The sequence below is a fragment of the Phocoena phocoena genome, chromosome 3 (genome assembly GCF_963924675.1).
Source record: "Phocoena phocoena chromosome 3, mPhoPho1.1, whole genome shotgun sequence".
Classification (NCBI taxonomy): Eukaryota; Metazoa; Chordata; class Mammalia; order Artiodactyla; family Phocoenidae; genus Phocoena; species Phocoena phocoena.
In genome coordinates, this window is record NC_089221.1 from 170,478,115 (window position 1) to 170,547,573 (window position 69,459).

Sequence of the window (69,459 nt, forward strand, 5' to 3'; positions counted from 1 at the left end):
CAGTGCCCCAGATGGTACCCCATGACCAAGAATGATCTGGCCCCAAATGTCCATAGATCTGAGATTGAGAAGTTGTCAACCTCACTTGCCAGCACCTAAGGTCCCGCCTCCAGCCCCTCCCCCCTCCCCCGTCCCCACTCACTGCGGCTGCCCCTCTAGAGCTGGTGGGTGGCTCTTAGTTTGGGTGTGTCTTCCAGAGCCCCTCGCTGGACCTAAGCCCCTGTGGATGGAGGTTCTGCATTTGGGATTGGGGCTCAGAGGGAGCCGGAGACAGGTGAGGGCCAGGCAGGGGGACGGGATATCTGAAATTCGACCCTCCCCCACTTCAGTGAGAGTTTCTCACTCCATTCTTGTCACTGCCCTGAATGTCGTCATTCATTCATGGAGGAGGGACAGTAAGACGCAGTACGGAAAAGAGAGAGAGAGAGAGAGATGTCTTCCTGATGCTGTGGGCAACAACTGCCCAGGAACTTACTGCAAGGGAAAGTTCCCATCAATGGAAATTCATTTCCTTTCTGAAGGGAGTGGTCTTTGCGTCTGTTTTCCTTATCCTGAGCTGGGTGTGACCTCAACCCCCAGAAAGGACCACCCACCTCCACCCCACCCACAGCTGAGACTGGGGCCACACATGTTGGCCCAACGATCCTCTAAATGAGGGGTGTGGGTGGGTGACCGCAGGGCCCCGGACGCTCCCGCCCTCTGATCCCGACTTCACGTTCGAGGACGGCAAATAAGGCAGCGAGGGGGAGCTGAGAAGCGTGCCTTCCCGCTGTGGTGCTGAATTATCAGCACATCACATACAAGTTCAGGCAGAGGAGGAGGAATCTCTGTCTTCAACCGTTTCCCTTCCTCCCCACCCCACAGGCAAGCTTTTACGTACACATCTATCAAATCCTTTTCCAAATCCGCTCACGGCGTTATAAATAGGAAATGCACAGAGGTGGGACGTGTACATTTCGGTCTCTCAGGAAGCGTCCCAGAGAGGGGCTGAGGGTTTGAGCTGCCTAATCTCTAAGCACGTCCCGGAAATGGTGCAATCCTCTGCCATCCAGGTGAACGGTGGGCATGGGAGGTGAACTGTGGGGGTGTGTGTGGGGCGGATGCTTTTCTCCGCGTGGGGTAAAATGGAGCTGGTAGCATCCCAAGAATCACAAGACCCTGGTTCTCTGCTCCCACCCGCCCCATCTGCCAGAAGGGGGTTTGTAGCAGCGGATACCTGCGGACAATCTTCCTCGGCAGGGCGGGGAGAAAGAAAGTGGATTCACCTCCGCGTGAGTCCCGGCTACCTCCGCGGCCTCTCCCGGTTACGCGCAAACAAAGAAGAGCCTTGGGCGGATGCAGCCGGGCATCCCTCGCCTTCAGAGCATCCGAGGAAGATGCACTCTGGCGCGGACTCCGCATCCAAGGAAGGTCACCCAGGGCAATGCGACGGGCGCGGATGGGCGCTTTTGTCCATGGGTGGGGAACAGCTTGCAGTCAGCGGTCGGCTCCCCCTCACTCGGCTGCGGCTGCGTCCCTGGTCCTCGTGCCTCCGAGGTATTTTCTTCTTGCCAGCTCGCAGCTGGCGGAGGCTCGGCTTCCTTAAGACAGTTAATTATGCTGCTTTTGTGTGCAGGGTGGGTGGATGGGGGCAGGGCTGACCAAAAAGCACAGCCCCCTGCCAGAATCGGTGCTCTCCATTGGCTGAGAGGGGAGCATTTCCAAGAGCCTCACCAGGGGCAGAAGCGGAAATGATTTCCTGATGGCGCATCACAGATTTAAAAACAAAACAAGGAACAAATAAATAAGTGGCAGCGATGGCCTCATTCCTTAGATTAAGAGGGATGGAGGAAATAATATCCTCATGGACCCATTTCATGGGTCCCTCAGCCGACCACTTACGATGAGCCATGGGCCGAAGACCGGGCTGGGTGCTGGGGAGACAGAACCTTCTCAGACACATTCGCTCGGGGCCTCCGAGGGAAAGGCGCCCCCTGCAGGTGTGCGTGCGTCAGCCCCGCCCTGGAAGACCATAGAATGGTATAGAGTTAAGAGTGCACCCTCTGAAATCAAACCATAAGTGGATCGGGACACTGGCTCAGCCACTGGCTGGGGACTTGGTTGGGTAAGTGATCACACTTCCTGGACCTCAGTTTCCTCATCTGTGAAATGGAAACATTAAGGTACTGGCCTTTCGGCATTTAATGAAGTGATGCAGGGAGGGTGCTTGGCACAGTGCCGCAGTATGAGAAAAGTTCTATGCGTGTTTCTTGCTGTTGCTGTTTTTATTTTTAGACTGGTAGCAGGTTGAATGGTGCCACCCCCCACCCAAGATATGTCCATGTCCTAACCCCTGGAACTTGTGAATGTGACCTTATTTGGAAAAAAGGGTCTTTGCAGATGGAATTAAGTTAAGGATCTCCAGATGAGATCATCCTGGATTTAAGATGTGCCCTAAATCCCATGACAAGTGACTTCATAAGAGAAGAGAAGGGGGGGGCACATCATGTGAGGTCAGGATGATGCATCGACAAGCCAAGGAATATGGAGGGTTGCCAGTGACCACCGGAAGCTGGAGAGGCACCAAATGGATTCTCCCTCACAGCCCCCAGGAGAAGCCAACCCTGCCATTACCTTGATTTCAGACTTCTGGCCTCCAAAACTGTGAGAGGAAAAAAAAAAAAAAGCTATTGTTTTGAGCCACCTAGTTCGTGGTACTTTGTTATGGCAGGAAACTAATATCAATACATGATCCTAAGTAGGAATGGATGCCTGTTGTTACCTCCTGCCCCTCTTAATCACTGTGATGGTTTTCGCCTGTTCTGTGAACACATCAGGCTCATTCCCACCACAGGGCCTTTGCACAAGCTGCTCCCTCTGCCAGGTACGCTCTTCCCCCAGATGTTTGCATTATTCAGGTGTCAGCTCAGAAGTAGTCTCCTCAAAGAGGCCTTTCCTAATCTCACCGCCTACCCTGCCTCTCACTCCATCACCTTCCATCCCATTATCTAGTCTGATTTGTTTTTCAGTTTTTAAAAATTTTTTTTTCTTTTTTACTGTGGTAAAATACACATAATGTAAAGTTTACCATTTTAACCATTTGAAAGTGTATAGTTCAGTGACATTAAGTATGTTCAGTGTTGTGCCACCATCAGCACTGTCTAGTTCCAGAACTTTTTCGTCACCCCAAATGGAAACCCGTACCTATTAAGCAGTCTCTTACGTCTCCCTTCCCAGCCCCTGGCAACCACTAATCCACTTTCCGTCTCTGTGGATTTGCCTGTTCTGGATATTTCATATAAATGGAATAATCTACTATGCCATCTTTTGTGTCTAGCTTCTCTCACTGAGCATCATTTTTCAAGGATCATCCACATTGTGATGTGTGTCAGTGCTTCATTCGTTTTTATGGCTGAATCATATATATCATTGTGTGCATGTGCCACTTTTTGTTTATCCATTCACCAGTGGATAAACAAAAAGTGTTTCTACATTTTGGCTGTTGTGAATAGTGCTGCTGTGAACATGGGTGTACATGGTTTTATTTGAATCCCTGTTTTCAGTTCTTTGGGGTATATACCTGGGAGTGGCAATGCTGCATCATATACTAATTCTATGTTTACGGTATTGAGGAACCTGATGAGTCTTTTTTCATAACACTTACCACTATTTGAGATTATTTACTTGTTTCTTTGTTTATTCTAGGACACACACACACCCCCCCATTGGAATAGAAATTTCAGAAGAGACTTGGTTGGTTTTGTACACTGTAATGTGCCAAGGCAGTAGCACGCGTCACAAAGGAGATGTTCGGGAAGTGCAGGTAGAATGCACGGACGCTGGCTCCCCTTGTGGGTCTCAGACAACACTCTATTCACGTGGCTACCCCACTCACTGCATCAGGGTCGGTCCCCCTCCAAGCCAAAGGCATAAAGGCAACCGCCCCACAGCAGAGAAGGAGAGCCCAGAGACTCCAGCACAAGATCTGGACTTTGCACCTCTTGGCTGGAGGACGTGGCGCTCTGGGAAGAGACACTGAGCGGGAAATCCAGGTTTGTTCTAGTACTGGGCACTGGGGTCCGAAACGTGAGGAAGACTTTTTGCTTTCGTAGAACTTCCACTCGGAGAAGCAGATGGGCAAGGGAGTCTGGGCTGACATCTTTGGAGCAGAGTGGCTTGGGGGGCACATGGGGAGATTTCTCAGAGTGGGGCAGGGGTGGTGACCGTGTAGGTTGGGCGCTGAGGAGTGAGTAGGAGTTGGATGGATGAAGAAAGGGGAGAAAAGCATTTGGAACAGAAGGACATTTGTAAAGCAGCAGCTCTTCCTCCCTGAGAGCGCGCTGGGAGCTGTCCGTGGTGCTGCAGCCCGCCACCGAGCCGCTGCGTGAACCAAGATTGGCTGTCGTCTGGTTTATCGTTAATGGTGGTTATATATATTAATATATACGCATAACATAAAGTTTGCCATTCTAATCATTTTTAAATGTAAAGTTCAGTGGCATTAATTCCATTCACAATGTGTAACCATCCCCACCATCCATCTCCAGAACTTTCTCATCTTCCCAAACCAAAACTCTGTCCCCATGAAACACTAACTCCCCAGCCCCATTCCCCGAGAATGTAAGTTTCTTGAGATCAGAGATGTTTCATTTTGTCATTGCTATATCTTTAATCCCTAGACCAGTGGTTCTCACCTGTGGGTGATTTTACCCCCCCATGGGACATCTGGTGATGTCTGGGGACATTTTTGGTTATCATGACTTGGGGGATGGAGGTGATTCTGGCATCCAGTGGGTAAAGACCAGAGATGCTGCTCAACACTCTACAGTGCACAGGACAGCCCCTTCCCCAAGAGAATTATCTAGTCTGAAATATCAATGGTGCGGTCGTTGAGAAACCCTGCCCTAGAAGAATACCTGAAACGAAGTTAGTTCTCAGTGGAGTTTGTTGAGGCAATGAAATTACTAAACCTCCTTTTCCTGATTTGCAAAGGGGATTCATACAAATACATTTGATCCTCATTATTCACAGTATTTGTAAATTTGCCTACTGGCTGAAATTTATTTGTAACCCCCAAAATTAATACTCATGGTGCTTCCAGAGTCATTTGTAGACAACACAGAGAAGTGAAAAAATCTGAGTGCATGTGCTGTCAGCTGAGGTTGAACCAGATGATGTTTATTCCAGCCTAGGCCGTAAACAGCTGTCCTTTTTTGGGTCTATTTAGTGCCGTGCTTTTAACATTTTTGTGCTTTTTTTTTTTTTTGGTGATTTGGCTATTTATAATGGCCCCCACACATGGTGCTGAAATGCTGTCTAGTGTTTGTTAGCACAAGAAGGCTGTGCTGTGCCCTTATGGAGAAAATAAGCATGTTAGATAAGCTTCACTGAGGTGTGAGTTATAGTGCTCTGGAATGTGAGTTCAATGTTAAGGAATCTACAATGTATATTAAATAAGAAGCCTTTAAACAAACAACAAAAAGAACACGTAACACAAGGTTATGTATTGATCAGTTGATGAAAATGTTGTGACCAGAGGCTCGCAGGAACCTAACCCTGTATTTCCCCTAGGAGCAATGGGTCAGTATTTTGCTATTTCAGTGTTTGCAGCAACTTTATAGAACAGACCTGCTGCCAATAACGAGAATCAACTATACCTACTTCTGAGGGCTATTGTGAGGACTAGATAAGATTATGCATGTAAAGCATTTAGCACGATGCTTATAGCAAATAACAGGAAAGAAAAGATATTATGCAACCAGAGAAAACATCAAAACAGACCTGCTTCTGTAAAAGGCATGCAGCCTGGGTTATCTAGTTAGAGCTACAGGGAATTGGAGGGAGGCCATGTGTAATTACCACGCTGGCCTTTAGCCAGGGCATGGCAGGAGAGCTGCGTTTGCCAGACGCACTAGATTGTTTCTTGTGGCCACACATGGTCATTAAGACACAAATGGAAGAATGCCATCCACTAAATCACCCATACGGCTTTCCTTGGCACCCTGGGCTTGCCATGGTTTCCATCCAAGAATTAACTAGCCCTGTGCCTGCTTAGAAGGGTGGCAAAAGAACACCACCCCACCACGGTTGGTAAATGTACTCTTTTTTTTGCCTTTAAAAAATTAATATAAAAACTTGAAATAATTGTAGATTCACATGGGGTTGTAAAAAATCACACAGAGAGATCCCATGTACCCTTTTCCACCATGTTACCCAATGGTAACATCTTGCAAAATTATAGTATAATGCAGTAGCACTATTGCTTTTGACATAGTCAAGATATGGAACATTTCAATCACCACAGGATCTCTCATGTTGCCCTTTTATAGCTACCCCCAGTCCCCATTACCCCCTCCCCATGTCCTTAACCCCTAGAAATCACAAATATGTTCTCCATTTCTATGATTTTTGACCTTTCAAGAATTTTATGTAAATGGAACTTTTCCCACTCAGCATAATTCTCTAGAGCTTTATCCAAGTTGTGGTGTGTATCAAGAGTTTATGCCTTTTTATTGCTGACTAATATTCCATTTATAGGAAATGTCCAGAACTGGCAAATCCATAGAGACAGAAAGCAAACTAATGGTGGCCAGGGGCTGGGGTGGGGGTGGGGAAGTGACTGTTAAGAGTTCATGGTTTATTCTTGGGTGATGAAAATGTTCTGGAATTAGTCGTGATGGTTGCACAACTTTGTGAATATACTAAAAACCACTGAATTGCACACCTTAGTTGGGCGAATTGTATGGTACATGAATTATATCTCAATAAATCTGTTCTTAACCAAAGACTACCTTAATTGTAATAGTTTGGTTATGATCTGCTTCCCTGAATCTAAGTTCTTGAGGACTGGTGCCATGCAGCTTACTGTTGCACCCCCCCCCAAGATGGCCCTGCCTATAGTAAGTGGGTCAAGAAATAGCCCTCAAAATGAATTATCCTTAGAATAGGGTTTCTCCACCTTGGCACTGCTGACGTTGGTGCCAGGTCATTCTCTGTCGTGGGGGCCCTCCTGGGAACTGTGGGGCATTGAGCAGCATCCCTGGTCCCCATCCACTTAATGCCAGGAGCACCCCCAGTCGTGACAACCACAGATGTCCCCAGACACTGCCCACTCTCCTCTGGGGGCAAAACACTCCAGTTGAGAAGCACTAATTTAGAGCCACAGAATTTTAGGTACTGGAGCCTTAGAAGGCTCCACGAAAAGACTGGCACCCAGGGGGCTGCTGAAGGGACAAGCAGGACTTGGCCGTATCAGTAGGGCCAACATTCACCCAGCCAGAAACGGTCAGCGGGGCAACCAAATCCACCCGAGGGCACAAAAAGGAAAATCACTTCCAGCCTAGAAATCCCCAAGCTGAGAGGTTAAAGAGAAGGAGGGGAATCCGATAAGGGGCGGGGCTTGCGGCGAGGGGCGGGGCTTGAACAGAAACAGAGAGGGCCGGATCTGGGGCGTGGCGGGAAGGAGGGGGTGGAGCTAAAGACCCCGGATACTGGGCGCTCACAGGGAAGGTGGGACTCCAAGCAAGGGGCGGGGCTTGCGGCGGGGCGGGCTCGAGGCAAAGACACGCCCCCAGGCGCAGACTAGGAAGCGAGAAGGCGCAAGCTTCGCGCGGGGGGCGGGGCCTGGGGCGCGTGGCGGGGCGCAAGCGGCACGAGGCCTGGGCGCGGACCGGATGACGTCACGCGCCGGCGGCCCCGCCCCTTCGCGCCTCCGGGTCAGCGGGCGCGCTGTAGAGAAGCCAAGATGGCGGCGAGTAATTATTACGGCTTCGCGCAGGACGCCGGCTCGCAGTACAGGTAATGGCCCCCGCGCCGCCCGCGCTGCCCCGGCCCCGGAGAGGCCGCGGCCCCGAGTTGTAACTGTCGGGGAGAGCAGAGGGGCTCCTGACGTGGGAGAGGGTTCTGGGCTTGTCGCGGGGATGGACCTGAGGGGGCGCCGAGATCTGACGAGAGGTGGGGCTGCCTGGGAGGGTACCTGGCCGGACTTGGGGAGGGGAAAGGGCCAAGGACGGAGGGCGGGGAGGTCAAGCCTCCTGACTTGGGGTGGGGGTGGGGAGAAGACAGAGATCTGGGAGTGCACCTGGCGGGGCAGAGGGTGGAGCAGAGAGCTCGGGGAGGGGAGGGAGAGCGGAGTGGAGATGGGAGGGAAGACAGCCCTGGAGGGGTTCCTGGCCAGGCAGGGGGATGTGGGGTTTGGAGGTAAGAACCCTGATGGGGGGAGGGGGTGTTAGAGAACACGGAGACCTGAGAGGGTGACGGGGGGAGAGGCAGAGGCATGGGGGAGGGGGATAGAGCCCTGACTGGAGGGGCGGGCAGAGACTTGATGGCGTAGAGGTCTTGACCTGAGCGAAGTCCTGAGACCCAATAGGAGAGTGGGCACCTGGGGCTTCCTGGGGAGGGAGAACAGTAAGGAAGGGTAGAGGGACCTGGAAACTCAGTGGAGGAGGCGTCTGGATATTTTAAGATCTCCTGGTAGGGGCCTAGGGAAGAGCCAGGAATGGGGGTGGGCAGGGATGGGAAGCAGCCTGGGGAAGGAGGGCTCTGTGGGTAGAGACACATGGGTGTGTCTGTACCCCAAATGTACACATGCACATCATTCTCCAGGGCTTCTTCTTGGAGCCTGTCTGCGGTCTCAGTCCTTCAACCTGGCACTCCAGACCAGGTCCCAGGCGGGGACGCAGGCAGAGCGGGCATCCCTGGGGGAAAGTGCTCCCCTACCCACTTTCCTTTGTCGCCCTGGTGTCACTTGCCAACTGGTAGCCTGGCAGAACCTCCTCCTGGGCCAGTTTCTCACAGACTGGATTCAAACCGCCCCTTAGATAACTGAGCGACAGGTGCCTGCTGCCCCACAGGCCTGTTAGGGTTGTTTCATGCTCTCATTCAGCACGTTGAAAATAGGTAAGCCTAGTGGAAAGTTAGTGTCCACCCCTCCCTCAACCCCGTTGTTGTGGTGCTGCTGTGTTCTTTCCTGTGGGATCAGGAGGAATTCGGTCAGGCCTTGGAACCAGGGGTTGTGGAAGTTGAGAGAGCTCTTCCTGCTTTCTGTATCCAGAGTGGTCTGAAAGGTGTAGTGTTGGCTGGTCAGGGAAAGAATGGCTACAGAGTGTTACATTTTTATGTTATCCTTCCCTGTTTCCATCATCCTTGGTGGTACAGCATTCTTATTGCCAGTGCTTAGTTGCAGCAGCAGGACTAGGCTAGGCTGTGAGAGACCACACCCTTTTGGAAATGTTCTGCCCCTCTGCCTGCTTGCTGCCACTGCTTTCTTTCCTTTCTCTCTCCTTTCTCTTTCTCTTTCTTTCTCTCTTTCTCCGGTGCATTATTTAGTGAGATGCGGAGAATCACTTGAATGTTAGGTTTTCTATTAAGATTACCTTCCAGAGGAGAAGTTTGAGCACTTAACTGGTAAAACAGGTAATTGCGGGCCTTCAGCAGATGTTTTTGTCATTTACCTGAATTAAGGTATTTAAACACTTTGGCACAGCTCTTGTCTGGATTCTGATGACTTAGGTGATACAGTAAACACACATGTGACTAAGGATGTTAAACTACCACGAACTGAATGTCAAATTAGTCAGTGTCTTTAGAATTGTCCCCAAGGGTGTATGTTATTCCTTGAGAAAGGAGTAGATTTAACTAAATCAAAAACATAGGAATCGGGCTTCCCTGGTGGCGCAGTGGTTGAGAGTCCGCCTGCCGATGCAGGGGACACGGGTTCGTGCTCCGGTCCGGGAAGATCCCACATGCCGCGGAGCGACTGGGCCTGTGAGCCATGGCCGCTGGGCCTGCGCGTCCGGAGCCTGTGCTCCGCAACGGGAGAGGCCACAGCAGTGAGAGGCCCACGTACCACAAAAAACAAAAACAGAAACAAAAAAAACCATAGGAATCATAGCAAAATCAATTTTAGTCTCAGAAAACCTTGAAACAAGATAACCTGCGTTGTCTGAATAGTTTTAAGTTAACTAGACATTCTCTTTTGGGGGAAACAACTTTTGCTTGAAACCTTCAGCTGCTTTTAAAGTATATATTTCTTACATAATGTGCCATGGAAAAACTGATCAGGTAACAGATTTTGTGAGTACCAACTTTATGGACAAATACTGGACAACAGTATTTACAAAGCCCATTTCATGGATTGCCAAAGCAAAGACGACAGTTTATTTCTTAGAGGAATTTTGCATAGGTTTTTTTGGCTTTTAAAATTGGTAATCATAGCCCTGGATAGTAATATTCCTTACATTGTCATCCATAAATAGGGTTGGAATTGGAACTGTTCTTAAATTGTTGTTCAGTAAGAATCGGATGTACACTTACTCATGAAGTTATAAGAAAAGTTTGTAATTACTTGTAAATAATGATGATTTTCATTTATTTTACTTTAGGTGGTCTTTTAAATCTCATAAAGCTTTTTTAGACTTAGAGTTAGTGCTGCACGTGTTCAGAATTAAGGATTCATCCCATGTGGAAAATTGAATCTGACAGTGTGTTTAATTAGCACTGAATGCAGTTTTCAGGTGTGAGGCTGAGAGCCGCTCAAGAAATCCAGCAGAGTTCTGTGTGAGTTAAGTCGAGTTGGTAATGAAAGCATTGAGAGCTCAGAGCTGTACGGTGGATGTCCCCGGGGGTGGAATGTGACAGGCGGGCCAGATCTACTGTAATATTTCCCTTTTCTAGCAGTTTTGTCAAAATACTACCCATCTAGTGTAGCTGGCTACCTCTACCTTTGCATCCTTGTTAAACCTAAATAAGACAGCTACTGGGTTTTGGTTTAATACTTGACTTCCCATCAGGAGAAGTTCTATTTTAATAAACTTTTGGCATAAATGTTAATAGCCGCATTCCTTCATCTGGAGAATATCAGGAAGTTGGAAGCCTGATTGGAACCCCATCAAACTCTGTTAGTGGTGGATAACAGTATGAAGTGCTGGTTACTAATTCTCTGTATTGAATAAGTCCCAAGCACTTGATATCTCGTCCAGTCCTCACAGTAATCCCGTGAGCTAGGTATTAATGATACCCATTTTGCTGATAAGGAAACGAAGCTCGGGGTGCAGTAACTGGTGTAGGATCCCCAGGGTGGTGAGTGGTGGTGTCTGGCTAGGAATGAGGGCTGCCTGGCTCCCAGGCCGTGCCTTTGCCCCATGGTAGGGCATGCCCGAGCCTGGGGAGGTGCTCGTGGTGGCAGACCTAGCCTGATGCAGCCGCTCAGCAGTGGGGCCTGCTGGCAGAGACTGGGTTCCGCCATTCTTTACGCTGTCACCTGGATCCTGCCCCTTTCGTTTGGGTCCTAGTCAGATTGTGGTTTAGGGCCGCATTCTTTAGACCTTGCAAAATTACTTGCTCTGGAGTGGGGAGGCCGAGGAAGTATCTGGTCCAGTGTCATGGGGATGGTAATGATAACCCAAGCCATGTCTCTCAATAATCTCTTCCAGAGGCAACAGATAGCTTGGGAAAGGCAACAGAGCCCACGTCAGCCATGGGGGGCAGCATAGGCAGCCCCAGTGCTGCCAGATGAAAAATCACCCATTAACACCACCCAGGTAGGAGACCGCTGCCCTGTCAGGTATGGCTACGACCAGATTCAGAATGGTCCTGGTCATACCCAGGCCAGCCTCTGTTGCCTGCACCCCATGTCTGACCCCCTGGTCTCCAGGCCCTTCCAGAGTGAACGTTACCCTCCAAGGCCTGTCTGTCCCCTGAGCTTAGGTCCCAGAAGCACAAGCTGCTAGAGAGAATCTGGTGTCATTGCCTCAGGGACTGGGGTGCACCTGCCACCACACCCAAAAGCAGGAGAGTGGGGCTCGTGGGAACCTGTAGTTGAGTTTGAAGCAGTCCTGACAATGATTGCACCTCAGCAGCACTTCCCGCGTACTCCCCGATGGGATTGACTGGAGGCGGACCCTGGGAAAGCAAGGCACAGGAGTTCTCCTTTTACAGTGTGCCTGCTGTTGTTTTCTTAAAGACCCATCTCAGAAAGGCTCTCAGCTGCAGGCGAGACCTGATTTCAGCATATTTTAAGGAAAACCTTTCAAATGACAGAACTATACTATCTGTGTTCCAACCACACGTACATGAGGTACATTTAAAATTTTTGAAGTGTGGATTTTGAATTTTCATTTTATCCATTTTAGAGCTAAAAGTCAACTCACCAACATCAGAGCATAAGTGAATTCCTAACAGAGATTTTTTTTCCTTAACATATTCTGTTTCTGAATTTTTTAAAGTTTTATATTTTGTCTTTTGTCTGGATCTACCAATGTGTGTATTTAGAATGATCAGAACAAGTGTATCAAATTTAAAAGCATTTTCAAAGGATCCTTTAAAATTCTTTTTTCGTGTGAGTGTAATTGGTGTTCTCTTATGTGGTTTTGGAGGTAAGGAGACAAAGACCATTGATCTGGATGAATAACTGAGCAGTCCTAAAAAGTAAGGGAAACGTGTAGAAAGGGTATTTATAAACCTCGTATTCATTCCTTATTTTATAGTCTATATTTTATATTCATTATTTTATATTCATTCTTTGTTCATTCTTTATTAGTAAATCAAAAGTTTGTGAACCTTCAGATCACGGATTGCAGATGGTCTAGTAAGGAGCAGACACATACATGTGTGAATACCGTCTAAGATAGAGGATAGAGGGTCTGTCAGGGGAGGATCAAAACAGCGTGCGCACCCCACCCTCCCACCTGTCATCGACACATGGCACTGAACCCAGAGTGGCAAGTCTTCCCAGTTTCCCAGAGAACCCACAATAATTCCCTGTCCTACGTGAAATCCCCCAAATTTTAAATAGCAGAACCAAAGTCAGACTGTGAGCCAAATGACACCTGTTTCCACTTTATGACCTTGCTTTCTGTTCTTAGAAGTTTAATCACAGAAGGATAATGTAGAAGACATTATAGATACATTTGATAATTAAAAGGAATAGTATGTATTCCAGCTAGAAGGAGGAGCCCTCCTTTTTGACTGGTTTTAGTCGATTAAGAATGTCGTGGGGTTTTGCGTGTATGTTAAGAAGATAATACCAGTTTTTGTCTTCATCACGGCTCTGAGCTGTTCAGATAGCTTATTCATCTAAGGTGAGAAACGCTGTTTAATTCAAAACAAAATTAGGAAGCTTTGACAAAACGCAGGGATTTTTTGCTTGTTTCTTTTGTTTTTTTGTATGTCTGTGACACCTTAAATCTGAAGTGTGCTCTTTACTCATAGGGTATTCTAGAATCTTGGTAGGAAAAGCTTTTGGTACCACCCAAGGTCTAACTGGTGGGTAATTGTTCCCTTGTTCTGTCCCTTGTACTGTGGGATCCGCACACCAGCTGGGAACTGACATTCTCTGCCTGTCCTTTTCTCTTATACTTGCGTTAGAGGGTATTTCTAAGCTTGCCAGACTTTTCTAGCTAGAAACTTCATTTGTAAATATTTGGGGGAACGGGACTTTTTTTTTGGTACATATTGTGCTTTGGGCAGGTTTTCTTTCCCCCCAGAGGTAAGTTGCATTTGCAGCACATCACTGCCCGCTTGCATATTTAAATTAACTGTTGACTAAGAATTGAGAATTGCTTCACTTTGGTTCTGTAGCACTTTGTAGTTTGGAAACTCACTTTTGTTGACTGAGGTTAACTCCTTGTGAGTTTTGCTCTCTGGGAACAGAAAGAACTATAATGTCTAAGACTCTTGGAATGAATGTTTTTAAAATAGATTTTATTTATTTATTTATTGGCTGCGTTGTGTCTTCCGTGGCTGTGCGCAGGGCTTTCTCTAGTTGCCGAGGGCTTCTCATTGCGGTGGCTTCTCTTGTTGCAGAGCACAGGCTCCAGGCACGCAGGCTTCAGTAGTTGTGTCACACGGGCTCAGTAGTTGTGGCGCACGGGCTTAATTGCTCCGCGGCATGTGGGATCTTCCCGGACCAGGGCTGGAACCCGTATCCCCTGCATTAGCAGGCAGATGCTTAACCACTGCGCCACCAGGGAAGCCCGGAATGAATGTTTTTAAAAAAGCCAGTGGCTTCTTTTAAATTTTGAATGTCATTGCTTGAATCAGGGTTGGTGGTTCGACATCTGTTGTATTTGCTTATGAGAAACTCACACTGGCTGTCTAGTCCCACCTCCCTCTGTTGACACGAGAGGCCCATGTGCTAGACCAGCATAGATGTTGCTGTGGAGGTTTTTCTGCCCCTTAAAGCAGCAGGAGAGGGCTGGAACCACGGATGAGCCCTCTCTGCCCAGAACAGCATTTCACCTATTTGGTTCATGGCAGCAAAAAGGCACGGCCATATTGATCCTGGTTGGGCGTCCTCTCACTTGCACTGCTTCTGGGGAGGGCGAGTGTACATAATGCTTTCTCTTTAGCTTAACCAGCATGTATCAACAAGATGGCATTCTTAAGCATCTGACCAGCAGGGCTAACTATGCAGCCACCTTCCATGTGAGCACCACGTTCCTTTTCAGAAGGACAGAAGAGAATTCTGGGAGTTCCACTGCCAAACAGAACATGGCTCACCCTCAACGCTCAGGAAACTCCCGTCACGAGTCTCTGGAATCCCTGCCTCGGGAACACCAAGCAGCCCAGTGGCTCTGTCTTGAGGCGCTAGGCTGGCCCTGACTGGGAGCTGGAGACTCCTGACTACATTTTAAAGAAGGCTGCAGATGGGCGTAAGGGAATGAAATTCTCCATCATCTTCCCAAGAGCCCAAGGATTTAGTTCTCCAGATCCCTTTCCAGGATGTCTTCCGGGAGTACCTGGGTCTGAAATGGATATTTAACATGGAGAGTACATATAAGCCTTTCGTGGAAAAAAAAAAAACTTCTGTTAGAAAAATCAGAATTGTTATGGGAATGAATGTATGGTATGCTGTATGTTTTGAATATAAAACCCTTATGGGGGGCTTCCCTGGTAGCTCAGTGGTTGAGAGTCCTCCTGCCGATGCAGGGGACACGGGTTCGTGCCCCGGTCCGGGAAGATCCCACATGCCGCGGAGCGGCTGGGCCCGTGAGCCATGGCCGCTGAGCCTGCGCGTCCGGAGCCTGTGCTCCGCAACGGGAGATGCCACAACAGTGAGAGGCCCGTGTACTGCAAAAAATAACAATAAAATAATAAAACCCTTGTGGGGCTTCCCTGGTGACGCAGTGGTTGAGAGTCCGCCTGCCGATGCAGGGGACATGGGTTCGTTCCCCGGTCTGGGAAGATCCCACATGCCGTGGAGCAGCTGGGCCCGTGAGCCATGGCCGCTGAGCCTGCGTGTCTGGAGCCTGTGCTCCGCCAACGGGAGAGGCCACAATAGTGAGAGGCCCGCGTACCGCAAAAAAAAAAAAAAAAAGCCTTGTGAACTGAAATGCCAAATGAAGTCATCTCTCTGGGTGTATATGTATGCATGTACCCACAAAATAACAAATGTGATCTTACTGCCAATAAAACGGGTTTGAAAATATCCTCCCTGATGAATGTCTTGAATGCGCATGTTAGCCTTGGGTATCGCCCTTCACAGTGCACCGTCTAAGCTCCGAATGTTCCTCAACCCTGTGAGTAGTCACAGACGCACCTAGGAAACTTAGCTAGGTCAGGATGCCGGAGCCGAGGTTTTCTCCCCATAGCACTGCAAAGTAGGTGATCGTTGAGGTTGCGATTTCCAAGTGCTAGGAACTCAGGTTTAACCCCTCCTTCTGGTTTAGTTTCTGCCATTGGGGTGGGGGTGGGGGTCCTTAGGAGGAGGGTTGATAGATAAGTGGGTGAAGAGCTATGCCCTGGAAGGAAGAGTCCATGATTTAAAAAGAAAGCACTATGTAAGGTTTCTCAGCACTGTGGTTCCACAAAAATCTTTCTTCCACTTGATTTTTTTTTCTCATACTCTAAATGTTTTGATTGTGTTTGTGTGCTCACTGAATGATTCTTTGAAAGCAGTCTGCAACAGAGGTCATTGTTACAGCAAACCCAGAGTGACTTGTCTTTCCTCCTGACCATCCCCGTGACATTTCATCACCTGCCTGTAGATTCCTCAGATGCGCCCTTCTGAAGTGAGGTCTACACTCAAGGTGCAATGTGTCCTTACGATTGGCCTTTTAGGAGCAAGCAGAGCGTGTACCAGAGAGTTTCCTGGGTCGGGGAATGTGACCTCCCCAGACGAGTCCCTTCCATCTCCGGGCCTCCGTGTCCCCATCGGTTAGGTGACTCACTGAACAAGCTCATATCCATGGGTCTTGCCAGCCTTGCATTCTCAAATCTTATCTAGACGATGCACCCAAAGAAGCCTGACTCTCCAAAACAAAATTCAGACCAAAAATCCTGCGACCCAAAGACAAGGATGGCAGCCAGGACTTGTGAGTCTGCGTCACACAGATGTGCTTCAGTCCCGCTCTTCCTGAGCCAACAGGTGCCGGTGCTTTCTCCCCAGCTTCCCGCCTCAGCTCTTCTCCCTGCCAGGCAGGCGGCACTCACCGGGCCCTTGTTGTCATGGGGACAGTGGCCCTGGGCTTTGTGGTGCAGCGGCACCCTCTCCCTGTGAGCAGCAGGTGACTTCAGACGCAGCAGCACAAGCTTAGGCCCCTTGCTTGAGGGGAGGCTTCACCGAGAGTAAATGTGTGACTCTGTTCTTCAACAACTACTCCCAACTCCTTGCTCTTGGTCGGGGCTGAGAATTGGTAGCCTGCAGACCATGTTTGATTATCACACCAGCTCTCTTCGGCCCGTGCAGTGGGTTTTTTACTTGCTATATTTGAGTTAGGTGCCAGTATTTTAAAATTGGGAGACTTTCCAAAGATTTCTGGTATCGTTTAAAATGGGAAGATCTGGCCACTCTGGGCTGTGTTGTGAGCTCCTGTGCGAGGCACTGTAGCACATGAGTTCTTGTTTGTCACGACATCCCGAGAGGTAGGTGTTCCCATTTTACAGGTGAGTAAACTGAGACGAGGAAAGAAGAAGTGACTCGCTCAAGGCCCCGCGGTGAGCCAGAGCCAGGACTGGAAGCCAGGTGGTGTGGCTCCTGTTCCCATGCCAGCTGCTGGACTGTGGCTCTCCTCCCAGTTCCTAAGCTTGAAACCCCTGTGAGCTCTTCCTTGATCTTGATCTTGGTCCTTGGTCCTCATGCAGAATCCTCGTGTCCTCAGCCTCTTCTCTTAACCTTGCTCTAAGGGAGTGTCTCATTTGTGCCTGCAGGATTTTCATGCATGGAGGTGACTGACGACAGGGGCCGTCTTGCCACTGAATGAGGATTTATTACATTTTCCGAGAGAAGGGAACACACCACACCACACAGGGGCACGTAAACTTTGCCTTTAATCTCAGCAAATGCTTTTTGCTCTCCCATTCAAGGAGAGATTCTTAAGCTGGGGCCTGTGAGGCCCCAGGTGATGACCGGCAAAGCTGTGCCATTTCCAGGGAGTCACAGCTTTCATCTCATTAGTAAAAGGACCCAGAAAAAGGCTATTAGAAACTGACCTCTTACCAAAGGGAGCCGGAGAAGAGGTGTGGGGACTCTCCCTTCAGACTTGGGGCAGGGAGCCTGGGCGGGAGTGACAGCTTCTGCTGCTGACTCACCTTCCTGCCCCCTACCTTTAAATGTTAGGCTCTAATCCCTGATCCCCAACCCTGGGCACCCCGACCTTGCAGGTCTGAGTTTCTCAGATTGTTCTCTGTGAGGCCGTCCTGGGCGCTGTGGGGTGTGGAGCAGCATCCCTGGCCCCCATCTACTCGATGCCAGGAGCCCCCCAAAGTGACAACCACAGATATCCTCAATATCACCCCCTTTCCCCTGGGGGCAGGATCACCCCAGGTGAGAACCCCTGCTCTAGATTACCTAGGCTTTGACAACCATATGGGCCATGCCTGAGGAGTCTCTCCCATGAGCTATTTTTTGGTTAGCTCAACTCCTGAAACCTCGATGTGGTAGATTGGTTGCCAAAACACCCCTGTCCTTTATGTTGTTCCTTCTTATATCCACGCCCTTTCCACTGTGACCATGCAGCTCTTCCCATCTAGAAATTATCAATACATCCATTTCCCTGGCCCTCGAGCCTGGGCTTCCTTGTGCTCCTCCTTGGCCCGTAGATTGCAGCGGAAGAGATACTGCCATAGACTGAAGGTTTATACACCCCCCGCCCCGCATTCCTATGTTGAAACCTAACCCCCAAGTTGATGGCATTAGGAGGTGGGGCCTTTTGGAGGTGATTAGGTCATGAGGGTGGGGTCCCTTGTGAATGGGATTAGTACCCTTTGAAAGGGACCTCAGAGAGCTCCCTTACCCCTTGTGCCATTTGAGGACACAGCAAGAAGATGGCTATCTATGAACCGGGACGCAGGCTCTCACCAGATACTGGTCTGCTGGTTCCTTCATCTTGGACTTCCCAGTCTCCAGAACTGAGAAATTTCTGTTGTTTATAAGCCACACAATCTATGGTATTCTGGTGTAACATCTGTTCGAGCTGCCAATCCTGTCCATGCCTGTTCTAAGCGTAGACCTCCAGAGCCTTTGCACACGTCCTCTCCATCTTGGGGGACCCTGCCACATGAAGGGCCCCCAGCTGGACCACTGGAGGAGAAGATACTATCGGGAGGAGGGCTTCAGTGCCCGTTGGACAGCCAGCTGCCCTCCAGAAGTGGAGCTGCCTGCTGCTGACCTCAGATGCAGCCCAGCCCAGCCTACAGAGTTAGGAACAAAATAAATGATGGCTGTTTTAAGCTGGGGATCAGCAAGCCTTTTCCTAAAAGGTCGGAGAGTAAATATTTTCCATTCCAGGGGTGTCTTAGTTCAGGCTGCTGTGAGAAAGTACCACAGACTGGGTGGCTTGTAAACAACAGGAGTTTATTCCTCTGGAGGTCTGCGATCAGGGTGCAGGCAGGGTTGGGTTCTGGTGAGAACCCTCTTTGGGTTGCAGATGCTGACTTCTCACTGTGTCCTCGCCTGGAGGAGAGCGGAGTGGGGAGGCAAGCTCTCCTGTGACTTTTATAAGGGTACTCATCCCATCACGGGGGGCCCCACCCTCATGACCTCATCTAATCCTAGTTACCTCCCAAAGGCCCCACCTCCTAACACCATCACATTGAGGGGTAGGGGTTCAACATAACAATTTTGGGGAGACACAAACATTCAGTCCACAACAGCGGGCTACACTGGGTCTGTTGCAGCTACAGAGCTCGGCCACTATAGGGCAAAAGTGGCTGAAAGCAATACATAAACAGGTGGGCATGGCTATGTGCCATCAAAACTTTATATTTTGACACTGAAATGTGAGTTTTGTATAATTTTCACGTGTCATGAAATAGTACTCTCTTAACTTTCTCCAACCACTTAAAAATGCAAAATTCATTTTTTGCTCATGGGCTGTGCAAAAAACAGGCAGTGGGCAGATATGGCCATACTTGGCCTAGCCGCCTTTTAAATCCCTTCCATTTCTCCCTTTATCCCTTCCGTCTGGGCTCCACTGTGCTGAGCCCTCTCCTGAGAAGGGCACGAGTCACATGGCACGTGCACCCTCCCCAGCTTGAGGGCATCCACGCTCCACTTCCGCAGAGCTTGCTTAGCTAAATAAAAGCCAGGCAACGCGTCATCCTCCCGGACCACAAACAGCTTTGTGTTGCCCTGAGCAGTTACTCAGGTGGGCCTACTGTTCCCTTTGGGGTCACAGCTACCACTTTGACCATAGTCATGAAACGTTTACTTAACTGCTTTGCAAGCCCCGTTTTGGGTGTCTGCAAAGCCCTCGACCACCGGGAGCTGACCTGGCTGAAATTTGCATAGGTGACCTGAAGTGGCCTCTGTATATCAGCTTTGCCCTCAGCTTCTCCCCTCTACAGCCATCACCACCTGTCTAGTCTGCTCGAGCTGCCATAACAAAACACCACAGACTGAGTGGCCTAAACAATGCACGTATTCGTCACAGTCTGGAAGCTGGACATTCAAGATCCAGGTGCTGGCAGGGTTAGTTTCTCCTGAGGCCTCTCTCCTTGGCCTGCAGATGGCTGCCTTCTTCCTGTGTCCCTGTGTGGTCTTCCCTCTGTGTGGGCATCCCTGGTGTCTCTTCTCATAAGGATACCAGTCCTATAGGATTAGGACCCCACCCTTATGGCCTCATTTAATTCTTTAAAGGCTCTATCTCCAAACACAGTCTTATTGGGGTTAGGGCTTCATGTGAATTTGAGGGGGGGCGGGCACAACTCAGTCCACAGCACCACCTTAGCATCCTGAAACAGGACAGATCTTGTCCTGAGATACCGTGGTGACTCCGGATTGCTTACTGGATAAAACTCGGATTCTGCCTGGCATCCCAGAGTCCCGAGCCCACCATCCAGTCTCCTGTCACCCACCCCTCCTCTGTCCCTCAGCACACAGGGCCATTCCCCTGTCAGCCCCTGTGCTCTTCTCCCTTTCCCACATGTGTGCCAGGCCCTTCTCTCAGCCCAGGGGGCTGCATCTGAGCCCCTCTCTGGAATCCCAGTATTCTTCATAGGTGAGGCCTTTTCAGGCTCTGGGTTGGAGGGGGAGGCTCCCGCTGCCTGCTGGGCTGTCAGCACATCCATACTTCTTCCAGACGGTGTGTCTCTGTCTCCCCCGCCCCTCCCCCAGTGTCTCAGCTGTTTGCTTCATCCTGTCATCTGAGTAGAAGGGGGCAGGGGTGACCTCCGGTGAGATCAAGGGCGTTTCAGCATCCCACATAAAACTCAAAGCTGATATCTACCCTGACCCTGTACGCCTCACAGCCAATCAGTCTGCGCAGAGCTGTGACGTTTGCAGGCCCTCGTAATAAAACTGACGGGAGTCACCCTGCAGGGCACGGGAACACCTGAGATTTCCCACCACTGAGTTACATCAAGACCAAACGGCTTGGACGCCCAGCCATCTGTGGGCAGACTCTCCTTTTGTCCTTGACTTTGGTCTAGCTCAGTGGTCTTCAAACCTCAGGGTGCATAAGCATCACTACTCAGGGTTGTATACAACCAAAACATGTCCTGAATTCTTAGTTTACACCCGCAAACGTGCTGTCTCGAGCCTGATCCCGAGTCACAGGGTAGCCCTCAGTGTCCCGGTGATCCTTCTGGAGTAGGGTCTGGACCAGCTGTAAACCAACACATGACATTGCCCATCTGCAGCTGGGGACTCAGAGCTGGTGCCCTGGGATTGGGCTTGTCTTAGACCAGTGGTTCTCACCCGGACAGTGTCTGGGGAAATCTGTGCTTGTTTGAACTGGGGACACCTCTGGCATTGGGTGGGTGGAGGCCACGGCTGCTGTTCCACAGCCCAAAGTGCCCAGGATGGTCCCCTACAGAGAGTGATCGGGCTGCAATGTCAGCATTGCCTGGATCGAGAAACCCTGCCCTAGACAGAACAGGCTGTTTGATCTCCTGGCCTGGAACAAGGTCAACAACTGCCCGCCTCACTGGTTCCCTAGGTGGGCCCCCCACCAGATGGAGACACAGCTTTTGACCTGAGCTGGGTCACTGCGGGAGCAGGTGAAGAAAGCCCCAAGCTTGTCTCTACTCCCTCAGGCCCTCAGCTAAAGGACAAGACTTGCCCTCCACCGCAGGAAACACTTTGCCTCAGCACCTTCAGTGGGCACCACTTGGTGCGCTGGGTCTTCAGGACTGGGGGCGGAGACCCTTCTGGAGGTGGAGGCCATTGGCACGCTGGGAAGCCAGGCAAGAAGGAAAGCATCACTGCAGTGCTGATGGCCTCTTACCCAGCAGAGGCAGCAGGGCTCAGTCCAGAGAGTTCCAGGTCTGCGCTCACACTTGGACTCCAGCACTCCTGCCCTTGCAGCTTGGGCAGCTCAGACCCCTTTGTTGAGCCTTCTGAGTGGCTTCAACGGCATGGCTTTTTATCGTCCTCCCAAAGCCCATCCCATCCGTTTTCCTTGCCGGTTTGGGTTGGTCCACACCTTTCCCATGTGACTCAGGAGAAGGTGGCCCCAGCTCCAGGTTAAATCCTTATGGATCTGAGGCAGCCATCCTCACCCCATTCTCCTCAGCTGTGTCCTGTTTGGAGCAGGTCGTGTGGGACCCAGGCTGGACAAGATGCCATGAGGGGAAGCTGGCACGAGAAGGCATATACAGAACATACGTAGAACATGTGTAACAGTAGAAAATGGGGAATAGCATGTGGTGGTTTAAAAATATTGCCATAAATTCTCATATTCAGTGTTCATTAAGAGAATTCATATTCCAGATTCCCATAAATAAATTCACTCCTCCCTTCAAAAGATGGTGCTTAATCCTCTCCCCTTGAGGGTGGGTGTATTTAGTGGTTCACTTCTAAGGCAGAATGTGGCAGAAGTTATGCCATGTGATGTCTGAGGCTCATAACAAGGATAGCTTCCACCTGGTCCTTCCTCTCTCTCTCTCTCTGGCATCTCTCATTCTGGGGGAAGCTGGACGCCATGTTGTAAGAACACTCAAGCAGCATTGGGAAAGCACCAACCATGTTAAGGAGCCATCCTGGAAGCAGATCTCACTACCCCCACTACGCCAGTCGAGCCTTCAGATGATGCTGTCCTAGCCAACTTCTTTTTTTTTTTTTTTTTGGCCGTGCCGTGCAGCATGGGGAACCTTAGTTCCCCGACCAGGGACTGAATTCGTGCCCTGCATTGGGGGCGTGGAGTCTTAACCACTGGACTGCCAGGGAATTCCCCCAGTCGACTTCTTATTGGCAACGTCTTAAAGACTCTGAGTCAGAGCCCATCCACGCCACTCTCAAATTCTGACCGACAGAATCTGTGAAGATGGTAAATATTATTGTTTGCAGCCACATGGTTGGGGGGAATTTTTAAAATTGAAGTATAATCACTTACAACATTCTGTTAGTTTCAGGTATGTAACATAGTGATTTGATATTTTTATACATTACAAAATGATCACCACGATAAGTCCAGTTATCATCTGCTACCATGCAAATTTATTGCAATATTATTGACTATATTCCCAATGCTGTATATTACATTCCTCAGACTTACTTATTTAAGGACTGGAAGTTTGTACCTCTTAATCTCCCTCACCTATTTAACTCATCCTCCCAACCCCCTCCCTACTGGCTACCACCAGTTTATTCTCTGTATCTATGAGTCTGTTTCTGTTTTGTTATGTTTACTCATTTGTTTTATTTTTTAGATTCTTCACATAAGTGGGATCATGTGGCATTTGTCTTTCTGTCTGACCTATTTCATTCGGCAGAATACCCTATAGGTCTATCCATGTCACAAATGGCAAGATAATCATTCTTTTTTTTACGGCTGAGTAATATTCTGTCGTGCACGAGTACACGTGCATGCACACGTGTGTGTGTGTGTGTGTGTGTACCTAAGTATCCGTCATTAGACAAATGGATAAAGATATATATCTCCTTTATCCATCTTCTTTATCCATTCATCTATCAGTGGACACTTAGGTTGATTCCATATCTTGGCTTTTGTAAATAATGCTGCAGTGAACATAGGGGTGCATAATCTTTTTGAATTAGTGTTTTTGTTTTCTTCAGAAAAATCCCCAGAAGTGGAATTGCTGGATCATATGCTAGTTCTATTTTTAATTTTTTGAGGAAGCTTCATATTGTTTTCCATAGTGGCTGTACCAATTGACATTTATTGGGGGTAATTTTTAACTCTGCAATAGAAACTGATATATAATATAACTACTTACCAATAGTAAAATAGGCAAATGAAATACAGCCAAACAAATGAATAGCCTTCACAGTTTGAGAGGCCCAGACCAAAAGTACAAATGGAAGCCAGCATGCCATGTCTAAATATTTCAACATTATAGACCAAACTGGCAAAAGTTAAATACAGTATGTTCTGTCCCACCTACCTTAACAAATATAACTTTCTAATGACCAAGAAGAAAAAAAAGAGTGATGCTAGGTTTACAGTTGTCAGAACATCAAAGGCTATCATTACTGTGCGTGTCTGGGCATTCTGGTGATGGGCTGATGATGTTTGGGTGTCTTAAATAAAATAAAAACATACTAATTCATAAATGATGATATATTCTGTAAAATGTATTTTAGGTGCCTTCAGTTCAGCATGAATGATGTTTGTGTAATCAAGATTTTCATGTCATTTGAGTTTTGTTACAATAATGACTCTGTCATGGGCTGACTTGTGTCCTCCTAAAATTCATATTCGGGTGTTAGGTATTGGGGATTAGGGCTTCATTGCTAACTAAAGAATGTGACTGTAGGAGATGGGGTCTTTAAAGAGATAGTTAAGGTAAAATGAGGTATTAGGGTGGCCCTGATTCAATATGACTGGTGTCCTTATAAGAAGAAGAGATTAGGACATAGACACACATAGAGGGAGACCATGTGAAGATGCGAGGAGAAGATCCCTGGGACCCCGGCGGGCCAGGACCCCACCTGCGATTGGGCTGCTCCCACCCACCATTTCCCAAATGCCTGACTGTAGGCCATACTAAGATTTCCTGAGCACCTGCTATGTGCCAGGTGCCACTGTCGTGCTGACAAATAGCTTGGGACCCACCTCAGTTCCTGTGGCTTCGTGTTGGTGGAAGGATTGCGTCAGGCGGTGCTGGGAGGGAAAATCAAGCAGGTTGAGGGGCCAGGATGACGGGTTACAGGGCCCTGCTGCTCTCCAGCAGGGGCTCAGGAAGGGCTGCAGAAGGAAGTGAGGAAGGGAGTGAGCAGGTGTGGCAGGGGATAGGGGCAGAGGGCGTCGGGAGGGTTCTGAGCAGGAGGCAGAGGTGGTCAGGTCTGTGCTTTGAGCGGACCCCTCTGGCTGCCAGGAGGACGAAGAGATGCTGGCTAGGAGATGGGCAGGGCCGATGCAGCGGGCTCTGCTTGACCCTCAGCAGCGCGCTTCTCTCTCCCTGGCAGGTCCCTCAGCCCCCAGGATGGCCTGGATAACACCCCCCCCAAGTTGTCCCCATTTCTCCATGGCCCTCCCCACTGGGCAGTGAGCCACTTCGGGGGGCAGGAATGACACTGCAAGCATCACACGTGAGTCTAGCATCGGCCCAGAATGTGTGCGAAGGTGCCAGTGGACAAGTGCTGCCAGCCGTCGTCCCTCTGTACTCAGGTCTGCCTGCCTCTGAGCTGCGTACACGCCTTGCCTCATCCCCTGCGGCAGCGGTCCCCAACCTTTTTGGCACCAGGGATCGGTTTCGTGGAAGACAGATTTCCCATGGCCAGAGTGGAGGTGATGGTTCAGGCAATAATGCAAGCGACGGGGAGTAGCAGATGAAGCTTCACTTGCTCTTCTGCCTGCTGTGCACCCCCTAATGTGCGGCTCAGTTCCTAACAGCCCGCAGACCAGTACCGGGCTGTGGCCCGGGGGTTGGGGACCCCTGCCCTACAGGGTTTGCGGGAACTTCCTTCTTTTAAAAGTTGAAGTAGAGTTGATATACAATATTGTATTAGTTTCAGGTGTACAGAAAAGTGATTCAGTATTTTCTTTAAAGATCTTTTCCGTTATAGGTTATTATAAGATACTAAATATAGTTCCCTGTGCTCTACAGTAGGCCCTTGTTTATCTATTTTCTATATAGTAGTGTGTACCTGTTAATCCCATATTCCTAATTTATTCCTCCCTCCCCTCCCCTTTGGTAACCGTAAGATTGTTTACTATGTCTGTGTGTCTGTTTCTGTTGTGTAAATAAGTTCATTTGTATTATTTTCAGATTTGACATATAAGTGATATCATATAATATTTGTCTTTAACTTACTTCACTTAGTATGAGAATCTCTAGGTCCATCCATGTTGCTGCAAGTGGCAATATTTCATTCTTTTTTATGGCTGAGTAATATTCCATTGTATATATGTACCACATCTTCTTTATCCATTCCTCTGTCGATGGGTGCTTAGGTTGCTTCCATATCCTGGCTGTTGTAAATAGTGCTGCAGTGAACATTGGCGTGCATACATCTTTCTGAATTAGAGTTTTCATCTTTTCTGGATATGTATCCAGGATTGGGATTGCTGGATCGTACGGTTGCTCTATTTTTATTTATTTATTTATTTTAATTTTTAAAGTTTTTGGCCGTTCCATGCGGCTTGTGGGATCTTAGTTCCCCGACCAAGGATTGAACCCTGGCCCTCAGCAGTGAAAGCACTGAGTCCTAACCACTTGACCACCAGGGAATTCCCATCTATTTTTATTTTTTAAGGAACTTCCATACTGTTTTCCATAGTGGCTACACCAATGTACATTCCCAACAACAGTGTAGGAGGGTTGTAGGAACTTTCTTACATGATTCTTATTGGTACTGGGCTAAACTCTTTGCCAATACCCTTCCCCGACAGACGGACTTTTACATTTGAGGACTGTCTACTGGGTGACTGATATTTAGCGGAGTGAGGAGCGCGGGGATCAGAAAGATCTGGGTCTGAATCCGGCACTTGTCACCTGTCCTCAGAGTTTCATCTTCCAGACAGCGGGGACAGACCAACAGATGTACATACAGACAGCTGGCAGTGCCTTCTCTAAGGGCAGGAAGGTAGGGATGGTGTGAGGCAGACAAAAGACCTCAGCTCTGGGCTTCCTGCAGAACGAACCACAAGCAAGAGCTGGTTCTTATAGGTAAAGAGTTCTTAGTTTAGCGTTAATCGACCTTCCATGATTTTTCTCAACTGTGAAAATGGGGACCAGGCTGGCTCCGAGCACTCAGGGTTGCTGTGAGATTGTGTTAATTCATGAAAAGCGCTTCCAATGGCGCCTGCGCTCACAGAAGAAAGGTCTTGGACTGGAGGCATCCAAGTGGCTGATGTCTAGTGTCAGATGGCATTTTTGTGCTCAATGCAGGTTCTCGAATGCCAGGGTCTAACACTGCTGGGTTGTCTGTTTATCTGTGGTTCTAGCGCCCAGCCTCCGATGGCTTTTCCCGTCCCAGCTGCTGGAACCAGCTTGGCCGTTCAGCCTGCTCCTGGACTGGGCCCTGCCTTGATCCCGTTTCCCGAGGCCGCCCAGCCACCCAGGCCCATCACTCCAGCAGGGTACGGCGGGTACCAGCCCCACCCCGGCCAGGACCTCGGTTACGGCGGCCAGCCCCAGGAGCCTGTGCCAGCGGCCACCACGGCTCCCTCCTACCAGGTATCAGCCCGACTTTTCTCTGCCCGGCACCAGTCCTTCCTTGAAAACGCAATCCAGACGGGCCATCACCCTCCTGATGCTCCCATCCCTGCCCTTAGAGGGGATGGAACTTTCCCCTCTTTCCCAGGCCTTTCCCGTGCTGACGATGCCCCGTTCCTGACCCCGAGCTCTAGGACCGCAGATCTGGCAGCTGTGTTTCCACATGGAATCGCCAAGGCATCCCACGCTCCATGTGGCCCAACCCCCTGAGCCTCTGTCACCCACAGCCTGTTCGTGATTTGCTTGGCCAAGCTCGTACCCACTTGGCTCCGTCCCCTCCCTCCTTTACTCCCCTTTGCTTCCCCAGGACCTCTGGGACTTCTCCCAACCTCCCATCCTGAGTTCCTGTCCTGCTCCCAGGGCCTCCTCCTGGCCTCTTGGTTCCGTCCTCACCTCCATGCAGTTAGTCCCTGGTCCACGCAACAGCTCATACCTCCCTGTGAACCAGAATCCAGTCGTGCTCCCTGTTGCCCCAGCCCCTCCCGGCACCCCCGGCCCCGCCTACCCCCCCAGCCCCTCCCCTGGTGCTCGCAGTCCTCTGCTCCAAACAGCTTCCGGGTCTCCTGCCAGCCCACCCGCAGACCCCCACCAGGGCCTCTGCTCCCTGGCAACCTGGCCAGGAGCCTTGTCCCCAGTCTCCACACGCTTGCCGCCTCTTCCGAGCCATCCCTGGCAGCCCTTGTCCCGTTGCATGTTCCTCAGAGCACTTTTTCTCTCAGACATTAGCATCAGTTTTGAGGGAGCAGGCCACATCCCTCTCCCTGGTCGCTGCATCCCCAGGTCCCAAAACAGAGGCTGGTACAGAGCAGGAGCTCGGGAACCACGTGGATGCAGGCCTTGCAGGGGGCCTTGCCCCACCCTGAGCACCTTTCTCCTGCTCTGTGTTCCCCATGGAAACCCTCTCGCAGGACAGTTACAGCTATGGACCATCGACAGCCGCTGGTGGCTACGAGAACAAACGGGACCCGCCACCTGCTGCTGGCCAGCCTCAGCTCCCAGCCATGGCCACGGCCACGCTCTGCCCACCAGGTGGGTGGGTCTCTGCAGGGTCAGGGCGGGGGCAAACGGGCCTTGCTTACACGGGAGGGACCCCAGGAAAGTCAGGTTTCAAGCACGTCAGGTTCACAGGAGGTGCAGCGGTAGCGTGGGTCTCAGGGCTGTCCCCTCAGATACGCCCCGAAGTCTCCACTAGTCAATGGGCCTGTGTGTGCGAGAGAGAGGGGCGGGGAGACCCAGACAGAGAGATGGGGGAGAGACGAAGGTGGGGCTGGAAGTGTTTTCCAAGGAGGTGGGTTCTGTTGAGGACTTGGAGTTTAGAGATTGGGAGAGCCCGGGGCTCCGGCCTCCAGCACGGCTCAGACACCCGGGCTTCACAGCCAGTTGCGCCCAGGCCGTGCCAGCTCCTGGCAGCCGGGCCGTCGTGTTGGTCACACTTTCTCTGCTCCCTGGGCCCGGTGTCACAGGAGTGGCTCTGCAGAGGCTGTGCTTGCTCTCCAGGGCCCCAAGGAGCCTACGGTGGCATTGGGTACAACCAAGCTCAGCCCCTGCCGCAGGTGCCCACCGCCGAGGCGGGGCAGCTGGCCAGCACTTCGCCCTCCACCTCCACCTACCCCCCTGCGAGCAGCGCTCTGCCCGCGGCCTCCTCCCTCTCCACGCTGCCTTCCTCATCCTCGTTCGGCCCGGCCTCCGCCCCGTACACTGGTAAGATGGTGGTTTCCCCTGCAGGCATGCAAGTGCAGGCTGTTCCTTTTATTTGCTGCCGAAATAAATGTGGTCCTTTCCTCAAAACCAACCCATCTCCCCCTCATTTTTCTTTCCGTTTCTTAGGACCAAGCTGCCCGGGCTATGACACATCCCCGTACTCAGCCGTCAGTCCTTACTACCCCCCGCTGCTCCTCCCACAGATGCGGCCGCCCCCGCTCCCAAAGCCCGTGGACTCGTCCCTGTGGGGCGGCTCGGGAAGCAGTCCCAGTGCCCATTGCACTGACAGCTTCGCCAAGAAGCTACCAGTTGCCACCAAGCTGCCGAAACCCAGGGGTGGCCCCAAGCAGCTCCCGCTTCACTATTGTGACATCTGCAAGATCAGCTGTGCTGGTCCCCAGGTCAGCCGCCCCCGCCCCACGCTGGGCAGGCCCCAGACCTTCCTGCCCCCACGGGTGGGAGAGCCCTCCCTTGCCCCCTACGACTGGCCAGAGGTCAGGGTCGTTGCCTGCTCAAAAGACCCTCAGAAGGGTCGTTGCCTGTTATTAATTTGCAATGCCAAGTGCGTATCAGCATAACCTTAAAACTGCCTGGTGTTCTTGTGAAAGACACGAGAGCAGGCCCCGCGCTGGTTGTTGGCCGCAGAAGCGTGGTCTTGCACCCTGAGGCCACCTGTAGCAGGGAGGCCCTCAGCGCACCCTCCTGGACACGAGGGCCGGTAGGCGTGGCTGGTCACAGTGTACCTTTGCTGCAGGGCCGTGTAGGCAGAGCCGTGCAGACAGGACCTCGTAGGCAGAGCTGTGCAGACGGGACCGTGTAGGCAGGGCCGTGCAGACGGGGCCGTGTAGGCAGAGCCGTGCAGACGGGGCTGTGTAGGCAGGGCCGTGTAGGCAGAGCCGTGCAGACGGGACCGTGTAGGCAGAGCCTTGCAGACGGGGCCGTGTAGGCAGGGCCGTGCAGACGGGACCATGTAGGCAGAGCTGTGCAGACAGGGCCATGTAGGCAGAGCCGTGCAGACAGGACCGTGTAGGCAGAGCTGTGCAGACAGGGCCATGTAGGCAGAGCCGTGCAGACAGGACCGTGTAGGCAGAGCTGTGCAGACAGGGCCATGTAGGCAGAGCCGTGCAGACAGGACCGTGTAGGCAGAGCTGTGCAGACAGGGCCGTGTAGGCAGAGCCGTGCAGACAGGACCGTGTAGGCAGAGCTGTGCAGACAGGGCCATGTAGGCAGAGCCGTGCAGACAGGACCGTGTAGGCAGGGCTGCAGGCGGGGCCGTGTAGGCAGAGCCGTGCAGACAGGACTGTGTAGGCAGGGCGGTGCAGACAGGACCGTGTAGGCAGGGCTGCAGGCGGGGCCGTGTAGGCAGAGCCGTGCAGACAGGACCGTGTAGGCAGAGCCGTGCAGACGGGGCCGTGTAGGCAGAGCCGTGCAGACGGGGCCGTGTAGGCAGGGCTGCAGGCGGGTAAAAGCAGTATGTTCGGGCGCGTGTGCGGGCGAGTGCACTGCTGTCTAAGCAAAGGACCTCCCCAACGACGCTCGCAAGTGACCCACCTCGCTCCCTGCAAAGATCATCAGACGCTAGGGCTGGTCCTTACAAAACACCCCGTGTGGACTTTGTCTTGTCCTTAGTACTCTGAGAGAAAGCTGGCACCGCGGAGGCATGCAGAGACTCCAAATCACAGGCTGTAGAGGTGTGGGAGGAGCCCAGAACCCCTCATTCAGCCCAGACTTCCCTGGCAGAGGGATGAGGGCCAGGCGGCCCGTACTCAGGACTGCATCGTGAGGATTCTTGCTTCCTCTCACCAGTCCAATACAAGGTCTGCTCCTGTGATTCTAGACTCTTGGCGGCATCACGCTGAGCAGGGGTGTGACGCTCCCCGTGGCCGTGGGGTGTGACAGGGCGTGGGCACATGAGCATCGCCCGAGTGGGTGTCAAGGCCTCTCTGAGCCTCGTCGCCCCGTGGGACCGGGTTTCCCCAAGCGTGTCACCACTCAGCATAGCATCTGGCACGCAGACATGTCAGCTCCAGTTCCCAGCTTTTTGGTAATGTTAACAGCGCTCGTTCGTTGGACTTTTCATTGAGGTAGTGGTGGTTTCACAGGTGGTTGTAAGAAACACCGCGGAGAGGCCCACGTGCCCTCACCCAGCGCCCCGGGTGTTGACGTTTTGCCAAACTACAGTCACTATCACAGCTGGCATGTTGGCCTTGAACCCATCCACTGAGTCAGAGGTCCCAGGTTTTACCGGTCTCACTTGCACCTGTGTATGCCTGTGTGCACGCGTGTGGTTGCTCCATGCGAGCTCATCAGCTGCCCAGGCTCACACATCCGCCTCCACCACCGAGATGCCGGGTGCTTCTGCGGAGTCCCCGTGCTCACCCCTCCCGCACCCACCCAGCGCCGCTTGAGACACGGTTAACGTGGAAGCAGCCACACACGGCCTCCATCTTCATCGGAAGGACTTGGTTAGTGTGGCCTCCTCGCAGCGGGGGCAGCACTTCTGCCTCTTTTCCGGGCACCTGTCTTTGAGTCCAGGACAGCACAGTTGGCGGTGCGGTCTCCGTCCCGGCCAAGTGAGGGGCCGCCAGGGCAGCTGTGGGCTTCAGGAGCCGCAGGGCGCCAGGCAGGCCTCCTTCTAATGCTCCTCTGGGTTTTTTCTCATTCCACATCTGTTCCGTGTCTGTGACGGAGAGTCAGGCATCGGGATGGCATAAACTGCGAACATTTGTTCTTTCTACGGGCTCAGACTCTGCGAAGTGTGTTCTGAAGTAGTTTACTGTTGGCGCCTTGGTGTATATCCTGCCAGGCTTGTCTCCGGCCCACAGGCTTTTACGTCATGTCCGTGCGTGTGTGTGTGTGTGTGTGTGTGTGTGTATTCTGTGGCTTAGGTAAAAACACAGATTCCTGGGACTTCCGTGGCGGTCCAGTGGTTAAGACTCTGCGCTTCCACTGCAGGGGGCGTGGGTTCAATCCCTGGTCAGGGAACTAAGATCCCACATGCCACGAGGCACAGCCAAAAAAAAAAACCCCACAGATTTCTACATTCCGAGAGCACCCTTCCCACTCCTGTCCCTGCCCCCAGAGCCAGCCAACGTCACCAGTGCCTTTGGTATTTTCCAGAGGCATTTCTTTGCCGCGGAATGTTGACTCTTGGCATGGTTAGAGGGCATTGGGTTAGCAGCCCCACTTTGCCTCATCTTAAGGCTTCCCAGAGACAAGTCAGGGCTGCCCCGTGAGAGCTCAGTCGTGTGCCAGACGCTGTCAGACATCTCGGACACGCGGTGCGGGAAGTGTGGGTCTGTGCCTCGTGGCCACCTCCCCCAGGTGGACCCCGCGGTTTGGGAGCAGTGCTCTAACAGTGAAGTGTGTCCCCCATCGTTCCGGTAGCATGCATCCTTGCTTGGCTTCTGAGGTCAGATTCTGAAAAGCCGGAATATTCTTTCAAGCAGCCCCTGAAACGAAATGTGTGCCCCTTTGAGGATGCTTGCTGAAGAAACTCATTGATTTTTAGAAAAAACAAAAGAGAAGCCAACCTTATGTCTTTCAGTCCGAGCTTCTGAGTCTTCTCTCTGTTGACTGGGCTTTAAAAGGAGGCCGTGAACAGAGGGGTGGGGACATCAGGCCTCCCGTGAACTGCGGCGACGGGGAAGGCGCGGTGCCAGGTGGGCACACCCCCCTCAGGCTGCCCTCGCTCTCTGCCGGCAGACCTACCGCGAGCACCTGGAAGGGCAGAAGCACAAAAAGAAAGAGGCGGCTCAGAATATGGGCATCCAGCCCAGCAGCAGCCCACGAGGGGTGCAGGCGCAGCTGCACTGCGACCTGTGTGCCGTGTCCTGCACCGGGGCGGAGGCCTATGCCGCCCACATCCGGGGGTCCAAGCACCAGAAGGTAGGAGCCCCTCACAGGCCCCGGCCCACTCGGGACCCAGAGGGGCATCCCATGACACGGGGGGTGGGCAGCCACCCACGAGAAGCGGCTTTCCCTGCAGGCCCACGCGTCCTCCTTCCTCCAAAGCCAAACGCCTTCTCCCAGTTATAAAAGTCACATCTGCCCCTGGACAGAAGCATGGAGCAGGGTAGCTCGTACCCAGACCCAAGAGGAAAATGTTCTTGGCCTTGGGTATGTCTGCATGTATATGTGAACCAGAGTTTGTATGTTGATGAGATCAAATGGTATATTCCATTTGGGGTCCTTATTTATTAAAAATCAAATTAAAGTAGTAAGGTTTAATATTTTAATATCAAAGTTTTCATTGATACTAAATTAACATCAGCATTTGTCATATTTATTACTATTTTAATATCAACGTTTTCCTGTGGGCTTAAAAATGCCTGTAGTATGTCATGTTGTGAGGAAATGAATGGGCTCCTCCACCCGAGAGAAGGTAGGGCCCCTCTCCCTATGCCCTCTTTCTGTGGTCCAGAGGTGCTTTTTGGAAATCAGCAAACCTTCCCCAAATGGCATCATGAACCTGCAAGGTGATGCTCACCTTTCGGGTGTGCGCTGAGGACAGGAGGAGGGGGGGTTCCTGTCTGGACGCCTGCTTTGAGCTGCACCACGAGGTTTAGAGTGAGAGGGTTAGGAAGGCCCCTGTCCCGTGGCTGCCTCTCTCTGCCCCTTCCACAGAACCCCCTCCAGCTGCCCCAGCTCACCGGCCATTCTCCCTCCTGCCCGCAGGCCTTTGCTCACACCCTGCCTTTGGCAGCCCCCTTCCAGCCCCCGCTGCAGGCTGGGCCTCCCCGAGCGCCTGCCTGAGGATCTGTCTTCTCCCCCTGCTCATCAAGGGCCTCGTTCCCCAGCCCAGCTGGGACAGGCTCTCGAATGCCTGCGTGAACCCACAAAACCCACCAAGGAAGGAGCAGTGAGGCGTGGAAAAGGGGACGTGCCAGCCTGGTGGTAGCAGGGGTGCAGGCGGGAGAGCTGGGCCCAGGCGGGGTGGGCTGCGGGTGTCACAGCTCGCAGGCTGGGACTCGTTCTGGGGTCAGGAGGCCCTGCAGCCAGCCCCAGGGTGGGGGGCAGGTTTGAGCCGTGAGTGTCAGACTTAGAGCCAGAGAAGGTGTCCGAGATGGTCGTCAGTGCAGACTCTGGGGGTGGTGGAACAGTCCTTTCCAATGGGAACTTTTGCAATTAAGTGCCTTTGTTGGCGGCCGGGCGTGCCGAGGACAGGGCGGGTGACTGTATCCTAGGTGGATCTGTGTCCCTGGACGTGTATGTGAGTTCCTGCAGAATGTGGAGGTGTGTCTATGGACCCACGTATACCGAACATGGATCTGTGTCGTGGACACGTACATGTGTCCATCTTAGCAGGTGCTCTACACACACTGTGTCTACCAGGGGCTGGCACTGGGCTGGTGCTTGGCATGCAGAAAACAGCCGTGCTTCTCAGCGCAGGCGGTGGAGTTTGGAGGAAGGGGGTCTGTGTAAGCCAGCAGGGGTGTCAAAGTTATAGGTCCCCCATATGCAGGAGTAGTGGGGGCCTAGAAGCAGGAGACAGCTCAGGAAGGCCCTTCCCAAGGCATTTAAGTGGGAGCAGGGGGAAGGGGCAGGGTCCCCGGGGACAGGGTGGACCACCGCCCTCACTTCCACAGTCTGCCAGCTCCCCCATGCCCGGTGAGGTGCTCTTCCTACCCCTGAGGAAGGTTGGCCAGGCCTGAGCAGCCCTTACAGGGGGCTGGGTCTGTTCCAGGTCTTCAAGCTGCACACCAAATTGGGGAAGCCCATTCCCAGCATGGACCCGGCGCCAGCGAATTCGGCCCAGGCCACCAGCACCAGCCGGCCGGCCTCCACCCCCCTCACCGCAGAGAGCCCCCCCGCGGCCCCTGCCAGCCCCAGCATGTGTGCCCCAAGCAGGCCAGCGCCAGCCAGGAGACCGGCTGCCTCGAAGGCCTCGCACGTGGGTACGTGTCTCTGCGCTTCACAGCCCCTGCCCTGCCTCAACAAGCTCGAGCCTCAGAGACGGGATGGGCCGGTCAACGGTGTGCATGCAGCCATCACTTCTGGGGAGGCAGGACCTATGAAGGGGGTGGTTCTCTCCCAGATCCCCGCCGGCGGGGTGCCTTCTGCCGCCTTTGGCCCACCCTGGGGAAGCGTGGGCAGAACCAGTGCAGCTTCCATATCTTCCCGTGGAGCTTGGGACTGAGCCGCATGCTGGCCACACTTGCGAAGCCGGCCCTAGGCCTGGAGAATCCCCTGGGCTGCCACCTTCCACGTGCTGGAAGCAGCCCCCTTCACGCTGGGCACTCTGATAAGTGAGGTGGGCCCCGGGAAATCCAGGCAGGTTCCTCGCAGCCCCACCTCCAACCCTGCCTTCCCTCGAGCGTGTGTCACCCGCACCTGCTATGACCCCTGGGCAGTCACGGCTGCCGAGGGACATGTATTTCAAGGGTAAATAGGCTTACATGTCAGGCACTCACTCCATGTGCCTGATTCACCCTCCACGGCTCTAGGTTTGTCATTAGTCTCACTTTACAGATGGAAGAACCAAGGGGAGGGGAGGAAAAGCACTTGGCTCTGGACCACCCGGTGAGCGGTAGAGGTGGGATTCCAGCCCAGTCTCTGCTCTCCACCACCACGCTTTGTGTGGGAGGCGGGGCCTATTTTATTTTGAGCCTCAGCAGGCCTGAGATTTGAACCATCACGTGATGTTGAAGAGCAAAATGTAAAGCAGTTTTGGTGACAAAGAAATGTCTCCCTTCTGAGGCTCAGTAAACCCTCATCTGCTTGATGTTCCACTGTTGGTTAACTAAGGGCTGCAGACTTGTGCAGCAGTGGCGGTTGTCTTCAGAGAGGGGCCTACGACCTGCGCCTCCCTGTGGACCTGTCCACCTTGGCACCAAATGCCGTGAGGGCCTCGCTCTCCCAGTCGTGACCCAGGCTGGTGGGAAGGGGTCTCGTGGGACTCTCGATTCCACTGGCTGACGTCACGGAAGGGGGAGGGGGGCAGTGGGAGACCTGGTGGCATCGAGTTGTACCCTTCATGCTGGCGGACCAGAAGCTGACCCTGGTTGCTGGCTGGAGCAGATTATAAGTCACGCGGTTCTTCCTTCCAGGGCCTCCTGCGCTGCTGGCGGCAGACAGCAGATCCCCCCAGGGGAAACCGGCACACCCCAGATCAGAGCGCCCTGGAGAACCGCCCGCCCAAGGAGGCTCTGTGGAAGCTTCTGGAACATGCTGTGACGCACAGCCGGTGGGCCCAGGCTATGTGGAGGAGGTAAGTGCTGGGCGTCCGGCCATCAGCTCACAATGCTTCACCCTGGGCTCCTGTGGAGAAGGACCTTGTGGAGCCGGGCCTCCAGGCCTCGTCCCAGTTCTCCCCCTGAGACTTGCACACCCGCCCCGGGAAGACCTCAGTGAGCCAGCATCCCTTGGATCTCACTGGAAGGCCCGGGTGCTGGGCTTCAGATCTTAGAATGAAGGCCCGAGACAGGCAGAGGCGTTTCCTGCCACCGGGCAGCCCCTCTTCCTGCGGCAAGGAAGGTGGCAGGAGGGATCTGTGTCCTGGAAACCCACGGGCACATGATCCTTGGGCACAGGAGCCAGTGTGCGCCCCACACAGCACCACCTGCACGCCTGGGGCTTTGTGGAGCTCAGGTTCTGAGCCCCTCCCTACGAGCCCACAGTCCCAGCCTCCCGGGTGCCTCCTGGGCCGTGCATGTGGGCATTTCTTCCGTGCTCGTGTTCGTGCTTTTGTTCACCCAACTCAGCACCTTCTGTTTTGTCCCCTGCAAAATAGCCACACCAGGCAGGCTTCCTGCCAGTCTGCTGGCAACCCCGGGATGGGGGGACAGGGGAAGGGAGGACGGGACAGTGGTGGCAGAGGGGAGCCGGGCCTGGGAGGGCGCGCTGGTGAAGAGCCACTCCTCTGAAAGCATAAACCGCTGGGCAGACAGGAAACCAGCACCCGGCCTGGATGGCCCTGGGGGAAGGAGGTGCCCTGCTGGAGCCCAGACCCGACGTGGGGGCCGTGGGCGGCGCTCAGCCGTGCCTTGTGTCTCAGGTGTGCAACGAGGAGGGCAGAGTGATCCGGTTCCACTGCAAGCTGTGCGAGTGCAGCTTCAATGACCCCAATGCCCGGGACATGCACGTGAGGGGGCGGCGGCACCGGCTGCAGTATAAGGTGTGCCTGCAGGGGGCGTCTGGTGGGCCTGGCTGGGGGTGAGCGTCTGTGCTCTTGACATCTTGGCTCACACCTCAAAACACACGTTTTGCCCCCATGAGTCGGAGCCCCTGGGCCCTTCAGCACCCCGGGATCAGCCAGAGGGACCCTTGGCTGCTTTCACGATGCCTTCTTGTCACAGGTTTGCCGGGGCACGCATGCACACGTGTGTCTAGACACACTTGACTGTCGGGCCCCGTGTACACTTGTGCACAGCACACACTGTGACTCTCCTCGTGACAAACAATGGCTTCTGGATATTTCCTCTTTTCAGCAGCCTTGTTGAGATATCATTCACACATCACACAGCTCGCCCATGTAAAGTGGCTTTTACTACATTCACAGAGTGTGCAACCAGCAGCTCCATCTAGTTCCAGAACAGTCCGTCAGGAGCCCCGTTCGCATTGGCAGCCACCCCCTACCCCTCCCCCAGGCCCTGACAACCAGGAACCCACTCTCTGTGTCTGTGGATCGGCCTGTTCTGGACGGCTCTCATCAGTGGAATCACACCCTGTGTGTCCTTCTGTGTCTGGCTTCTCTCACTGAGCATCGTGTTCTCAGGGTCCATCCACGTGGTAGCGAGTGTCAGTGCTTCACCCCTTTTCCTGGCTGAGAGATGCTCCCGTGTGTGGAGGGACATGTTGTGTGTGTTTCACCCGCTGAAGCACACTTGTGTTGTTTCCACCAGTGACCAATCCTTAGACAACACTACACTCTTTGAGCGATAGAATTAAGTACTAAGGACAAAGCTCAGTGAGCGAATTGGCAATGCTATTTAGAATATATAGATCTGGATCCCACACAAACGGAGTTTCCCTGGGTTACTCTGATCGGGACGAGCATTTCCGTTCAGTCGTCCGTCAGCATGCGTGACCACTGACTGCGGGTGCTCCTCCGTGTTGCGGTGCCTTCTCCCTCGGCTCCTCTGTCAGATGCGTGGACGGTTGGCTTGCACAGTGGCGGACGTCACGTCTGCCGCTCTGCAAGTCGGTCATAGTTTTGTTCCCCGCTGTGGTTCCCTTTCCTGCCATGGCCTTTGGGGACGAGGAGTGTTGACACTTTGGGGATTGAAACTCACTGTTGTCTAAACCTGGCAGGAGGGACTTCCCTAGCGGTCCAGCGGGTAAGACTGTGCTTCCACTGCAAGGGGTGCAGGTTCGATCCCTGGTTGGGGAACTAAGATCCCGCATGCCGTGGGGCATGGCCAAACAATAAAAAATAAAAAATAAACCTGGCAGGAGGTGGCACCCCCAGCATTCTCATCTGAACGAAGGTCCCCTATTTTCCCAGAAAAAAGTGAATCCCGATCTTCCGATTGCGGACAAGCCCAGCACGAGAGTTCGGAAGCTGCTGGAGGAGAGGCTGAGGAAGCAGCGGCAGCTGAGCAAGCAGCGTCTGGGGGAGCTGCGGCGCCAGCATGACGAGATGAGGTGCGGGGCCTCAGGGCCCTCTCCCGCCAGTTGCGCTCAGCCCGGCCGGACGAGGCAGCACGCGGAGCCGCTTCTGGGGCTCCCCACGCTCTCCCGCGTGACCGGCCCAGGGTCCCGCCGCCGCTCACGGCTCCTTGTCCCTGCCACCCCAGCAGGCGCTACGGCTTGTGCAAGAGGTGGCTGGAAGAGGAGCCACAGGCGCAGGAGGCGCGCTCGGGACGCTCACGGCCCGACCAGCATGCACCTCCCCTCAGGAGCAGGCCGGGGCTGTCCACAGCCAAGCCTCTGGTGGGTGGTGGTCTCATTTTGATGTCCGAATGCCTCGGGCTGGGGACTGGAGGGGGCTGAGGGCCTCACCTCCAGCCACAGCGATCCCTTAAAGCTTCCTGAGGCCCCAGTGGTCACATCCCTTGGGAGCCTTTGGGTGTCTGCCCATCCGAGGGGGCGGGCCGGGTCGGATGGGAACTGTGGATTGCACCCTGCTGACGGAGGGGGTCACCAGCTGCCTCGGGGCCTCTGGCTCGGAAATTCGACAGTGTTGCCCAGGGAGCCCACTGGGCCCCCCAGTCGGCCCAAGTTCCCCACAGCCATCGGGGCCCTGGGGTCCTCACTGGTCCACCTCCCCTGTGGACCCTCTCATTCCTCTGCCTGGCTCTCCGGCCACTGCTTGCCTATCAAAGCCAGCCTGACTCCGGGCCCCCCGCATCCCCCGGGTCACCGGGGCCTCTCAACCTGCCCGTGACGTGACACGTATGCCTTTCCCTGAAGCCCATGAGGCGGCCAGAGTCCAGCGACGACCGGCACGTCATGTGCAAGCACGCTGCCATCTACCCCACAGAAGAGGAGCTCCTGGCCATCCAGAAGGCCGTCTCCCACTCAGAGCGCGCCCTCAAACTGGTGTCCGACACAATGGCCGAGGAGGATTCCGCACGCCCAGAGCCAGAGGGCGGGGAGTGCAGGTAATGGGCATCGCCCTCCTGTCCGGGGGGGGGGGGGGGCCCGGGGTGACAGAGTTGGCTCCACTGCCGGGTGGCTTTGAGCCCTTGGACGCCCAGGGGTTTCCAGAAAACTCCCCAAGAGAGGTTCAGAGCCGGAGCCCCGAGGCTCACAGGGAATTATAGTCCCAACTGGAGAGAGCCGTTGTTCTAACACCAGAAGTTACTTTTCCTGTCGAAGACATGCGTAGAAATGTAGTTCACAGGGGATTAGCCCCTCTGTTTCCTCACCCATAACGCGGACATAAGTGTGATTCTCCTGGAGCAGGAGGTGCTGCCGAGCGTCCGCATGAATCATCTTTCCAGCTGCCGGGAGTGTTGCAAGATGGAAAGTCCTGATGCCTTGTATCCATTTACTTTTCTTTTCTGGCCGCACCACACAGCTTGTGGGATCTTACTTCCCCGACCAGGGATTGAACCCGGGTCCTCAGCAGTGAGAGCGCGGAGTCCTAACCACTGGACCGCCAGGGAATGCCATCATTTACTTTTTAAAGGTTTTTTGTGGGGTTTTTTGGTGGTAAAATACTCAACACAAAATTTGCCATCGTGACCATTTTTACGTGTACACTACGGCAGCACTAAGTACATTCACAAGGTTGTGCAACCATCACCGCTGTCCATTTCCAGAACATTTTCATGATCCAAAACAGAAATCCGTCCCGTGAAATTCCCCAGGCCACCCGCTGCCCCTGCCCCTGGCACCCACCTTTCCACTCCCTGTCTCCACGGCTTGGCCTGTTCTGGATGTTTCACGCCAGTGGAATCATGCAGCATCTGTCCTTTTGTGTCTGGCTGATTCGAACCAGTAGCTTCTTCCTGCCACAGTGTTTGCTCCCCGACAAGAACATGCGAGCCACTCGTGGGTCACCAGGTGTCATAACGAAATGCACTCGCCCCTCAGCGTGAACGCAGCTGCCTCCCCGGGACAGTGGGCCTTCCTCACCGCCTGGAAGGGGAAGCAGGCGCGGCCCCTCAGGCAGAAAGGAGGCCGTTCTTTAACCTTTACCCCGTTGTATTCTGAAGGAAAAGGCCCCTCACTTAGTGCTTTGCAGTTTTGCTCCCGTTTTCTCCCTGTACTCGTGTTTTGGGTTTTTTGTTGTTGTTGTTTGTTTGAAAATATTTTATTTATTTATTTATGGCTGCGTTGGGTCTTAGTTGCGGCATGTGGGGTCTTGGTTGCAGTATGTGGGATCTTTCGTTGCAGCGTGTGGGCTCTTCGTTGCTGTGCACGGGCTTCTCTGTAGTCGTGGTGTGCAGGCTCATTAGTTGTGGCGCGAGGACTCTCTAGTTGTGGTGCGTGGGCTCCGTAGCCCTGTGGCATGTGGGATCTTAGTTCCCTGACCAGAGATTGAACTGGCGCTCCCTGCAGTGGAAGCGCAAAGTCTTAACCACTGGACTGCCAGGGAAGTCGTGGATGTTCCATTATTTACTTAACTATCGCAAAGAGTATGTTTGGTTTGTTTGTTTTTTTCTATTTTATTATGGAAATTCTCTAACACACACAAAAGGTGACGAGGCCCAAGTGACCATCCCTAAACCAGGGATGACTCACTTGCTCTCTACCCACCCCACTCCTGGACAGACCGCTGTGGTTAAAGACGATATCAGGCATCAGCCTGAGAATGGAGTACGTGTCTCTAAACAAGACTCTTTTTCATTTAACAAAACCAGAACACCATTATCATACTTGAAAAAAATGAACAATAATTCTTCAGCCCCATCAAATATCCAGTCAGTGCTGAAATTTCCAGTTTTTTGTTTAGGGTTTTTTTTTGTTTTGCAGTTGGTGTTGAATCAGGGTCCAAATTGATTGACAACCTGTCAGTCTCTTTATCTGCACGTTCCCCGCCTCTCTGCTTTGTCTTCCCCTGAAGGATCTGGTCCTGGTCCCGTAGAGTCCCAGGTGTGGCCAGGTCCCCTCGGACCATCCCAGGCTCCAGCACTTGCAGTCCGGAGACAGACCACAGAGAAATACACAAATGCATTACAGAATTAGGTTATCTCATATCCTGAGAAGTGTCACAAAGAAAACAGCAAAGTGGGGATCAGGGAGTGGCAGGATCAGGTGGCAACTTGGAGAGCCAAGGGGCGGACATTTGTGTTGTGACAGCCGTGGGGAGGGCCACCACGTGAGGGCACCCCAGGCAGTGGTCCAGGTGGGATGAGCCTCCTGGGGAGGGAGTGGAAGGAGAGGGCTGTGGCAAGGCGGCTCAGGGGTCAGGCTGGGGACCTCGGACCCCAGGAGGAAGCTCGGTGTCCCCAGTCTGCAGAGGGGCAGCACTGGGAGGGTGGCTGCTGGGCGGACGCGGTGGTGGCAGTCACCTGCAGAAAGTGACCAGGCCGGTGCAGTGCAGGTGGGGACACGACTCGGGGAGAGGCAGGGAGCGTCTGGCCGGCGGCCTCGGGGGAGTCCAGCTGGGGGTGAAGCGGCCGCAGAGGCGGCTCAGCAGCACGAAGCCAAAAGGACCGACGAGGGGGCCCTGCTGGCTGAGGACCAGGGCGCCGCTGGGGGTGGCCGCGGGTGGCCTCTTCCAGAATGCAGTTTATTAGGAAACGGTGACGGCCGCCAGCCCTGCTGAGCAACACAACTTCCTAGCGGCGGTTCCAAGCACTTCTCCCAGATCTGTCTCCTCGTGGCTCTTTGATCAGGTGCCCCGGGGAGGGCCGTGCTCCCGTTTTACAGATGAGGAAGCGGCCCTGCGTGCAGGAGCAGGGACCCTTCATCCCCACCCTCTGCCCACACGTTTGCGGGTTTGTCTCGGCAGCCGCCCAGGCCCCTCTGCTCGGATCCTGAAAGGCGTGATGCGGGTCGGCCTGCTGGCGAAGGGCCTCCTCCTGCGGGGAGACAGGGCCGTGCAGCTGATCCTGCTCTGCTCCCAGAAGCCCAGCCGCGCGCTGCTGCGCAGAGTCACGGAGCAGCTGCCCCTCCAGCTCCCGGTGAGGCGCCCGGCCGTGCATCGCGTGGCTTCTACGCGGCTTGGACACAAACCGGTTTGTTTTTAGAAACTGGTGCAAGGAGAGAGTGGTGGAGCTTGAGGGTTCCTTTACAGAGGGGGTTGAGAGTAGAGCCTGGAAACACTCTAAATGTCCGGTCACTGAGGACGGTTACTTCCGTCACATCCACAGCAGAGCCCAGCCAGCCCGGACGGAGCACAAACAGGACGAAATCCACAGGACAGACACTCAGGCTCATGAGACTAGAGAGGCACAGGGCTGGGGGTCGGCCGGACTTTCTCCTCCAGAGCAGTTCCTGCTGTTATCATAGAGCCTTTTTTTTTTTTTTAAAATAAATCTATTTATTTATTTTTGGCTGAGTTGGGTCTTCGTTGCTGCGCGCGGCTTTCTCTAGTTGCAGCGAGTGGGGGCTACTCTTCGTTGTGGTGCGCGGGCTTCTCGTTGTGGTGGCTTCTCGTTGTGGAGCACAGGTTCTAGGCGCGTGGGCTTCAGTAGTTGTGGCTCGCAGGCTCAATAGTTGTGGCTCACGGGCTCTAGAGTGCAGTCTCAGTAGTTGTGGCACACAGGCTTAGTTGCTCCGTGGCATGTGGGATCTTCCCGGACCGGGGCTTGAACCCGTGTCCCCTGAACTGGCAGGCAGATTCTTAACCACTGCGCCACCAGGGAAGTCCCTGTCATAAAGCTTTTCTCAAGCGAGATGGTAACCGGGAGAAGAGTGAAATCATGTCATGATTTAAATTGATCATCTTCCATTAAAATACTCAGTTCCCAGGGCAGTTTCTTCTTCCTGATGTGTCTGCTGCCCTTCCCGAGAGAATTCAGCATCGTTCCTCCGACTCATGTAGTGAGCACTGGGGGCCGGGCAGACCCAGGCTCGCCTCTGGGACTCCCAGTCTGGTCAGGAAATGCAATAAACAAACATAGAGCAAGCTAACTTCCAGTTTATCTTCTGTAGAGAAATTAAAACCTGATGTCAAGTAGCGAGCACCTGGGGAGAGTGGGGGCCACTTCAGACAGGACCGTGGGAGGTGTGTGTCCTGACAGAAGATGGAGCAGGTGAGGTGAGAGCTGAGAGATGAGGAGAGGCCTTGAAAGATGTGGGGGTGGGCAGCGTTCCACATAGAAGGACCTGCACCTGCAGAGGCCAAGAGGCAGGAGGCCCAGGGAGATGCGTGCCTGAATGGACAAAGGCCTAGATCAAGCTGGGCCTGAAGGCCATGTGGGGAGGTAAGACTGCCTCCTCAGGGAAATGGGGAGACTGGAGGGTTTTAAGCAGGGGAGTGACATGCTCCGACTTCACCAATTTAATCACTCGTTTCCTGAACACCCACGACATGACAGTTTTCTGCTCAATACCATGGGGGTTGCAAAGATGGCTCAGATGCAAGCCCTGTTCTCTGGAACCTTGCAGCCCAGTGGCTAAGACAAAGCCCTAAGCCCCATGAAGATGGATGAAGCCATGGGGAAGATGGCTAAGGCCACGGGAGAGCTGGCAGTGCCCCCCACTCCCAGCTGTGTAGACAGACCCTCCTAGCCATTACCTGGCCAAGTGTCTCGGGGGACTCCAAAGCAAGATGAGGGACACAGTAAAGCTTTTCTATGCAGGCACTGGGTCACTGCACCAAACCCGCCTTCGTTGTGCAGTCTCCCCGGGAGGTTGGTAATTGGGGACGGCAGTCGGAGTTCTGATGACTGTGCGCAAGGGGTCCCTTCTTCCTGAGCCCCTGAGAGTGACAAGCCGGAGAGGGTGTAAATGGAGGGGAGAGAGATCCGCCGAGAGGGCGGGGCTTGTCTGGAGGCTCTGCTTGCAGTGGGCCTGACCCTCAGGGTATCCCCCGGTGATGCAGCCAGCGCAGGCTGGGTCCTAAGGATGCGTGTGCTGGGGCAGGGCTGAACCCTGGGCAGCCATGGGGTGGGTACCAGAGCCGAGGGGCCTCAGATCTTGCCTGGAGGCAGCCCCTGTCCAGTGTCCTGAGAAACCATCGTTCTGCCCTCATTACCCAAACAGTAGCCTGCTGGGCCAACTGAAGGATTTTGCATTTTTCACTGAAGAGCATCTCTTGGGTCACATTCCATATTCTTACTTAGGGAGCTTCATTCTTTTTTGTGGCCAAAGAGTATTCTATTGCCACTTGTCCATAACTAGCTGGGTCCTTCCATGTAGTTGGACATTTAGGTTGTGTCCAGTGTTCTGTGTTACCAGTGAGGCTGCAGCAGATGAAGAACCTTGTACACACACTGCTCCACACACGTGGGAGCACGTCCCGGGGCAGAGTCGCGGGGTCTGAGGCATGAGCCTGGAGGCTTCTGCTGAGTGTGGCTAGGTCAGCCTCCACCAGCAGTTTAGAGACGCATGGATTTGCCAGCCCAGCGCCTCCTCAGACTCTTGAGCTTTGTCCTTCCTACAGCTGACTACGGCACCCCATTCTAGTTTTAACGTGATTCTCCCTTGCCATGGGAGGTTTTTTTGTCATTATGTAGAAAGGGTCACTTTGGTTTCTCTTTCTGCAAACTATCTATCACTTGCCAGTTTTTTTTTTTAAGATTTATTATTTATTTATTTTTTGTGGCTGCGTCGGGTCTTAGTTGCGGCACACGGGATCTTCACTGAGGCATGCGGGATCTTTGTTGCGGCACGCGGGCTTCTCTCTAGTTGTGGCATGCGGGTTTTCTCTTCACTAGTTGTGGCAGGCAGGCTCCAGGGCACGTGGGCTCTCCAGTTGAGGGGCGCAAGCTCAGTAGTTGTGGCATGCGGCATGTGAGATCTTAGCTCCCCAACCAGAGATTGAACCCGAGTCCCCTGCACTGGAAGGCAGATTCTTTACCACTGGACCACCAGGGAAGTCCCCACTTGCCAATTTTTTGCTGTTGGGTTGCTGATCTTGTTGTTATTGAGCTTTGGGTGTTTTTACATATGAAGGCACCTTGATGCTGGGTCTGCTGTCTGTATGCATTTCTACGTGTGCACTTCTGGAGGCTGGGGCTATGTCTGTGTCCCTAGGAGGTTCCAGAACACCCGGCATGGGGCCTGGTACCCAACCGCGTCCTGCCTCTCAGCTAGAGTAATGAGGCCTTGTGTTGTATTTGCACCCCGTAGATGGTGACAGAGGACAAGTATGAGGTCTCCTCCGACCCTGAAGCCAACATCGTCATCTCCTCCTGCGAGGAGCCCAGGATACAGGTCACTGTGTCCATCACCTCGCCCCTGATGCGGGAGGACCCCTCTGCAGACCGAGGTGCGTCAGGGCCCTTCTGTCCAGCCCTCCTCTCCACACACCCGGTGGCCTAGGGCAGCATCCGCCTCTGCTCTGGACAGGATGTGGGGGGGGTTGCCACAGCCAGTTTCCGGCACTTCCGTCAGCGCGAATGCCCTGGTGAGATAAGAGCTGGGCCTTGGGGCTGCAGAGGAAGGGAGGTAGAGAGCTGGGGCAGAGTGTCAAGTGGCTCAGTACTCAGCTGTGGGGCATGTGCGCGGGGAGCACTTCCTCCCATCCCTCCTGGCTGTGCAGGGACCTGCTCCCCGCCCAGAGGAGACCAGCTGTGCCCCATCCCCCAGCAAGACAGGGGCCTGGGGACCTGAGACTGATGCGCATTGCCTGAGGCAGTGGGAGGGGGTGGGGGGCGAGGCCAGAGGGCAGCCAACAGGGAGGGTGCAGGCCAAGCCATGGGGATGCACCGGAGTCTCATCCAGCCGTGGAACCTCCTGGAACAGCCCTGGAGATTGTTTCCCAAACTCCAGTCTTTCTTGGACCCCCTTCATGATTGTTGTCAGATCTGAGGGCCACGAACCACTGATGCTTTCCTCTGAATCAATTCCTTTTTGACTCTTAAATTTTTAAAGAGGAGAGCCTTTGAACCGTAAGTGGAAAGCTGTACCAGTTGTCATAAAGAGAGTGCCATCTGAAAATAAATACAGTGGGAAGAAAAAGTGATGCCCTTCAGTTCCAGGTGGAGGCCCTGCTCCAGCTTGCTCGGAGGCGGGGATTGGGAATGTCGGAAAGGGTTCAAGGTCCAAGGCCTCGGAAAGAGGTGGACTGGAGGGGGCTAGAGAACTGGAAACCCCTCCGAGGGAGCCCCGGGCCCCCAAGAGCTGCGATGTCCCCACCCTGCCGGTTGCTGCTGGGAGGGGAGCTTTCAGCTTCCTCTGTTGCTTGCTCTCAGCCCCAGAGGAGCAGACCCAGGCCTGGGGGTTGGGGGGTTTATGGGTGAAAGAAAAACCTCTGCTCCCTCCTGTGACCTAAAACACCAGGACCTCGCAGAATAAGGGGAGAAGAATTTTCCTGAAGCAAGAAGAAGAAGGAATCAAAAACAGGCCAGAATTTTCCCTAGACACAGGGCCCTGGTCACCCATGATGGTGTGTGCGCAAACCTGACCCGCTGTCTCCCTCTTAATTATGCATGCGGAAGTTTCTGGAAATCCAGCTTCATTCATAGTTTTCCATCTGAACCGTGATTTGCTAACCAAGGGAGTCAGCGCTGATGGCACCGGGTGACAAGTGTGGAGCTCTCTCCTCGTGAGAGCGCAGAACCTGGAGGAGATGGGATCTTCGTGGAGAGGATGTCCGTGGTCCTTGCAGCATCCCGGAGAAAGGGCCAGCGAGCAGAACCATGTGTCTTCTGGATAAATGCAAAGAGGCCTAGGGACCTGAGGGCCCGGCCACGTGGCCCAGGCAGTGGGAGCAGGGAGAGGGGCGCCTAGCCCATGTGCCCTTCTCTTCTAGAAGGAACAGCGGCGCCTCCGCCTGACCCAGGAGATGTCCTGAGCTCAGAGAAGTGCCTCCAGTCGCTGGCTGCCCTCCGCCATGCCAAGTGGTTCCAGGTCAGGGGTCGGGCCCAGAGCGGGCTCCCAGTACAAATGAGGGACAGACGTGGGTGGGGCGGTTGCTTGGCCGGCTGCTCGACCCACGTGTCCACGCCCAGCGCTAACCTGATGGAGGTTACATCCTGGCTGATTGGGTCGGGAACCTGAAAGGAGTGACCACCACTCTGGGGGTGGGGGGCCGCAACGGCCAGCACTAGGGCTCAGCCGTGGGCCGTTTGGGAATGGAGTCTGCTTCCGGTCGCCAGCTGTGAGGCCGGCCGGCCCATGCCTCCCGGAGTCCCTCACTGCCTCCACTGCCAGGACAGGACCCCCGGCTGGGCTCGCTACCCCTGGATCAGCCCTTGTTCCCTCGGCCCCATGCACATCCCCACCTTGGCCACGTGCTTACAGCTCCCTGGAGCTAACCATGTGCTTCTTTCCCCGAAGGCGAGAGCCAGCGGCCTGCAGCCCTGTGTGATCGTCATCAGGGTCCTTCGGGACCTCTGCCAGCGTGTGCCCACCTGGGGGGCCCTGCCGGACTGGGTAAGGCAGTGCCAGGGGGCTGGCCCTGCTTTAGGAAGCCCCCAACCCCTGATAGGCCACAGCCCTGGGAGGCCGAGCCTCATTTCCTGGTTCAGCGCTCAGCTTTCCAGCAAAGGGCTGGTGTCCGTCTGAGTGCCAGGAGAGGTGGATCGCGGTGGGGCATATCGGGGTCCCTTGGCCCCAGGGTGAGGCTTGCTACAGACACAGTCTCATTTGACTGCATTATCTGGAACCCACAACCTTGCGGGCAGAATCAGGAAGCGTGCAAATACAAGGGCGTCCCAGCAAGAGGTGGGGTGTTTGCCTAGACCTGCAGGTGACAGTGCAGAGGCCCCCGTGAGGGCAGGCAGCCTGGTGCAGACCCACCTCCTCTGAAGGGGTGGTCCCCTGCGGCCCTGACACCCCCGGTCAGCAGGCCCCGAGCCCTTCTGCAGGGAGAGGATGCAAAGGCCCCCTGTCCCCCAAATCCCCAAGCTGCTGTGTTGTGAGACCCCCAGCTCCTGCCCTCCTTGGGCCCCCCTGCCCCGTCTTTCAGGATCTCATCTCATCTGTGCGCCCCTCGGCAGGCCTGTCTCTGAGTGTCCCTCTCCCATCACATACCCACTGATCCCCCAGTGAGCGCAGATGTGTAGGTTTTTAAGCCTTTCACCTTCGACATTATCCTTGGGAAGGAGGCTGAGTGCCCTGAACTTGGAGGTACGCGTGCATCTTATGTGCAGCCTTCTGCTGCCAGTTCATCGGCTCCCACACCCAAAGACAGGTTCTTGGACCCTTCCCACCTGAGCCCAGGCTACCCTTGGCCTTGCTCATGAGGGCTCTGGTGCCCACCCGGACCTCGGCTTCCTGCCCACGGACCGGGGAGACGTCCACTGTCAGCACCACCCCTGGTGGATGGCACAGTGGGTGGCTGTGTGCTGAGTGACAAGAGGGGTTCACTCAGACGCTGGGAGGGCCCCGCATTCCCCGGAGCCCATTTCCCTGTAAGTATAGATGCAACCCCCATGCCAGTCACAGCTCCGGCCCTGCCCTGGGACCGGGCAGGTGGCTCCTTGGAGGTGGGGACGAGCCTGTGCGAGTCCCCAAGTCCTTGTGACCCTTATGGCCCTCACTGTCTGAACCTCAGGTCATGGAGAATGAGTTTCTTTTAACCCTCATGACACTGGTTTGCAATGTTACCATCTATGGGATTTTGCTGATGTCAAAACTAGGCGAGAGAGTTCCCTAGAGAACTGAGAGAAACCCACCCAAGGCCACACCAGGGTGGCAAGGCCCCGGTGACCCCCTCCTTGTAGAAGTTCAGGGGTGGGTGGGTGTGAGGGGAAGAGCTGGGAGGGGGGCCTCACATCCCCGGTCCCCTGGAGACCTGGCTGAGGCCACACAGCCGCGCCATCCTCAAAAGCCCGGGTCTCCTTCTCTGTCCCCACCCGGCCCAGGCCATGGAGCTGCTGGTGGAGAAGGCTCTGAGCAGCACGAAGGGGCCCCTGAGCCCCGGGAACGCCGTGAGACGGGTCCTGGAGTGCGTGGCCTCGGGGACGCTCCTGACAGGTCAGTCCCCGTCGGCCGGGAGCCCAGACCCTGGAGCACGTGGCAGAGACCAAGGGCCATGGCGGGGGCAGGGGGACGGGGGAGCGCAGAGGAGCCTCTTAGGAACACTCAAGAACCACGTCCAGCACAGGCAGGACAGCAGACACAGATGTGCACACACATGTCACCACTCAAGGGAGCCGCGCGGAGATGTGGACCAGCTGGAAGGAGAGGCGGGGTGGAGGCTGGAGGGGAGGGGTCCGTGCCTTCTCTCAGGCTCCTCTGATGGCACACCCACCCTCTCTGGGGAGCCAGGGACAGCCCGGGGAACATTTCCGAAGGAAACAACAGGAATTCCATGATGGGCTTTGTACAAAGATGTTCACCACGATGTCCTTCACGGTAGCAGAAGGAGGAGAGCACGCATGTGGCCCGCGTGACATGTTAGATGCAAAACGGTGTTTTCCAGTCATTTCAGGGACATGGGACGATAGCATTTTAAGTGGAAGAAGAGGATGATACACTGGCCCGTGGTGTGAGCCTTTTCTGTAACTACATGCTCGCCCACGTGTGCACACACACACGCACGCAGGCGGTGAGGAGGTCTGCTGAACGCGTGTGGGGCTGGAGGGAGGACTGGCAGGGGAGAGGCCTGGTGTGGCCCGTGGGCGCGAGGCGGCCAGGTGCAGACCCCCCAGCACTGCAGAGCCGCAGTGGCGCCTTCGTAAGGGTGCACTCTCCTTCTCTGCCACTCCCACCTCCCCTCAAAGATGGGCCGGGGCTCCAGGATCCCTGCGAGAGAGACCAGATGGACGCCCTCGGGTCCATGACCCTCCAGGAGCGGGAGGACATCACGGCCAGTGCCCAGGTAGGAGGCCAGCCCACGGGGCTCCCCGACTCAGGCCAGCTCGACCTGGCTGTGGGCGGCCCAGGTCCCAGCCCCCATTCGCATCTGTGCTGCATCCCAGGAAATGGTCTGGGACTCCCCTTCCCACCCCCTCCCTTACAGAGACAGGTGGCTTGTGGGTGACAGGACTGCTTCCGGGGGCAGGGCCAGCCTGGCCCAGAAACAAAGCTACTCCCGTGATGAGGCGCAGACTTGGGGCCTCCTCGGCTGGTACTGTCCTCCCAACCCTGCCCTGTGGTCTGCAAACACCCAGCCAAGGCCTCCAGCTGGGCCTAAACAGCTTCAGGCCCCAAAGCAGAGACCTCGTCTGTGGCTTCCCTTTTGTTTGCAAATTTTTACTTATAAGCAAGTCTCCCAGCAGTACAGAAATCGCACTGGGCCTGACATTTATGAATGGCCTTCAGTGGAAAGAGTCAAATTGCTCTTGATCAGAGCCGAACCTGGAGAGGCAGGATCTAGGGTCCCTCTAGCGAGGAGAGAGCGCTGAAATTCCGAGGGGCTTCCTGGCACAGTGCTCACCACCAGCTGGCGCAAGCAACTCCCAGTACAGTTCTTCACGCCCAAGGGCGACGTGAGCTCTGCAGTTGCTAGAAGGGTGTCGAGGACGCCCGGCAAGCCCCCTGAGTCCGCACGCGGCCATGAGAGGCGGGCCAGGAGGCCGCGGGCAGAAGGGTCCTGACGGGTCGTTTGCCCCCAGCACGCCCTGCGCATGTTGGCGTTCCGGCAGATCCACAAGATCCTGGGCATCGACCCTCTGCCGCCCCCCAAAAGCAGGCCTGGGGCGCGCTTCCGGAAGAGGCCACGGGAGGCAAGCGAGGCCGAGGCCGAGGCCGAGGAGGGCGCCGGCCAGAGGAAGCGGGCCGGCGGGGCAGAGAGGGGCCCGTGTGAGCAGCCTCGCCTCCCCAACGGGACCTGACGCCCCACCGAGTGGCTGCTTCACCCCTGACGCTGGGCAGTCCTGTTTTCCTTTGCAGTAATGTTCCGTAGATTTCTTTAAAGACGCTTGTGCTTAAATCATTAGCAAAATCTCTTCATCTGGCGATTTCAGCTGCGGGGTTTGGGGCACGGCGCCCCAAGGCCTGCCTTCACCCGGGCGAGAAGGTATAGCACAGCTTTAAACCCCGGCATTTCTTGCTGGCTTTAAACTCAGCCTGTGGCCTGCTAAGCGTGTGGGCTTTTAAGTGGCTTTGTGAGGACACACCAGCCGTGCGTGGATTTGAAATCTCACGGGCAAGCCCCCTGGGGGTCCCACATCAGGAAGCCTGTCCCCGGAAGGTAGGTTGGGAGGATCTGGGGTGGTGGCCAAGCCTGAGAGTGTGCCCAGGCCGGGGTCCTCAGTCCCCAAGCCCAGTCTCCAAACACGCTGCCCCCTCCAGCTCCCCAGCCTGGAGACGGCCCGGCGGCCAGAGGTCTGCAGGGCCTGAGCTGGGCTCGTCCCCCAGCCCGCCATGGGAGGGCCACAGAGCCGAAGGGTGATGAGCGTGCAGGCTGGGCATGCCCCTGACCCCCGGAGTATCTGTGACCCCCATGGCACTGCACCCCGTGCCACTCCGGGCCTTCTGCACCACGAGGAACAGCTCTGTATGCCTCATTCGAGGCTGGGTTTGCCTTGTCTTTCTCCCGTCCTCCTTGCATAGGTGCAGCCAATGTGGGTCCAGGGCCCGCCCCTTGAAAGTGGAGTCTGGGGGCTCTGCCTGGTGCGGGGCACAGAATCAGGCGTCTCCTGGCACTGGCGGACGTGAAGGCACCCTTGCCCAGCCCCCACCCCGATCTGTCCAAACTTCCCTCTTTGCGACAGCTTCTCTTGTCCGGCTGCCCTGTGGCACTGAAGGAGATAAGTCCATCTTTGGGCTGACACGATCTTTTCTGGTCACTTGATTGTTTCAAGCTCATTTCTGTGTTTAAGGGACAGCCTGTGTGTGGCTTCACATCTCATGTCTTCGTAGAACTACCTGGAAGTTTGGGGGGGTGGGGAATAAACGAGATATGCCTGTCTCTTGGTGTGGACCGCGCAGTCCTTCCTCGGGGTACAGTGACCCTGCTGGGCTCCTGCAGCCTCTCAGGGCCCCAGGCAGGGGCCCTGACCAGCCAGAACTTCTCCCCGAGGCTCTGAGGCTGGGAGTATGGATGGGGAGGAGGTCCAAGGGGCTGGTGCTGCCCAGGTGTGGGCCTCTCAGGCCATCTCCACACTGAGGTCCCCTGGGAATGCAGAGGAGCCAGGCTCTGCAGACCCCACCCCCAATCCCGGGGATCCAGCCCAGGAAGCACTCATCTCACACACATCCCACAGCCACTCAAGGAACCCACCCTGGCCTGGTCCAGGAGATACACAGTGGGACCATCAGTGGGAGGGTTGGGGACCCGGAAGGCTTCCTGGAGGAGGGGGCAGCCAAGCTGAGTTGGGAGGGGTGGCTCTCCGCCTGCAGGCCCTCTACCAAGAGTTCCCCCGCAGTTCCCCCAAATTCTCATTGCAAACCTCAGGGGGTGGCGGGGGTCCAGACAGGGAGAGGGCAGGTTGGAGGGCAGAGAGGGGAGGAGGCAGGCGAGGTTGCAGTGGCCCGTAGCGGAAGTGGCACATGCCCGTGGGCACAGACCAGGGCAGGGAGATGGCCAGGACCCCCTTCTCAGAGCTGGGCCAAGGGAGTGTCGGCCCCCCATGCAGGCAAAGCTTAGCCTGGTTCTACCAGACATTATCTACCGGAAACAAGAAGCAGCCAGCTGGTGCCTGACCACTCCGACCTCGCCGGAAGGGCAGGCCGCTCTCCTCTGCCTCTGGGCCCTTCCTGAGGGAGCAACACCCCAACAGCACGAGTGAAGGCAGAGCAGCCCCTCGGCTACAGCTGCACACCGGGCACGGGGGACATTCTTCACCTCATGTGGGGGAGGCTTCACCCTCACACACCCTCTCCCTCTGCATCTCTGTCGACAGCTCTGCTATTCATCCAACTGCCCAGGCTGACCACCACCACCACTGAGGAGTCCTTCTGGGTTCCTTTGTGCTCGGGGCTGAGCCATCTGGAAGTCCTATTGGTCCCACTTCTGTTGCTCTCCATTCACAGCCTCTAGCACTCTGCAGCTTCAACCCTCCAGCAGCTGGGGCCTCAGGATAAAACTCAGGATTACACTCAAGATAAAACCCCAAATCCCGACAAAGCCCCCCCCAGAGAACCCAACTGCCACCCTCTGCCTCAGTAACTCCACTTCAGACCTACTAGTCTCTGCTGGTCCTCAGTGAACCAGCCAAACTTCTTCCTGCCCCAGGGCCTTTGCACATGCTTTTCCCTCTGCCTGTTAAGCTCTTCCCCTGGCCTGTATGGCCAGCTGCTCCTCTCCTCCTTTGGGTCTCAGAGAGGCCTCCTTTAACACCTCAACCTGTCACATAACCCTATTCATTTCCTTTATGCCACACGCCACTGATTAAAATCATTTGTTATCTGCCTTGCTCCCACGCTGTGAACTGTCTGCGGGCAGCAAGTATATATGCCTTACGACGGCACTCCAGGTCTAGAATAGACCAAGTTTAGTAAATATGTTAATGCTTGAAACCATGCTCTGACCCTCAACCATGGGTGTCTGTGTTGGAGGAATTCACCTCCTAGCAGATAAGAAGACACCGTTTGTTTCGGTGTCATCCCAGGAGATTACTGTACCGATCAGGATGACAGCCTTTGGCTAAGGCGGTGGCAAGAGGATGAAGGGAAGGGAGAATGGGTTGACATTCAGGGGTGGCCATCACCGCTGCACTTTTGTGGAAAGCCCCTGTCCCGCTACCATGAGCCTTCCTCACATCCTGGCAGTAGCAGCTCCGGGAAATCTCACGACCCACTGCTCACCATCCCATCCCTGCCTCCTAGGGAAGATGGATGTGATCTTCTCCAGGTGGTGTAAAACCAATCCAGTTGACAGAGAGTTAAATCTGCCCCCCGCCTCAGCAACTCCAGAACACCGAGTTTAGGCAATGCAGCCACAAAATCAGACAGCTGGTTAGCGATGTACTCGGTCCAGATGGGTGGGACACCTGGGCTATGGTGCTCGCTGCAGGCCTGAAGAGCGGTTGCTTCTCATCTTTCCTCTCCAGCCCTCTCCCCACCAGGCAGAGGACCCCAGAGCAGGCTGGCAGCTGGCGGGGTGACACGGGACCAGGCACTTGAGAATTCGGACCGCTGAGCGGGGACAAGCAGCCCAAGACAGCGACGCAGGACCTCAGGCTTCGGGATGCTGGTGGGCCAGCCTGGTTGCTAGGAGATGGTGGTGAGTGTAGGAGGGATGACGCGGGGCCGTGTGGGCAGGGCTGGAGCCAGACCTGGCAGGCAGTCCAGGAGAGACAGACATGAAAGTGCAGATCTGCCAACTCCACCTGCAAAGTCACCAGTAACACAGAAAGAGAGCCACGAAAACGCACTGCATCTCCTGGTCCAAATAAGTTGCACTCGGTGGTAGAGGGAGCATCTCCACGGCTCAGCCCGTCCGAGGCTTCTTTGGGGAAATGTTGGCTCCATCTTCTCCCTGGTCACCCGTTAGTTTGGCTTCCGGAATGAGAAGATGTTTCAGGTAAGCGGATTAAGGCTCTGCTGAGTGGACAAGCCAGAGGACCCATATTTCTCCTTAAGATGGAGAGGGCTGCCCGGGGTGAGGGGTGTGTGTGTGGGGGTATCACCCTGTTTATATCTGCCAAAGTTCTGAAAAATAAGTGTATTGGGAAACAGATACTTGCACACCCATGTTCACTGCAGCATGATTCACAGCAGCCAAAATGTGGGAAAAAGCCAAAAGCCAAGTATCCATTAACAGATAATAAACAAATGTGGTCCATCCACACAGTGGAATATTACTCAGCCTTAAAAAGGAAAGAGATTCTGACACCTGCTACAAATAACGTAGATGAACCTTGAGGACATGATGCTCAGTGAGAGAAACCAGACACAGAAGGACAAATACTGTCTGATTCCACTCATGGCAGGTCCCTAGAGGAGTCAAATCCACAGAGACAGGAAGTAGATGGTGGGGGGCAGAGGCTGGGGGAGGGGGAGTCAGTGTTTCATGGGGACAGAGTTTCAGTTTGGGAGATGGGAAAGTTCTGGAGATGATGGTGGGGATGGTTGCCCAACAATGTGAAGATACTTAATGCCACTGAACTGTGCACTTAAAAATAGTTACAATGGTGAATTTTATGTCTATTTTAACACAATAAAAAAAATTTTAATGCATTGGGTTTTCCAATTACAAAAATCTTGGAAGTTTCAGAAGAATGGAAGAAGGGAAACAAAGTCAACCACTGTTAATACTCTGTGTTTCCTTCCAGTCTTCTCATTTTCTACACTCTTGGTTACAGATGGGCTGTTTATATGACTTTGATTCCTCCTTTTCTTCAGTTGACATTGTAACAACTTTGATTTCTCAACTGTGTTTTCGAGGTGCTTAGATATACTTTTCTAATTTAATTCTTCTGGAGACCTTTGGAGACACATCTTTTTCATTATTATTGTGGTGCTAATATACACATGATATAAAATTCACCACTCTATTTCAAAGTGTATGACTAAGTGGTGGTTTTTGGTATTTTCACAGCGTTGTGTAACCATCACCAATATTTAATTCCAGAACATTCCATCATCCCCCAAAGAAGCCCCATCCCCATTAGCAGTCACTCCCCATCCCCCTCCCCAGCCCCTGACAACCACGAATCCACTCTCTGTGTCTGTGGATCAGCCTGTTCTGGACGTTTCCCATCAGTGGAATCACACCCTGCGTGTCCTTCTGTGTCTGGCTTCTCTCACTGAGCATTGTGTTCTCAGGGTCCATCCACGCTGTAGCGAGTGTCAGGGCTTCACCCCTTTTCATGGCTGAGTAATATTCCAGTGTGTGGATGGACCACATTTTATCCATTCACCAGTTGATGGACATGTGGGTCATTTCCACTTTTTGGCTACTATGAAGAGATGTAATTTTTAATAGCTGCATAACATTCCACCAAATGAACATACCCTAATTTGCTTAGCTGTTCCCCTACTGTTGGACATTTAGATTGTTTTCAAATTATAAATTATACCTCTGCAAACACGTTCCTGAACATTTGGGATTCTCTCCCTTCCACAGATGCCCAAGATCGAAAGGCATGAACATTTTAAGGCATTTGAAACTTCCACGTAGAAGACCGCATTCCACCAGAGGTTTGCGAGTTCCCCCGCACACCTCCCCCCCCACTGCAGACAAAGGAGCCTCATTCACCGTCCCCAAGTCAGGACTATGCCCTCTTATTTTCCAAAATTCTTTCCTGCACATACATTTAACAGTTAGGTTTCATTCTGCCACATCTTGTATCCTCATTATGCTGTTCTTTCATTATCTCATTCATTCAACACATGTTGACTGAACACCTATTACGTGCCATGGGCCATCACGCATAGGGCTTCCCTGTGTCTCCCATTGAGAATGTTGAAATTTATTCAATTTCAATCAGCAAACACCACTTTCTTGGGAGAACCCAAAGATGAACCAGAGTTGTCACTTCCTGCAGTGAGGGTGACTCCGTGGCCCTTTATCATATTAGCCATGGGGTGTCAGGTGCTCATTTTACCTCCTAAGCCTCTTATAAAATTGGATTAAAACTCATAGCAGCAAACTTGTAGAGCTGTGGGGAGAACTCAGTAATAAAATGCATTTTTTTAAACACTTGCTGCCCAGAAAGGTATAGCCTCAGGGACACGGGCATGATGGAGGGCACGGGTGAGAGTGAAAACCAGTGATTAAAATGGAAGTCATGCATGTTCCATGTGTGAGAAAAGCCCTACAGGTGCTGCTGATGTTTGGGGACTCCCCAACAGTGGCCAGTCCCCCCACAATTACCCCCAGAGTGAAGCCACTCCCATGGCGAGGGGCTTCCTGTCAGCTCTGTTGCCCTCCCCTCATAAATGTTAGCCAGCGAAGAGGCCAAAACCCAAAGAGAGGGGGGAAAAGTAACTTGGAGGAAAGAGAGAATGAGAACAGAAGAAAGCAATTCTAGAAAAAAAAACCTTATGCATATATATTATCCTCAGAGAGCGAATAGAAAGTTCACTAGCCAGGAAACAAATCTAAATTTGCCTTTTGAAAAAGAACATTCAAAGAACCAGAAGAAGCTCTTGGAAATGAAAAACCTGAGGATCAAAATTCAAATGGCAACAGAAGCGTTGGAAGAAAAAAAAAAACAGAATGAGAAGATAAAAAGAAAAAAAATGTAGACAAGAAAATTAGATCGATCCAGGAAGCCCAATATATGACAAAGAAGAGTTCCACAGAGAGAGACCAGAGAAATTAAAAGTGGAAAAATCACCAGTGACATCATCCAAGAAAGTTTGCCAGGAATGGAAGATATGATAGAGCCCACTGAATGTACAGCACCACAGGTGAAAAATAGACCCGTACCAAACCCACCCTGTGAAAATGCAAGATGTGGAGAATAGAGAGAAGATGGAGCCGATTCTACAAGCTTCCAGAAAGAAAGGGAGTGACAAGCAGAAAATGAGGAGGCAGAACGGTTCAGATTGTTCAACTGCCCAAGACTGGAAGCTGGAAGACCTAAGGCAAGGGAATATATCCACTACTCAGAACACTTGTCCTCAGCCAAACCGCCAATCACACAGGAGAGCTGAAGGAAAACACTTTCTCTGGAAATGCCCAGGGAGTATACCTTCCCAAAACAAGGGCACAAACCAAGAAACAGGAGACCTTACCCCAAGAAACTGGAGCTACATCCCAGGAATCCCAGGAGCTGAAGAAGAGGAGCCAGAAGCACAGCCGGGCAAAAACTGCCCCTGTGTGGAGAAGTTAGTTCCACCTGAGGGGCCTGGGGAGAGAGAGAGTCACAGACACACCAAAAAACAAAGGCAATCACTAACTCCAGGAAAATCAAAAAACAAGTCCTAGAAAATAAAAGTGTTCCTTAGTGCACACTGTTGCACTGTGAACAATATTTTCGTATAATAACGTAAGCACTGAATATTCATTTAAACAAAAGTTGTGGTATAACTTTTGGGAGAGCAATATGCCTAATAGAGCTAAATCTATACTTTCAGGAGTAGGAAATCAATGGACAATGTTCAACTGGTAAATCCAGAGATGTGTAAACCATTATTTGGGAAGATGGAAGCAAATGCCAGAGAAACAGCCAATAGAAACAGCAGTGGCAGCCCTTGGGGAGTGAGACACACAGTGCTTTGTATAAACAGTTTTTTTTAAGCTTCGCACAGTCTTCATCACACAGCCAAACACTCCACAAGTATTGCTACTATTAATTTTGACAAGAAGAAAACATCCATACCTTCGAGGGACTCATCGCTGAGTCGGGGAGCTTTAGGTAGTTTGGAGAGCACTTGAGAGCTTACTATGTGCCATGAATAGCGACACATTTAATTTAATAGATGAGAAGTGCGCTTACAGGATCAAATAGATTAGAAAATGTGCCTACTTATAAGAAAATAAAAACAGGGAGAGACCAGAGGTCAGCAAACTACAGCCCACTTACCCACCATCTAGCGCACACCATCTGATTCTGTGCATCCAGTGAGCTAAAAATGGTTCTTTACATTTTTTAAAAAATATTTTTTAATTTAATTAATTAATTAAATTTTCGCTGTGTTGGGTCTTCATTGCTGCGCGTGGGCTTTCTGTAGCTGTGGCGAGCAGGGGCTACTCTTTGTTGAGGTGTGCAGGCTTCTCATTGCGGTGGCTTCTCTCGTCGCGGAGCATGGGCTCTAGGCCCGTGGGCTTCAGTAGTTGTGGCACTCGGGCTCAGTAGTTGTGGCTCGAGGGCTCTAGAGCACAGGCTTAGTAGTTGTGGCGCACGGGCTTAGTTGCTCCGCAGCATGTGGGATCTTCCCGGACCAGGGCTCGAACCCGTGTCCCCTGCATTGGCAGGCAGATTCTTAACCACTGCGCCACCAGGGAAGCCCGATTCTTTACATTTTTAAATGGCGGGGAAAAAAGAGTCACAATATTGCATTACATGTGAATAGTACATGAAGTTGAAATTTCAGCATCCATAAGTAACATTTTATTGGAATGCAGCCGTACCTCTTCTCTTTCCCTTGTGTTCTCTCTCTCTGGTGGCTTTCGAGCTACAATGGCAGAGCTGAGTAGTCAAGACATGTGGCCCTTGACAGAGAGTTTGCTGACTCCTACGTTAGAGGATGAGGGTGTGGGGGACAGGATGGGGAGGATCAAGGTGGGATCCTGGAGCAGGGGCACAGGGGCAAGTCTTCCGGTACCTTGTGGATTACCCGCTGTCCCTCTGACTTTACCCTCTCACACAAGTCTGCGTTCATTTGTTCTGGGAGGGCCTACCGCGTGCCAGGCTCCAGAGATAAATGCTTGCCCAGGCCAGAGCCAGTCCCTGCCCTCGCTCACGGAGCCTACGCTCTGTCAAGGGGAGCAAGGGGAGTCAAAGGCAATCAACAGGAGCGAGTAAGACAGGGTAACTGGCAGTGATTCAGGCTTTGTTGGTGGGTGGCCCCTCTGAGTGGTCAGGCACGGTCTCTTGGAGGAGTTGGAAATGAGAAGAAGGAGGCTGCCTTGCGAAGAGCTGAGAGGAGCACACACTAGGAGGCCAAAAACAGCACGTGCAAAGGCCCTGAGGCTGGACGGTGCCTGGAGCATTTGAGGAATAGGAGAGAGCTGGGAGCAGAGAGGTGACAGCGGCCTGCCAAGCCACAGCGGGGAGCTGGGTTTCGCGAGCACAGCAGGCACCAGGGGAAGGTTCCAAGCCCGGAGGTGACACAGACCCAGGTTACATATATTGAACCCTTGAGCATGCCTGGGAAGTGAGGTGCCCAGCTCCACCTTTGGTACAAGGAAGACGGGACCAAGGGAAAAGGGGGAAGAGCAGGCACCCTCTCCCATCAAAGGCAGATCCGCCTGAAGCTCACCCTTGGCACCCAAAGCGGGTCGTCCAAGAGGCCCTTCCTTGGACAAGTGAAGAATGGCCCAGCAGACCGCACTCTGGTTGCAAAGCATTTTTCCTCGAAAGAGGGGAGTATTCCTGCGCTGAATCCCCTGTGTCCCCTGGCAGGGAGAGAAAGCTAAATTTAAAGGTGTGTTAACTGGGGCAGTCTGATCCAGCCAAGTCTGATCCGGCGTGCTTCAGCCGAAGATCCACTGGGGCCCCACAGCTCAGCTGTCCCCACACCTGGCAGCAGCTGCCCTGCCTCACCTGCCCCTCCACATCCAGAAAGCTGTTACTGGCGCATTCTCTTTGGGAGGTCGACCGGGTGCCCCACACCTTGCCGGGCAGCCGGTATGTGGGCCCTGGAGCCAGACGGGCCTGAGCTTAAAGCCCAGCCCACCACTCCCCATGTCCTGGAGCATGGCACCCTCCGAGCCTCAGCTTTCTCATCTGCAAAATGGGTCCAATGAGAGCGCTCACCTCACAAGTGACAGGCACTGCTCATTACCTCTTCTCTCCCCAACATTCACTGGCTTAAAAAGTATGTTCTGAGCACGTGCTGTGTGCCAGGGACTGAGGCCACAGCAGTGAATGACACCGTCCAAAATCCCTGCCTTCAGGGAGCTGACGTTCTAGAGAAGACGCAGCCAGTGAACAAGATAAAGTAAAATATATGTTCGGTCTGAACGTGGTAGTTCTACAGAGCTTCAAAGGAAGGGGATGTGAAGTGTCAGCGGGTTGAAATATTCTGTGGGGTTTCTGGAATGTTGGGTATGTCTGGGGAAGTGTCCCAGGCAGGAGGAACAGGAATGCAAAGGCCCTGAGGTGGGCATGAACCTGGGAGCTTTGAGGAAGAGGAGGCCAATGCTCCTGCCTCCCCCTCTTCCTTGGCCCCTAGTGTAAAGTCCATATTTCCCAGCTTCCCCTGCTCCTGGGTTTGGCCTTGTAGCTAAATTCTACCCAATGGGAAGAAGGGAAGATGTCATGTGCATCTTGCAGGAAAAGTCCTTAAGGGGAAGAGGTGCACCATTGTTCTCTGAATCTTCCTGCTTCCTATTGGCTGGAATGCAGATGGGATAGATGGAGCTTGAGCAGTCATCTTGTATCAAGAGGTGGAAATTCAAGTGCTGAGAGGGGCAGAGCCAGAAGACGCAGGAGCCTGGGTCCCCGTCACAGCCCTGGATTGCCTCCCTCAGAGAGGATTAATTCCTATCTAATTCAGACCTCTAGCACTGGGGGTCTTCCACCCCATGTAGCCAATCCTAATTCCAACTGATGCATTACGTAAAGTGCCTGTCACATGATGCCCTTTGTTCATGCCTACTACGATTTTCCTCTGTATTAGTAAAGGAGAATAAGAAATGTGCCCCGCCCTTGAGAAGTTTAGAACCCCAGTGGGGGAGTCCACGGGCCTGACTCTCAGCCCCAGCCAGCTGTGTGACCAAGGGCAAGCAGCCTCGCCTCTCTGTCTCAGCTGCTCCAATTCCAAAGAGAGAGGATTGGCCCCAATAATCTCCAGGAGTTTGGAGAAGGGAGGGTTGGGCAAACTGCAACAGTGAAAACAGGAGAAAGATGAGAAAGGTGATGAACAGTGAGATTTGGAAGAGCAAAAGAAAGGTCTTTGGGAGGGGGATGGGGTAGGTCCATCAGGGCTCCTCTGTTGCCAGCGCCACCTGACCCGGTGGGTGGACGGCGGATTTATCAGCTTGTGGAAGGGGACACCCAGGAGTTCCCTCTTCCTAGCTGGGTTTAGGGCAACCTAATCTGACTCACCAGTTCCACATCATAGAGTCCGTTCATTTCTTTTCTTTTCTTTTTTTTTTTGGCCACTCAGAATGTGGGATCTTAGTTCCCCTACCAGGAATCGAACCCACACCTCCTGCATTGGAATCGCGGAGTCTTAACCACTGGACCGCCAGGGAAGCCCCGATTCTGTTCATTTCAACACCCAACTCCTGGTCCCATTTTCAGTATTAAGAATCCCTTTGGTTGCAAGTGGTAGAAACCCCCTCCTGAAGCCACCAAAAAGCAAAGACCAGCTTCCAACACTAGGCAGAGCATGAACTCCAGGCATGGCTGGATCCAAGCATTTGAATTCTCCCCGAGGGGTTCAGTCTCTCTGCTTCCCTTGGGCTGGTTCCTTCTCAGGCAGGCTGATGGGCTTAGTCACTAAGGCCAGGTCCACGCCCTTCACACAGCAAGATAAGAGGGCTACTGTTTTGTCCTTTCAGGGCATAGAAGTGGGGTCTTACTCTGAGAAGCGTGGGGAAGGCTTCAGAAAGATGGCGAGAGCTGGGGATGCCCGCTGGACAAGGGGGTAGGAGACATCCCAGGCAGAGGGGACAGCCAGGCAAACTCCTGCAGTTCAGCGCTGCCAGACTGGGAGATACTTGGTAGGAGCAGGAGACGAGGCCCGGGGGGTCAGCTGGAGGCTGAACACGAAGAGCCCTGAGTGCCGGACTGAGCATCTGAGGCTCTGTCCTCGGGCAGTGGGGAGCTATGCAAGGGTATAGAGTGTGGAGTGGGGGGGGCACAACCACGTATTCATCCCGTGTAGGTGCAGTGGAAGGTGTATGATAGCAAGGCGGAAAACTGGAGGCAACCAGGAGAGCAGGGAGGGGGCTTCTGTGTCACCAGCCTGCACCACATGGCTTGCCTGGGGCGGGGCGGGGTCAGAGAATTTCTGGAATCAAGTCAACAGGACTGAAATGTGGAGGGTGAGGAGCCTGGCACTGGGGAAGTCTGGGAGACCGATCCATGATGTGGCTACCAACTGGCTTCAGGCTGGTAGAAGGCAAGAGACAGGAGAAACTGGTATTGCCACCTCCAGGGACTAGAAGAGCCAACGCGTCTTTGTGATTCAAAGTGGCTGGTTCTTGGATGCCTCCAGAGATGGGGAGCTCACCCCTTATGACCCAAATAAACCATGGACTCAAATCTATCCCCCTAGGGTCAGGCACAGCTCCATGCCCCATGCCCACACCACGGGGGCCTCCCTCACCCAGGCCAGCCCTTGTTGCTTTGGGCACCTGATGCTGTCTCCTTTTAAGACTGTCGTCCAGAGCTTCCCTGGTGGCACAGTGGTTAAGAATCCGCCTGCCAATGCAGGGCACATGGGTTCGAGCCCTGGTCTGGGAAGATCCCACATGCCACGGAGCAACTAAGCCCATGCGCCACAACTACTGAGCCTGCGCTCTAGAGCCTGCAAGCCACTACTACTGAGCCCACGTGCCACAACTACTGAAGCCCGCACGCCTAGAGCCTGTGCTCCGCAACAAGAGAAGCCACTGCAGTGAGAAGTCCACGCGCCACAATGAAGAGTAGCCCCTGCTCGCCACAACTAAAGAAAGCCCGCGCGCAGCAACGAAGACCCAACACAGCCAAAAATTAATTAATTAATTAAAATTTAAAAAAAAGACTGTCCTCCAGTCTCAACACCTCTGGTTTCTCTGGTTATTCATTCCAGGGAAGAGCCTCCCAGAGTGTGGGACAAGGACCCCTGGGGGTCCTGGGGAGGATGTCGATGTTTCTCATGGATTTGCAGGGAGAGAAAGCAGACCCCTTCGACCTCCTCCCATCTCTCTGGCTGCATCAAGGAGAAAGTCTCCATGGGGTGCCAGGGTGTTGGGGTGTCTTAAGCACAGGCTCATGGCCTTGCTGAGCAGAGCAGGCCGACTTCCATCGTGGGCCTGGGGCCGCTGAAGTGACTCTAATGGTGCTGCTGGGTTTCCGCTGTGGCTACTTTGACGTTGCATTTCTATTTTGGGCAAGTGTTGATGGTTTGCCATATATGGTTGGCCCCCAGTGACCCCACTAAATGCCGGCTGCAGGGTCCCCAGCCCCTTGGTCCAAAGCAGTTCCTGTGGCTGGGAAGGGGGGGCTGGGGCACACCCTGGGATGATCCCACAGCCAGATCCATGGAGCACAGGGAGCCTGACGAGCAGGAAACCTCCCTGCAAATGCTGCCAGCATTAGTAAATTACACCACCACAGAGGAAGGCATCCTCCCCCTTGCTCGCCTCCTACCTGCTTCCTTCACTGAGAATAACCCTTTGCCGGTTGGAGGGTCCCCTTCTGGAATGTTCCCCTTGGACTTACTGTCTCCTGTGTAATGTGAATGGGATCGTGCATTTTGTTTTGTATCACATTCTGGTAAGTGGTGGTTGTTTTTGACAACCAGAGATTTTAGCATTTTAATACACATAGTTTCTTAGTTTTTGTTGCATAATATTGCATGATATTGAATATCTGTAATTCTTGTAACTGGGCCTCTATTGCCAGAAGTCACATGACACCTTAGAGGCACAGACAGCCTTTTGGGGTACCAGAAAATTAAATTCTGGGCATCTTGCTTCATCACCCTGCTGAGATCAGCTTCATCCTTGTCCAAGCGGAGTCCTCCACTCATAGAAAGAATTGTAAGGGAGATCGCAGAGCGACAGCTGGAAGCCAGGCCCCCAGGCCATCAAATGCTCATCAAGCTGTCCTCTGAGCTGGAAGCTGGTGCTGCATGGCCCTACAGAGAAGGAAACTGAGGCTGGGAGGAGGCAGCACCTGCCTCTGGCACAGCTGCGTTGGCGCTGTGGAGGCCCCACTCTTACCGTCCAAGGATGGCTGCTCTGCCAGGAGGCCTCCAGTTCCAGATGATTTTTTTCCTGTGGCCCCAATTTTCCCTTAATGTCGTTGATGATGATAAGGATATTCATAGTGGTTGACATTTTGAGGGCTTTCTTTGCTCCAGGCACCAGCAGCCCTCTCCAGGGGCCAGGTACTGAAATGAGATCCTTGTTGTTAGAGGAGTTGACTGAGGGCGTTGGAAACCCAGTCAGAAGGGTTCACCGTGTTGTCTGCGCTCTGTGGCTTGCTTACCTCCCCGGACGGGAAGCTCACTCTCCTTCCTTTCCCTGTGCTCGCTTGGCACTAGCTCCACGCTCCAAGGTGTGGGTTCCCGGAATAGGCAGGGGTGCGCGCTCCGCAGCGCCGGGCCAGGGAGCGGCGTGGAGCCCGAGAACGCCGCTGGCCCCCGCCCTGGCCTCGCGGGAGGCGCCTGGGGCCTCGGAGGCGGGGCGGGGAGGGGCCGCCGGTGGCGGCGGCGCGCTCAGCAGACCGCAGTACGGCCGGCGCTAGGACCCGCGGGGGCCTCCCAGGCCGCCGCGCCTCCCGCTCCCCACCTCCTCAATCCCAGCCTTCCCCCCCCAAAATGAGGAAGCGGAGCAACTTGCTCCAAGTTGTGCAGCCGGGGCCGCCTCGGGGTGCGCAGCCGGCGCGCGGGGGCCCTCCTGGGGGCGGGCGCGGGGTGCGGCCCAGGGGCGACCCCTGAACAGGTGAGCGCGCCGGTGGGGATGGTGGGGAGAGACGGTGGGACAGTGGGGGGACCCCAAGGGCTCGCGGGTGGAGGTATGCCGGGCGAGCGCGGGAGGGGCCGGTGTGCGAGCGCGAGCGTGCGCGTCCGGGGCGCGCGTCCGGTACGCGGCTGGGGCGGGGGTGGTTAGATGCGACCAGGAGCGGGGTGGGGTGGGGTGGTATTTTTGTGGGTGCGGGTGTGCATGTCTGCAAGCCCCTGGGTGTGTGTATCCGCGGGTCCACGTGGAGGGATGTGCGCGTGTCTCCGAGCTGCGTGTGCGCGGCCCTGCGTGTAGCTCTGCGTGCCCGAGTGGCCCAGCGTCTGGCGCCCAGGTGTTCAAGTGTGGGTTTGTGTGTGGTGGGGGGGGGGGGGCCGGTACACACGTTTCCGAATGTCCGAGAGTCTGTGCGTGTGTTCACACGTGTAGACGTGTGTGCACAACTGTCTCTAGGAGAACCTGCTTTTGCTTGCATACCCGCGTGCCTGTGGGTACCTGTGTCCACCTGTCTGTTTCTGTGTGTACATGGATCAGTATGCGTGTGAGTACACGTAGGGCTGGGGATTTCTGGGGGCACATATTCGAAGAGCAGAGACTCACCCCTCCCAACCTGTCCCACAGCCCAGCCACCTGGTGGGGTCCATGGGGGAAGCAGGGGGCGGAAATGCCCCGGCCCCAGCAGCAGCGAGGGACTTTGTGTGTCCTTCCTGGGTTGGCGTGGGGTGGGAGAGGGGAGAGGCTCAGCTGGCGGCCACAGGAGCCCAGCAGGGCTGCACTGCTCCGGCCCCCACCCCCTTCAGGGTCAAAGATTCTTAGGAATGACCTTGAATCATCCTCTATTTCCTTGTCCTGTCCCTGCCTACTTACCAGAAAAGAGGAAGAACCAGGCTCCATTAGGTGGCTCCAAGCTCCCCACGCAACTGTGTGGGCTGCTGGGGCCTGAGTCAGCCCCTGGCCACTTGCTCTGTGCCTGCCTTGTGCCTCAGTTTCCCTTTGGGGATGATGGCGGGGTCAGGCTCCATGCTAAGGAACTCTTCCAGGGAAAGACCACCTCCTCAGAGGGGCTTGGGGAGCCCCTACAAGCCTGGGGAGGCCGGCTGGCTGTCACCTCCACCTGGCCTGAGCTGGAAGTGGCAGTCATGGCCCCTGGGGCCCCAGCCTCGCTTAAATCTGGGCTCTCCAGCTGGTCTCTGCCCCCTCCCCAGGGGAGCCCTCGCTTCCTCCACGCCTGGCACCCCTCACCCATCTCAGCCAGGATGCCAACGGTGAGTACCCCCAACTTGGGTGCCTGTGCCCTAGCCCTTCCTCTGCTCAGTCCACAGGAGCTCCACTCCATGGGGAGCGGGAGGTTTACTGTCTGACCCATGGCCCCTTGGCGGTGTGTGCCAATCTTCCTCTATCACTTGCTCTTCTTTCACCCTTTCCTCCTGCCCTCCTGCTCTCCTGCCCTCCTGCCCTGGGCCCCCGCTCTGTGACTCTGATATGTCCACTGCTCGCTCCCTCGACCTCTCTCCTCTCCTCTCTCCCTGTGTGCTGTTTGTGGTCTCTGCCTCAATCCAGTCTTTCTCTCTCCTCTGGGCCTCTCTCTCCCCTCACCCCGCATCTCTCTCATGACCCCTTTCCCCCTCTCGGCACCCCCCCCCCCCGCTAGAGGCGCTGGGCCCCAGGCACCCAATGCATCACCAAGTGTGAGCACACGCGCCCCAAGCCCGGGGAGCTGGCCTTCCGCAAGGGTGACGTGGTCACCATCCTGGAGGCCTGCGAGGTGAGTGGGGAGGGGCGTGTGCCTGGGGAGAGGGGACTCCGCCAGGAAACCATCCCACTGACCCCACCTGGCTCCCTTCCCGCAGAACAAGAGCTGGTACCGCGCCAAGCACCACGCCAGCGGGCAGGAGGGGCTGCTGGCGGCGGGCGCACTGCGGGAGCGCGAGGCCCTCTCTGCGGACCCCAAGCTCAGCCTCATGCCGTGAGTCGTGGGGAAGAGACCGGGACCGGGGCGGGGTCAGCGGGTCCCGGCCAGCCATGCCCAGCCCGCCTTCCCGCCGGCCGCAGGTGGTTCCACGGGAAGATCTCGGGCCAGGAGGCTGTGCAGCAGCTGCAGCCGCCCGAGGACGGGCTGTTCCTGGTGCGAGAGTCCGCGAGGCACCCGGGCGACTACGTGCTGTGCGTGAGCTTCGGCCGTGACGTCATCCACTACCGTGTGTTGCACCGCGACGGCCACCTCACCATCGACGAGGCGGTCTGCTTCTGCAACCTCATGGATATGGTGGAGGTGCGGCCGTCCACAGGCCCGGGACCCCAGAGCCCATGCCCCCCCATTGCGGAGATGGAGGGATGCCAGGCTCCACCCTATCCCGACGGCTGGCTGGACATGGGACCCCAGAGGTGTCTGCTCCCCAATGGGGAGAAGGAGGGGCTGGTCTCCATGGTCTGAGTCCTCCAGGTCCCACCTCCAGAGACTGGGGTGACTCCTCTGGGAACACCTAGGAACCTCCGATTTGACACCAATGCCAAGACACTCCCCATCCTCCTGTTTCCTGCTAGTCTGCATCCTTTCCTGTTCCCATGGAAACCAGCCTAAAGAGTCCTGTGGGAACGAACCCCCTCTCCTCTTCCCCAGCCCAGAGGTCCCCCCAGGAAGGGGATGGGATGCAGGGGTTCCCTCACCCACGGGGTGGGCTCATGGCTGCCTCTGCCCTGCCCCACCCTGCAGCATTACAGCAAGGAGAAGGGGGCCATCTGCACGAAGCTGGTGAAACCCAAGAGAAAGCAGGGCACCAAGTCAGCGGAGGAGGAGCTGGCCAAGGGTAGGCGGCCCCGCCCTTCTGCTCAGTGTTAGCCTGGCCTGGGGAGGCAGGGCCCTGGGGCTTGGGCACAGGGCCAAGGCCATATCACCTGAGCAGGTCGCTGTGCCTGCCTCTGCAGGCAGAAGACCTGGGCTGCCCTTGGGCGGGGCGGGGCACAATATTGATCTGGTTCTCACACCTGCTGCTTCCCCCCACCCCGACCCCTGCCTCTGTTCCCATCATCCCTGAGCCAGAAACCCTGGGCAGATCCTCGACGTCCCCCACCCTCCCACACCCCCTCCATGGCCAAGTTCTAACACCTGTTAAACCTGGCCCCTCCCCAGGACTTCCAGTGGTTAGGACTCCGCGCTTCCACTGCAGGGAGTGGCAAGGGTTCACTCCCTGGTCGGGGAACTAAGATCCCACAGCCACCTGGCGCCCCCAAAAAATAAAAACTAAAATCCGGCCCCTCCCTGCCTGGCTGCCCCTGCCCTAGCCCAGCCTCAGACAGTCCAGTCAGACCACCTCTTCCCTGAGGGAGTGTCCTCCTTCCTCCCAAACCCTGTGGCCTCGGAGGCAGCTGTCTACCGTGAAAATCACCCATATCACTCCCCTGCCTAAAGAAGGGAGTTCGGGCAGCTCCACTGCCTTCTAGAACCCTCCCCTGTGGCCGAGCTATCTTTCCTGCTTCATCTACAAAGCCCTTCCTCTATTCCACAAGCCCCTGGGGTTGTGTGACTCCTCGTTTCCTCTCATGCCTCTGTACTGTTGTGTCTTCTATTCTCCTCACCTGAAATGCTTTTCCAGCCCTTGAGGAGTGAAATCCTCCATGCTCAGAGCCAATGTGCCCTACCGTGGCCACCCCTTTTGAACCTGGTGATCGTGGCTGTCTCCTTGGAAGTGTCTTGGGGATGGCACCTGGGTGGAGGCTGGTGTCACCGTGTCTGCTTGTACTCAGGGGCTCGTGATTTGGAGAGGGGCTTTGGGGAGGTAGAGGAGGAGACCTACAGAACCTGCTGGGGGCGGGGGGGAAAAACACAGGGGTGCTTGAGAGAAAGATCAGGGAAGCTGGAACACAGATGAGCGCTGGAAGATTCTGGAAGGTTCCAGAACCTTTACCAGAAGGTTCTGGAAGCTTTACCAATCTCTGTTGTATTTTTTGGCCCGTGTGTGTGTGTCCCTGGGTGGTCAGGGATAAAGGATCGTAAAGGAAGAGCCTACAGGGTCCTTGGAAGGACACAGTCTCCAGATGGAACAGAGAAGGGCTCTGTTGCTTTTGGCCGCCCGATAACTGGTACCAGGAGTGCGGAGCCTCAGACACGCCCTTGGGCCACTGTGGGGACGCATGCCACAGGGCCTGGT

The 69,459-nt window shown here is 54.2% G+C and overlaps 2 protein-coding genes across 3 annotated transcripts in view; both read left to right on the plus strand.

The window, feature by feature from the left end:
* The first annotated feature begins 7,723 nt into the window (after positions 1 to 7,723).
* ZFR2 (zinc finger RNA binding protein 2) lies at positions 7,724 to 50,966 on the plus strand. Its single transcript, XM_065873856.1, has 19 exons — positions 7,724 to 7,776; positions 26,769 to 27,000; positions 27,948 to 28,068; positions 28,537 to 28,740; positions 28,867 to 29,141; positions 32,446 to 32,628; positions 34,427 to 34,637; positions 35,790 to 35,950; positions 36,737 to 36,856; positions 38,186 to 38,325; positions 38,436 to 38,613; positions 39,094 to 39,284; positions 42,086 to 42,257; positions 45,373 to 45,511; positions 47,000 to 47,094; positions 47,524 to 47,619; positions 49,053 to 49,164; positions 49,914 to 50,011; positions 50,748 to 50,966. The coding sequence occupies exons 1-19, from the start codon at positions 7,724 to 7,726 to the stop codon at positions 50,964 to 50,966; spliced, it is 3,000 nt and encodes a 999-aa protein (XP_065729928.1).
* Positions 50,967 to 65,176: 14,210 nt separating this feature from the next.
* Positions 65,177 to 69,459, plus strand: part of MATK (megakaryocyte-associated tyrosine kinase) — a 7,083-nt gene continuing 2,800 nt past the window's right edge. The window contains exons 1-7 of one of the 2 annotated variants that reach the window (XM_065874045.1): positions 65,188 to 65,293; positions 65,765 to 65,852; positions 66,517 to 66,576; positions 66,963 to 67,076; positions 67,162 to 67,277; positions 67,364 to 67,583; positions 68,025 to 68,118. In XM_065874045.1, coding sequence (XP_065730117.1) covers positions 65,847 to 65,852; positions 66,517 to 66,576; positions 66,963 to 67,076; positions 67,162 to 67,277; positions 67,364 to 67,583; positions 68,025 to 68,118 — 610 coding nt within the window. In that variant the 5' untranslated portion in view covers positions 65,188 to 65,293; positions 65,765 to 65,846. Of the gene's footprint in view, positions 65,294 to 65,764; positions 65,853 to 66,516; positions 66,577 to 66,962; positions 67,077 to 67,161; positions 67,278 to 67,363; positions 67,584 to 68,024; positions 68,119 to 69,459 lie in introns of both variants that reach the window. The other variant, XM_065874046.1, reaches the window with a different exon arrangement.

Bases quoted from the DNA above. Each gene is read 5' to 3' on its own strand.
- ZFR2 (XM_065873856.1), top strand. From the start codon at position 7,724: ATGGCGGCGAGTAATTATTACGGCTTCGCGCAGGACGCCGGCTCGCAG. The intron at 27,001-27,947 runs GTATCAGCCCGA...ACCCTCTCGCAG, and splicing joins CCACGGCTCCCTCCTACCAG to GACAGTTACAGCTATGGACC. The intron at 36,857-38,185 runs GTGTGCCTGCAG...CTATTTTCCCAG, and splicing joins GGCACCGGCTGCAGTATAAG to AAAAAAGTGAATCCCGATCT.